Raw genomic sequence first — 68,719 nt, 5'->3', positions numbered from 1 at the left:
CACCTCGTTCTCCGGGAAGGGTTCTTGGAAAAAGCAAACAGGACTGAGGAGAAGATTCTGGAAAAACTGAAAGAGCTTTTAAGATATTAAATGAAAATTGAAACAATTCAAGACGTTTTTCTCGATTTATTTTTATGCTCCCCTTTTCCATCTTGCACTAGTTGTCCATCCCATTAATTCCAAACAGATCTCACTTCTAAGATCCATGAGTTGGCAAGTTTTAGACATTTTAAGATACCATGACCTACACACAGTTTGGCTTCCCCTGTTTTCCTTGGAAAGCAATGTTGGAAAGGTAAGTGCAGTGTTTGTGTCAGGTACGAATTCTGCATTCAGGGATTGCGCTCTGAGAGTGTTTGACCCTCAGCAGGGACAATGCACAGCAGGGACCGAGGGGATTCCTGAGCCACTGTGCAGGAGTCCAGACTCTGGCTCTTGGCTGAACTCGGCAAAGTTCCCGTGTTTGCAGAGGCTCAGGGGCTGCCCTCGGGGAACGTGGGGCTCGGGGCGGGGGCGAGCGGGCAACGGACAAACGGACACGGGGACAAACGGCCCCGGAGCTTGCTTCAGTTGCAGCAGCAGCAGCGGCAGCAGCGGCACCAGCAGCAAGAGAAAAAACTTTCGATTCCCTTCTCCTCTCCCTCTCCGTCTCCGTCTCCGTCTCCGTCTCCGTCTCCCTCTCCCTCTCCCTCTCCCTCTCCCTCTCCCTCTCCCTCCCCGCTGTCCCGTACCTCTCCCACTCTCCCTTTCCCGGTCTCCCCTCCTCTCCCCGCCTCCCTCTCCCCGTGCCGGGCCGGGCCATGCCCCCGGCCCGCCCCCGGCCCCGGGCGGGGCTGCCCCGTGCCCGCCCCCGGCCGTCCCACCGAGGTCTGGTCTCAGCCCGGCTCTGGCCGTGCTGGCGCTGGCGCTGCTGGGCGGGGTTCAGTGCCTGGGGCTGGGGCGGCATCGCCGGCTTTTGGCTCCGCCTGGCCCGAGCCCAGCCCCGGCCCCGGCCGTGACCCCGAGCCCGAGCCCGGCCCCGGCCCCGGCCCCGGCTCCTCCCGGGGCCCGCGGAGGACACACGCGGCCCCGCCGCTCCCGCCGCCTCCGCTGCGGCTTGCCCGGCCCGAGCTCCGCCGCTCGGCAGCGCAGCCCCCGGCCCCGCGGCTCCCGGGTCGCGTTCCAAAGAGCGAACGCCGGGGGATGGCCGGGCCGGGGCGGGTGAGGGGCGCTCGGGGGCCGTTGCTGGCCCCGGGCCGAGCGCTGACAGCCGCGTCCCGCCCGCAGGGAAGGCGCAGGAGGCCCTGCAGGAGCGGTACCGGCTGGGCTCGCTGCTGGGGCGTGGAGGATTCGGCAGCGTCTGCTCGGGGACGCGGCTCTCGGACGGCGCCCCGGTGAGCGGCGGGGCCGGCGGTGGGCGGAGGAGGAGGGGGCGCAGGAGGAGGAGGAGGAGGATGGGGCTGGGCAGGGCGGGCGTTGAGCTGAGCCCGCTGCTCCCCTTGGCTTGCAGGTGGCCATCAAAAGGGTGCCACGGAACCACATCTGGCATTGGAGCGAGCTGGTGAGTGAGCCGGGACAGTGGGAGAAGCCGGGCCGTGCCGGGCGGGGATGAGCCGAGCCCCGGCATGGTGGAAGCCGCCAGGACATCCCGAGGGGGAGCGGGCGTGGGGCCAGCGCAGGGCGCAGAGCATCCCGGGCTGGCTGAGGGGTTGCCCAGCCCTGGCATGGCATCGGCCCCACTGACAGCATCGTGCTCCTCCCGCAGCCCGACGGCACCAGCGCTCCCCTGGAGGTTGTGCTGCAGGACAAGATGTCCACTGGCTTCCCCGGTGTCGTCCAGCTGCTGGAGTGGCTTGAGCTCCCCAGCGACATTGTGATGGTGCTGGAGTGGCCAGAGCAGTCTCAGTACCTCCTGCATTTCATTCGGGCACGGGGGTTCCTGCGCGAGGAGGTGGCGTGGCAGCTGTTCCGCCAGGTGCTGGAGGCCGTGCGGCACTGCACCAGCTGCGGGGTCCTGCACCGTGACATGAAACCAGAGAACATCCTGGCTGACCTGGCCACCGGGCAGGCAAAGCTGATTGACTTTGGCTGTGGCACCTACCTGCAAGAGACAGCCTACACTCACTTTGCAGGTAAGCCTACACAGGGCTGTGCTACCGCTCCTGGCATCTCACGGCCCAGCATCTACAGCCCAAGCTGGGTGTGGCAGCGGGGATTCTCCCTTTTGCTGCCACTCAGGGGACTGAATCTGCAGCTGAGTTGCTTTACAGCAGGGCTGGGTGGGGAGCCATCTTCCAGCCCTGCTGGCAGCATTTGCCCACCACTGTGCCCAGGACTCGGGCTGGGCTGGTGCAGCCAGCCTGACAAAAACAGCCGTGGGTGGGGGTAGCAGAGAGGGAGGTCGGAACCTGTGCCCCAGCTGGTTTGGTGTGCAGGCAAGAGGAAGGGCTTGGACTGCTCCACTTGCCCTGTTTGTCTTGCCTTTATAATATGTTTGGGGCAATGCAGGCAGGGAGAATGAGGGCATGGTTTTTCCCCAGCACGCAGTGGGTATTTCCTTTGCATGTCATGGTCAGGCCTAGCCAGGGCTTCCACTGTCCCCTTCCCACACCAGTGGCTTCTTTTGCAATCCCAAGTTTGTACACCAGTCCCAGATGCTGGTGAGAGGACAGTGGTCACCCTGTGTGCCACTGATGCAGCCCCCGCTCGCCCAGGGATGCTGGGGCCAGGCTCTGGGAGCAGCAGCATCCCCCTGATGAACTCCATCTGTATTCCACAGGAACACCATCATACAGCCCCCCGGAATGGACCCGCTTTGGCTGGTACCATGGCGAGCCAGCTACCATCTGGTCCCTGGGCATCCTGCTGCACGAGATGGTCTGTGGGAAGATGCCTTTCAGGAGGGGCTGGAACTTCAGCTGGGGCCAGCTCTCACTGCCACAACGGCTTTCTCCAGGTGGATCCTCTTCTCTGGGCATGGGTGCAATACCAGTGCTGGGAGACAGCAGCGGGCTCGGGAGCATCCTGCTCTGGCAGCTGCTGAGGAGGTGGCACATGTCGTGCTCTCCCCCAAAACCAAGAATTGATGGGAAAGTTCAGGCCCAGCTCTGAGCGCATCCAGCATGGCCTGGGCATGGGAATAGTGGGGCAAAGCAGACAGGAGCCTTCTCCAGCTGACGGGCAGTTTCTGGTTTCTCTCCCCAGAGTGCCAAAATCTGATTGGGTGGTGTTTATCCATGCACCCCTTGGCCAGACCCTCATTAGAAGAGGTGTTCTGTCATCCTTGGATGCAGGATATTGATCTGCCCTAGAAGAAGGGAGAGAGCCACAGGCACACTGTGCTGCAGGGCCCTGGTAAGTTACAGCTGCACACATGCCTTGGCAATGAGAAGCAAAGAAAGCCAGCCCCTGTCACTGCACCAGGGTCATGGGATGGGAACATGCAGCCCTTGTGCTGGAGCTGAGCTGCTCTGCCCAGCCCTGGTGGCTGCCATCCAAGCAGGTTTTGCTTGTCCTGGTTCCCTGACAGCTGGGGCCCTGGGCAGAGCCCTGACAACCTGGTCTCACCCCAGGGAAGGAGAAGGAGCCCCAAGAGAAGCTGTACCAGGTGGGGCTGCTGCTGCAGGAGACAGCGAGGATGACATCAAGGATGACATGAAGGATGACAACCTCTTCCTCAACCTGGCCACCAGCAGTTGAAGGTGATGCACTTTGATTGTGGCACCTTCTTCAAAGCCAAACTCCACAGGGAATTTGCAGATGAGTCCACACCTGGGGAAATGCTCCCAGATTTGGGTATTGCCCAGCCTGGCTGGGAAGCAAAGGTTCCCCTTTTGCTGAGGCAGATGCAGCTGATCCTTCAGTCGGCTGCCCAGCTGCTTTTGGCAGGGCTGGGGGCATGGGCTGGGGTGGGTACGAAATGGGAGTGGGCTCCTGGTCCTGCCAACAGCCCCCAGCACCCACCGTGCTCCAGGCTGGGGCTGGGGCTGGGGCAGCCAGACCAACACAAACAAACCCCCATGGTGGGAGCAGAGGTGGGACTCCCAAATCTGCGCACAGGTGCTTTGCTGTGCAGGCAAGGAAGGGCTTGGGCAGCTCCACTGCCCTTGTTTGCTTTGGGATCACGGTTATTGTGGGGGACAGTGCAGGGGGAAGGGAGAAAACCTGGGCTTTGCTCACACATGGCTGGGTTTTTCCCTGGCTTGCAGGGCTTGGGCCTTCCTCAATCCCCTCACAGAGATATGATTTTTACCTTTGTTCTTTTTTTCCCTTTTTGTCTGTAATCTATTTTCAACAATTTGTTGTTTGTTTTTCTAGAGTAAGCATTCTGGTTAGTCCAGTCTGGATCGGGAAGTTCTTGGGACCAGCTGCAGCGTGGATGGGCCGTGCCCTTGGAGCAGGCTGAGGACATCGTTTGGGACCAGCTTTTCTTCCAGCCATGGATGGCATGAGGTGGGTCCCCGTCTGCTTGGCAGGGTGGGCTCAGAGCTTTGGGAGATGGCAGCGAGCACAGGAGCATCCTGCTCTGGGCAGCTGCTGAGCAGGTGGATGTGCCATGGCTGGCTGCAGGCTGGGCACATGTCCTGCCCTCCTGCCCTGCTCCCAAAGGCAGCACTGATGGGCAGCTCTGGGCACAGCTCTGGGCACAGCCAGCATGGTCTGGGCACCACGGGCAGCTGGGACAAGGGGACAGGAGCCATCAGCTGACAGGCAGTTTCTGCTTTCTCTCCTTGCAGCCGGGCTCTGTGGATGCTGAGGCTGCTCTGGGCTCTGCCTGGGTTCTGCTGGAGCTCAGCGCGGGGCCGGAATCAGCCAAAGAAGAAATGGTGTCACCTGCAGCACAGACTTGCTTGAGCATTTTGGCAACACAGCTCAAGTTTGCAGAGTGACACCTCACAAAAATTAAACTTATTCAATACCTTCTGAAATCAAATCAATCTGGGATGACTCCAAATGACATTTTTCAGCTTGCTCAAGCTGTAGCTCAGCCCTTCTCTGAACAGTTCACTCCCCCAGCTGCCTTTTACTTCTCAACTGCTCCCTTTTTTCCCCAGTGAATTCCCAGCCCGTTGCTGTCTCCATCACTCTGTTGCCTTCCTTGTTGCCCCTGACCACAAGGAGGGCTGAGCCCCAGGTTTAGGGACTCATGCTGTCACTGGCTGAGGAGCAGCAATGTTTCAGAGGTCCAGTGGGATTTTAGTGTCATTCAGAGCCACTCTCCAGCCCTCAGCTCTCCTCACTGCTGAGTTCCCACTCCCTTTTCCTTGTCCTTGCTGCAGGATGAGCTCTGTGAATCCCCTTGAGCCTCCCCACTCTTCCCAGCCCACGCAGCCACCTCAGTGAGGCTGAAGCTGAAGCTTCTCTGTCTCCTCTGGCACTCCAGTCCAGTCCCCTGTGTGGGGAGCCCCAGCCCCAGAGCACAGCACACAGCAGTGCAGTCCGGGCTGGAGCAGCTGCCCTGCAGCCCTGGCTTGGCTGTTTGTGGCAGCTGAATGCTCCCTGTTTCCAGCTGTCCCTGCAGGATGGCCCCAGGGCAGAGCCCAGCCGGGCTCCCACTGCAGCCCCTGGAGCTTGGGGCAGACAGTGCTCCCAGAGCTGAGGTTGATGGGGAGCACCCGGAGCTGTGCCTCGCACTCTGTTGCTGTGTGTCACAGCACAGGCTGGCTTGTACTGTGTGACAGTACCAGCCCCTGGTGTGACTGACAGGGCCTCGCCCAGTCACATCTCTCCCAAGGCTGCAGCATTTCACTGCCCAGAATCTGAAGGGGCGTAGAGATCAGACCCATGACATTTTCCAGACTGGGTTTTTCAAAGGCTCTTTATAATGAAGGGCTTGAGAATAAGCGCTCTCTGTTTGCAGAGATGAAAATCAGGGTGAGTGGTCTCTTTGTCTCCAACCCACTGCCACCCCCGGGCCAGTGTTAGAGCCACCCAGTCCCTCACCCACCCGCCTCGAGCCTTCCCACTGCCTTGTCCTGTCAGGTCTTCTGCTGCCCCTCATCCCTTCATGGCCTCATCCCCTCAGGGTCTCCCCCAGCCCGGCCAAGCTGCCCGGCAGCAGCGCCGCAGCCCCACAGGAGCTCCAGAGGAGCCCCATCCAGAGGCACCTGGGAGCCCTCAGCAATGCAGCCAGCAGCACACAGGCAGGAGGACACAGATGGCGGTTCCTGCCTGGGACAGGGCTTGTGGCCATCTCCAGGTACCGGTCTCACAGGGATCCCTGCAGCTCCGGCCTCTGCCCACCTGCTCTGTTGGCAGCACAAAGGCTTCAGCAGACCCACCAAAGGCCAAGGGGCTTCTGGCCATTTTATCTGCAACACTGCACGCCTGGGCAGCTTGTTGAGCCCAGACACCCTTTTCCCCCTCTTCCCCTATGCCCTGCAGACCCTGGGCAGCAAAAGAAAGCTCCTGGGAGTCTGTTTATTACAACACATCCTATATTCATATACTAAAGGAAAAAACAAGAAGAAGAAAAGAATAATCTCAAAGAAATGGAAAATTCCTGCTGGCTCAGGTGAGCCCAGCAGACAGAGCCTCTGGGATCAGCTCTCTCCAGAGCTCCAGCAGCACGGCCAGCCGAGCCCTGACAGACGAGGCCGTGTCCTCCATGCCCTGCGGAATTGATTTTGCAGCCTCTGGAAGATGGAATATTGCCCACTCTGTAGTGCCCGGAGGACATACAATGTTTGAAGTGCTGTGTCTGACACGGCACTGATGATGTCCTCTGTCAGGTGTTCAAGGGCTGAAAGAGAGAGGAACAGAGCAATGGTCAGATCCTGGATCTGCAGGGACCTGAGGAGAGCCCCCTGCTAGGGCCATCCCAGCCCGCTCTAGCCATGGCCGGGAGGGAGCAGGGAGAAACGGGATCAGCCCAAAACTGCTGGCCACGAATGCCCCAATGGCCCTGAAATCTCTGTGTGCTCTGCCCACGCTGCCCCTCGTCCGCACAAGGAGCAGAGCCCTCGGCAGCCGGGGCAGGGCTCACAGCTGCCCCCGCCAGCCCCCGCTGCCAGCCCGCTGCCCTCACTCACCGCTGCAGATGAGCTGGAGCTCTTCCCTCTTCCCCCTCAGGTGCTGCCCGGCCATTCCTGTGAACACAGAGCCTGTCACGGTGCCAGCGGCACAGCTCCCTGCCAGCGGCGCTGCCGGCGCTGCGGCCACATGCCCTGCTGGCCCGGCAGGGCTCAGCCCGGGCCACGCCGCACGCTGTCGCCCGAAGGCACGGCTGCCAGAGGGCAGCAGCAGTGCCTGGGCCAGTCGGGGCTCCACGGCGCCGGGCCTGGACGGCGCTGCCGGGGCAGTGGGCAGGGCTGGGCCTGAGCTGCGGCGGGGCGGGGAGGGAGCAGATAAAATGGCCATGGGCTCGTGGCTCACCCATGAACCTGATGGCCGCCTCTCGCAGGGACTCCAGTGGGTTCCGCAGGTACGGCAGGGCCCGGCGCAGGTGCTCGGCCGCTTGGCTCGTGTCCTCTGCCAGCTGCAGAGATCGGCAGCAGGGAAGGCTTGGCGCGGGCTCAGCCCCTCGGCCAGGCGCTCCCTGCGCCCAGCCCCGGCCTCCCCTGCCCGCACAGCCCTGAGGCGCGGCCAGCAGCCGCTGGCGCTGGGCTCTGGAGGGGGCAGAGGGCCGGCTGCTGCCCGGGGAGCCGCACTGCCATCCCATCCCGCAGCCCCGCTGGGCCAAGGCTCCATCGGCCCCCGGCTCGGGCCCACAGGAGCCTGGAGAAGAGCCCGCGCGGCCTCTGGGTGCAGCAGCGGGCAGGGGCACAGCTGCCAGCGCCACACACTGAGCACCGCGCTCAGGGGCCTTCTCCAGGCTGAGGCTGGGGCTTCCAGCCCGTCCTTACCAGGCACTCAGTGAACTTCCACAGCTTCTTGTCCTTCACCAGTTTTTCAAGATCGCTTCTCTTCAGGAACTCTACCACACAAAGCAGCGTTTCCAGAGAGGCCTGGGGAGCAGCAGAGACGCGGAGATAGCCCCACAGCCCAGGGTGCAGGACCCGCGTCCCTGTGCCAAGGCCTGGAGGAGGCTGCAGCCTGGCAGGCGCCAGGGGAGGAGGCAGCCGAGCCCCCTGCCAGGGGGACAGCAGCAGCCCACGAGTCCTCACCTCTGCCACACGCTGATTCTCATTGTGGCAGTGGAAGAAGAGTGGCAGCAGGCTCTGGCGCAGGTGTGTCTTCAGGGCCTTTTTTTCCTTTTCCTGTGGAAGAGTCACCAATGTTCGGAAGAGCAGTATGGAGAGCAGCTGCACCTGGCTATTCTCCTGTATCAAAGGAAGAAAAAAAGACCTCAGCATCAGCTGCACAGGGCTCAGCTTGGCGCAGCCTGCAAATCCACAGGGCAAAAAGTTTCTGGGCAGCACCCAGTGCCCGTGGCTGGGGGCAGCAAGCCTTACATGGTCAAAGAGTGGCAGGAGCGCCTCAACCAGCTGCAGTGCCATGGGGCTGGGTATCAGCATGTCATTGTCCAAGATGATAAAGCTGAGTAGCATGACTGTCATGCTGACTATCTCTCCATTTGCGTCCCACAGGAGCCCCACAAGACTTTCAGTCAGGCTCCACATTTTCTCGTTCTATGTGGAACACAAGTTTGTGAAACACCATCCATCCTGCTGCCACAGGGCTCAGAGGCTAAAGGTCTGTCCCGAAGCACTCAGGCAGCTGAACCGGGAGGCAAGAGAGCTGGGAGCATCTGCCCCAGTTCCCAGAGCCCAGCCAAGCCCAAGAGACTGTATTTTCTAGCTCAGCCTCAGGCGCTGCCCCTTTCTCACCATTGAGGGATCGTCAATGATCTCAAAAAGGACCCTGAGTGCCAGGCGACGCCTCTCCCTGCACTTGCTCCGCAGCTGCCTTGACAAGATTTGCTGGAGTCTGTTAGCACCATGTTCACTCAAGTCCAGCAACTCGAGGACCTGAAAGGCACAGGGTAGTGTCAGGGGACCCGGCCGGCAGGAGCCCAGAACCACACAGGGCTGGGCCCAGGCAGCAGCACAGGGCACGGGCAGCTGTGGCTACGAGAGGGCAGAGAGCTGGGAGGCAGCTCAGCGAGGCAGCGCGGGCCATCAGGCTCACCTCCGCAAGGAACGCCAGGGCAGGCAGCTCCCAGCGTGGCTCCTGGGTGCTGAGCAGCCGGAGCAGGTAGCGAATGATCTGGGAACGCAAGGGGATGGAGACACAGGACATCTCCCTGGCAGGAGAAAAAGTAACCAAGACTGTGGGCTGGGGGATAGACCTCTGCCAGGACTGACTCACAGAGGTCTGGTCTTTCCCCAGCATCCTGCACGGGGCCCTGGGCTATTTGGGAGGCGGCTCCTTATGGGCACCCTCCTCTCCCAGCCTTTTCCACTCTGCTTGGCTGTCCCTCAGTGACAAGGCCCTCTGGTTGATGACCACAGGGACTGTGTGGGGCTCCCTGGGCACAGAGCACGAATGTCAGAGGCAGCGGGGAGAAGGGAGTCTCACCTGGCCAGCAGACCCACGGCATAGTGGTGGGTGTCAGCACACAGCAGCGTGTCCCAGCCACACTTGCGTTCCATTGCCACCACCACATCCTCGTGCTGCATTCGGCAGAGCAGGGACATCAGGGTCCGCACTGCAAACCTGCGTGCAGAGCAAAGCCCAGGTCATGCTGGAGCACTGGCTTCTGCCCAGGGATGTGGCAGGGACAGGAGGAGTGGGATGGAGAACCTGTTGGGGCTGATGGCAAGGCCGTATTGCTGCTGGCATCCCTGCCAGAAGGGATCGACCTTCTCTGGCATTTCCAGAGTGCTGAAGAGCACTTGGAAGAGCAGATGCACAAAGAGGCAGGGGAAATACACCATCACAATACGTGGGATACAGGGTACCTGGAGGATCTTCCACATCACCACAGTTGCCTGCAAAGCCCCCCGAGACAGCGCTCAGTGCTGAGGTGTCCGTGTGGCAGGGCCTGAGCAGGGGAGGGAGAGGCCTGGAGAGAGGCGGGGGAGGACCGGGCCTGGTGCCCCTGAAGCTGCCCCGAGGCCAGGTTTCAGCCCAGCGCCTGAGGCAGGGAGATGCAGTGGGGGAAGGAGGATGGAGAGCTGCTGGAGAGGCGGCTTTGGGGCCAGCAAAGGCCAGTTGCAGAAACTCACAGCCAAGACAAAGACACCCGTTTTGTCCCCATCTGAGGTGCACGTGCTGTGCTCGGGCCATCTCCTCAGCACATCCAGGAGTATCAGCAGCGCAGGCTCCGCAGTCCTGGACGAGCACATGATGCTATTCCACATGGTCAAAGCAGCTCTGTGGGGTTAGAGCTCTGTCTCAGGGGGGGCTCAGACACAGCACCATGGCTTGGACAGCAGTGGGGACCTGAACTGGCTGCCAGCTCTGCCTCTGCCCACTGTCCCTCGCCAGCAGCAGCCAGGCAGCCCAGCCCTGTGGGGACAGGCCCCTGAGGGGCAGCGAGGGGGCATGGCAGCAGGCTCGGGGACTGACGTGCCAGGGTGGCAAAGGGAGCAGCCAGAGAGCCCTGGAAGTCTCTGTTGGTCAGACACCTGGGAGAGGCTGTACAGGCTGATGGGCTGGGGAGCCCTGAGCCCTCTGGGCAGGTGGGCCCATACCTGTCACAGGATGGGGCCACACGCAGGAGCGTCATGACTACATCAGCTGGCTGTGCTTTGGTGAGATACAGCAGGGTCCTGTTCAGCCTGTGCTCTACAAACTGATTGGCCATGAGCCACTGGTGGATGTACCTCACCATGGCGGGCACCTGGAGAAGGCACAGGGAGACTTGGAAAGCTGCCAGAGGGAGGAATGTTGCCAGCTTCCCCAGAGAAGTGCTTCCCTTCCCACCACACTGCCATGGCCTCAAAGATGTCCACACCAGCGGGTGTGGCTTGGGAGGCCAAGCAATTCCTGGGAGGATCAAAACCTGGCCACAGGCTGCTTACTTGCTTTGGATTGCAAAACCCCTCCTGTACGAGCATGCTCAGCAGGGCAGCACTGGTCTTGGTTTTGAAGATGTGCGAATATGCTCGGAGCCCAGTGCCCATGGTGCTGGTTTCTTCCTGCCGAATTCGCTTGATGAATTTGCAAACCAGATGTAAGAGAAGGGCAGAAGCCAGGGATGTTCCACAGAATGCTCCAAGCATGGTGACAGCAGGCCCAGCCCAGGCAGGGATGGCTGCAGGTACCTGCGCTGTTCTGCGGAAGCGGCCACGGGCAGGGTCCTGCTCTTGTGTGCGCTCCACGGCTGCATCTGGCAAAGAGCGAGTGCAGCCAGAGCTGAGGGGCTGCGGGAGAGGCCAGAGAACACAGCCCAGCCCTGAGCTCCCCAGGCAGGGACAGCCCCGGGATGCCCCAGGGGATGGAGCATGGCTGCTGTGGGGTGTCTGCCCGGCCTCTCTTCCATCCTGTCCATGGGCATGTCCCCAGGGGATGGGATGGGATGGGATGGGATGGGATGGGATGGGATGGGATGGGATGGGATGGGATGGGATGGGATGCCATGGGATGGGATGCCATGGGATGGGATACCACGGGATGCCACGGGATGCCATGGGATGCAATGATGCCAAGCTGGCTGCAGGCACAAGTCCTCTGGCCCAGCTCTGCCACTCACCCTCCTGTGGCAGCTCGAGTGGCACCACCTCTTCAGTCTCCTGTGCTGGGGCAGCTCCAGGGCCTTCTTCCTCCTCCTCCACCCAGGCCAGCTTGGGCACTTTTGGGGGTCTCTGCTCCATGTCAGTGACTGGATTTGTGGCTGCTTGCAGGAGAGATGCCTCGGAAAACCTCAGAGTCAGCAAGTCCTGCAGTCGTGCCTGGAAGGCACCTTCAAGAGAGAAGCCTCAGGAAGGCTGCAGGACAGCAAGTTCTGCACTCTGGTCTCTAGGGCTCCTGCCACAAGGGCAGGAGAGTCCTGTCAAGGATTGTGGTCTGGCCTCGAGGGCACCGGCGGCAGGGATGGGAGATGCCTCCAGGACACCAAGTCCCACGGTCTGCCCTCGAGGGCACCTGCAGAAGAGAAGCCTCGGGAAGGCCAGGGCTCAGCAAGTCCTGTGGTTTGGCCTCGAGGTCAGCTGCAGAAATAACGTCTCGGAAAGGCTCCGGGTCAGACATGAACAAGTGTGCTGTGCGGGGGCTCCTCACAGCACCGATCTGTCCCGTCCTGTCCCGTTGTGTGCTCCGAGCACTGTGGCGTGGTCTTGCCACCTCCAGCTCCTATGTCACCACGTGTCACAAAGAGCTCTTGGACACCCGTTCCATGCCACGGTGACCATGCTGCACTGTGTCACAAAGGGCCCCTGTACACACCGCCCCCTGCCCTGGGGCCACCCCCAGCCCACCCAAAGTGGTCCAGGTTGGAAGGAATCCCTGGTCCCAAGTGTCTAATGCAGCCCGACAGAGTCTTTAGGAATGGCTCAAACCATCAGCAAACACTGCCCTGCTCTGCGGGCTCAGAGCAGCAGAAGGAGCCCCCAGGGCTGCCGACACAGCCACGCTGGGAAGGGCACGGGGCCTTCCACAGAAGCTGGCACGGCCTCCTTGGCACACGTCCCGGCTGGTGGCCATCCTAAACCCGCAGATGTGACCCAGAGAAGCAATGTGTGGGCCAGGGCACAAATGCTGCTCTGACCCCTGGAGCCAGAGGAGCACTGACATCAGCAGGTGTGGCAGAGTCCCTGCCCAAGCATACCTGCTACCCCCTGAGCCCTGGCAGTGCTGCTGTCCCTCTCCTGCCCCAGAGACCTGTGCCCCCGGGGGGCTTCTGTGCCTGGGGCAGCATGAGCCCATGTGCACTGGGGGCTGTGCTCCTTCCTGCAGGGGCTGTTGGCAGGAGCACCTGGAACAACTGCTGGCAACACTTTGTCTCAGTCAGAAGCCCTACATCCTGAAATTATTTTCTCATTGAAGTAATTTCCTTCAGCACAAAAACACCTTAGTGGGGTAGGCACAGAAGAATCTGGCATTTAACAAGCCTCACTTCAGGAAAGCTTTACTTCCCGTTGCTCAACTCAAGTAGTTCCAAAAAGTTGCAAACTTCCCAAATTGATTGGGATGACCTGAGAAGGTGAAGAGCTGGAATTTTGCTTCCCATCTCAAAGCAGCAACTCATTTGCATTAACCTCGTCCGCTGAGAGTCACTTTACAGAACATAACACTACACAGAGGCAAAAAAAAAAAAGGGCCATTCTTTGGTTTGCAAACAGTTTTGTGTGAAAGGATGATATTATCCAAATTCTCTTAAGGAATAAAAGCTCTCAATAAATGAAAGTGCACTGAGTGTTACAAAAGTAGCCCAAACAAATGAGTAGATGGCAAAAGGGCTAATCCTCCCCCTGGTACAGTTATCTCAGTGGCCAGTAAAGTACAGCTCTCGCCTCTTGTTCCCTGCAGGAGAATCAGGACCATGAAGAGGAAAAGTCACAGATAGTCTTTCTGCCCTTCGTAACCAAAGCTGTGCCAACCCACAGATGCTGCCTTCAAACTGACTCAAATTCGAGCCAAGACCTCTCACCTTCCAGACAACGCCTTCTCCAACACCCCACCAACACCAACTCCCCAAACTCCCCCAAAGAAGCTGTTAACACCCCGCCAGGACCCCCAGCTGTCCCCGTCCCTCTGCAGAGCTTTCCCACCCTCCAGCAGACGCCCTGGTTCCCTGCACGTGCTGTGGGATGGCCCTCAGGAGGATCTGCTCCAAGGCCTTCCCCGGTGGCAGCTCAGGCTGCCAGGCCTGTGGTTCCTGGATCACCCTTCCCACCGAGCCTTCCTGTGCACGGCTGTTCCATTGGCACCTTTGCTCAGCTCGGACTTCTCCACTTAACCAGGACTGTTGGTCAGGGATCCAGAGCAGCCTGGCAAGCTCTTTCTCCAGCTCCCTCTTTACTCTCAAGTCAGGTAGAACATTCCACAGGAAAGCTACAGGTGCCACAAGGAGCAGGCAGCCTCAGGCACCTTTGGTAATGAAACAAGGCCTTTGTTTGACATAAGTAAGCACAAGGCATTCACATTAGTAAACAAGTAATTAGCACAGACAGACATAAGTACTTAGCACCAATTAGCATAAGAAAAACCTGGCTGGCCTAACTTGACATGAGAGTGACTTGGGAAAAAGCTTTAGACATAGTCTACCAGAAGAACTAAGGGGAAATAGAGAATCAGCCCAGTGCAGAGAAGGCATGAGGAAGACTTTGTGCTTTTTAGGGCATCGAGACTGCTTCTGGCCAGTATCTGGACATCAGCTTCAAGTATAGGAATCTGACACAGTGTATTTTGAACCCCCTGCCAATCAAATCATCTCAGCAGCATAAAGATGGATGGTATGTTTGATGCAATTCCTATATCAACCCACTGAAATTTATACGTGGCAGAGAAATATTTTAGTGGGGGGCAGACTCCTGCCCTCCTGCCAGGTCAGTAAAAGAGCCAATTTCTTTGAATGAGGGAGACCACTCAGGACTGCTGTTTCCTGAGGGAACACCGTTGGCCTTGACATGTGGGCACCTGCACAAGCTTAAAATCAGCTGCCTCAGCTTCCAAGACCTCTCTTGGCCATCCTGATGTGGATGCAGGACTGCTGCGAGGCACTGCTGGGACCCAGCGGGACAGGACCGGCTGTCTCGTGTCCATGTAGCACCCTCTGACACAGCCAGGGTCATCCCAAAACCAGACAAACGCTCATGAGTCAGCAGAGGGGAGCAAGGAGCACTGGGCTCCTCTCAGGGTATCTCAGCTGGGCTCGCTCCACAACACACCCCCAGTTTAAAGCCTGCTGATGCCCAGCTGCCAGAAATGCCTACCTTGTTCTCTCCAAGATGCACAGAGAGAGCCAATGAGCAGGACACCTGGGGAGGCAAAGCTTCCAAGACTTTTCTGAGGCCAGGGACACACCAAGACTTGCCATGCTGCCTGACCCACCCAGCCCAGCTCTGTGCTGGCCCTGGCCCACAGTAGCTTCCACCAAGCAAGAGGCAATTGCATCTTGCCAAGAGTTGAAACACAGCAGACAGGGAAGATGTGAAAAGTGTGTGCATAAAGACTTTTAATTCACAGATCTCAGAGAGTTTTGGAGCTTGTGGCTGGACAGAGATTCTCCTGCTCACACCTCTGTCCAAAGTGGGGGAAGACACCCTGCTGCAGGTGCTTGGGTTGGTCTCCACAGGTCCAGGCAGATGCCAAACCCGCTATTCACTGCCCTGCCCCTCTGCCAAGTGCAACAGGCCTCAAGGACTGAAAGGAGCACAGAGAGCCGAAAGGGACACTTTTACCTACCTCACTGGGAGCTCCCTGGGAAGCACTTTCCTTGAGAAGCAAGCCCCTTTCCTCCAAAGGCATTTCCCCAAATGTGTAGCTTTCCTGGGGAACACCTTAAGAAAAGCTGGCAAGGCTGAATGACTTCAGGATCTTTCAGGACAGGCACTCCAGCTCTAGCTCGTATTCCCCAAGTGAGTTTCCAGGTGGAGGTTCAGGCGTGCAGCCCCAGGCCCTCTACAAACACAGGCTGCTCACTGCCTCTTCAGCTGCCTCAACTCCTGCCTGTGGTCACAGCAGCAAAACCAGGCTTTTCCAGCCAGACAGCAGAGCCCTGTCCCCGCAGGATGCTCTTGCCAGCACCTTCCAGGACTCTCCACTGTGCACACAGTGCTTTTCATGCCTGCACCCAACAGGCTTTGGAACACAGAGCACAACCTAGCTGGCTCTGCCAGCATCACACCCCAAACACAGGTGGAGGAAGAAGCAGCAGGGGTTGTTTGGCGGCCATGCCCCAGAGAAACTGGAAGGGTGCCCTCCCTCTGGTCTCACTTGCTTAGATTTCTGACTGGGTCTGAGGCTTGGGCTGCCATTCCTTGGTTGTGGGGACCAGAACCATACCCAAGATCCCAGCACTGTCTGACAGTGCTCTGTGCACTGGCACGGTTGCACTTCTGAATCTTGGGCACCGTGCTGCTGCTTCATTTGCCCTTAGGCACACCCAAAGCTCTCTTAAGCTCAGATGGTCTCTGGTTCTGCCCTCTTCCTGATCCTGTGAAGGGATGGAGCACTGCTGTGCTTTCAACAAGCTGCTCTTGAAACCATCCAGCATTTCCAAGCTCCTTTGCCCTCTGTGGATGCTTGCCATGGAATCCCTCACAGCTGGGTTCAGAGCATCCTCAGGTTGGCTCTTCCAAAGTCCAGGGGCTCCAGGGTGCTCAGCAAGATCTGTAACTGCACAGTGTTGTGGAACTGGACCTTCACCACAGGGACCTTTCCAGCCTGATCTGCCCTTGTTCCTCTGTGTCTGTGCACAAAACACGGCGTGGAAGAGAACGGCAGGAGGGGCCTGTGTGTCCCAGGGCTCTGGATTTGCATCGCATCAGTTCCACAGAGATGCAGGCAAAGCGAGGAAGCCAAACTGTTTATTAATGGAAGGTGAAGCAAAGGGGTGAGCTGGGAGGGAAGAAAGGGGATGGGCAGGGTCTGAGGGCTGGAGGGAGGCAGCTGTCAGCAGGGAGGGAGAAGACAGGAGCTATGGGAGCTTCCCACAGGCTCAGCTGTGCCAGTCGTCAGCTGTGCCTGGAGCTCCAGCTGGTCTCCAGGTGGTCTCACCTTCCAAGGGATCTGGAGGTCTTAAAGAGACACAGGCTCTTCTGAGCCAGCAAATGAAAGTAGTTCTGCAGCTCTTCCCTCCAACATCACCTGAACAAATATGCTTATGTGGGAGGGGCTGTTGTTTTCACTCAGAGCTTGAGGGGCTGGAAGAGAGAGGAACAGAGCCACTGTCAGAACCTGGATCTGCAGGAATCCAAGGAGACCTTCCTGCCAGGGCCATCCCACCCAGCTCTTGCCATGCCCACAAGACAAGAGCAGCCAAGGGGATCAGCTGCAAGGTGCTGGCCATGAATCCCCTCACCCATGTCCCTAAAATCTCTGTGTGCTCTGCCCACACCACCCCTTGTCCACAAAAGGAGCAAAGCCCACCGCAGCCGGGGCAGGGATTGCAGCTCCCTGCCCAGGCATTGCAGCTCACCCGGCCAGCCCCACTGACAGCCCGCTGCCCTCACTCACCCTCACAGAGAGCCTGGAGCTCTTCCTTCTGCCCCATCAGGAACACCCCGACATCCCTGGGAACACAGGCTAACCATAGCTAAGGCTACTGTGGCTGTTATCCAGTTTGCTTTATGGGTTAATAAGGTGAGGATTTAATGGATCTTTAACTTCCACTGCAAGGCAGACACATGGATTCAGAGCTATCACATGCTAACTATGTGTTTTTGGGGTTACTTTAAAAATGGTACGTACTGTGACAAAATGATACCAGGGCAAATTTTCTCTCAACCTGTCATAGCTTAAGAAGGAAGTGAGTTTTTTGGGAGGTTGTGGTCAAACCAATCAGTGCTTGGATTGGAATATTGGCACCTGGTTTGGCCACTGAAGGTGTGGACCGCCTCTGAGAACACAGGGGGTTAAAAGCAAGAACTCCCAGGAGAGCTCTCTCTTGGTCCCGGTCAGTGAAGGAGCTCAGAGCTCCCCTGCCCAGCTGGGGCTGGCTGGGGGAGGGAAGCCATGCGGCCGGGTGAGGTAGGCCGGAGCCTTGGGCAGAGGAGGGGGGTGAAGGCCTTGCAAGATGGAAGGGTGGAGGAGCCTGAGAAGCATCAGGCCCCCCTCCTTCCCCCTGGAGAGAGATAGAGAGCCAGTGCCTGTGCTGCCTTGAAATTCGGTATCATGTACTGGCAGCACAGCCGGCCAGAAGCAGGGAATGGGGCGAGAGAAGGTGGCCCCAGCTGTGGGAGTCCTGGGCAGACAGAGGCAAAGATTTTAACCCCTTCCTTGAATAGTGGAAACCTTACAAATACTGATCCTCCTGAATCTGAATGAGGTGAGAGAGAGATGAAGCCAGAGGAAATGGGCAAGTGTGATGAAAGCTGGTGCAAGTGAGAGATGTTAGAAGAGGTGAGAACAGTCCTAGGTGGGAGGAGATGATGGAGTGGCCTTGAGCTGGACTCTTTCTTGTTTGGTCATGAACAGACCTATGTTTTTCCTGTGACACAGAGACTGCATTTAGTGGGAGGCAATGCCTTGGAGCCAAGAGTGAAGCAGTGGAGTGAACAGAGATGGCTGAGGAGGATATGGGATGCCCTGTGTCTTCTGTGGAGGGGAAGATCTCTGTTCACGAGGCCCCTTGGTCCCAGGGGGTAAATCTGGGGGGGACTGGTGTCCCGAAGTTGAGAGACTGCTGCTTTTGGAACTGGGTGGAGCATCCTTAAATGGGGAACCATAAAAGCAGTCCTGGTCCATGTGCAGTGGTGAGAGCACTGGACATGGAGGGAAGAAGTCAAAAGGGCAAATGTTCTCCAGGCAGTGCCACAAGTGACATGGAATCACAAGAGGTTTCAGTTGTGTTTCCGGGGGAAGCCTATGGTGCAAGGCGGGACTCCTGTCTCCTTGATGGACTTCAGAATTGATTATTTGAGGGGTGATGATGAACTGAAAATTGCTTATCTGAGAGATGGTGATGGTGTGGAAATTTATGGTGTTATTTCATGCTGTGGAGGAAAAGGAGGGAGAGGAGGAGAAATGTATTTGGAGGGTTTTCATTCTTAGTTTTGTGTCTGTTCCTTTTTAGATGTTGTAGTTAATAAAGTTTGTTTCCTTTATTCCTAAGTTGGAGCCTGCTTTGCTCTGTTCCTGATCACATCTCACAGAAGCCACTAGGGAAAGTATATTTCCATGGGGGGCACTGGCATTGTGCCAGCCTCAAACCATGACACGAGTACAGCCAGATTGTGAGCCCTCTCTACCTGGTCACCTGCAAAAAGAACGATTTCCGGTGGGGCCCTGAACAGCAACAAGCCTCTGCCCAGATCAAGCAGGAGACCACTCATGCAGTAGCCCTTGGCCCCGTCACGATAGAACCGGAGGTAAAGAATGTGCTCTACTCTGTAGCCAGGAGCAATGGCTTGTCCTGGAGCCTTTGGCAGAAGGTGCCTGGGGAGACTCGAGGCAGACCACTGGGATTCTGGAGCCAAAGTCACGGAGGGTCCAAAGCCAACTACATTCCCACAGAGAAGGAAATCTTGGCCACCTATGAAGGAGTTCAAGCGGCCTTGGAGGTGATTGGCACAGAAACACAACTCGTCTTGGCACCCTGACTATCGGTGCTGGGGTGGATGTTTAAAGGAAAAGTTCCCTCTACCCACCATACCACCAATGCCACATGGAGCAAATGGATTGTCCTCATCATACAGCGCGCCCCTATTAGAAACCTGAATCACCCTGGGATTTTGGAGGTAATTACAAACTGGCTGGAAGGTAAGAACTTTGGTCTCACTGACGAAGAGGAGCAGGAACAAGTGACATGGGCTAAAGAAGCTCCACCATACAACCAACTACCAGCAGAGTAAACAGGCTATGCTCTTTTCACTGATGGTTCTTGTCACATCATAGGGATGAACTGGAAGTGGGAAGCAGTCATGTGGAGCTCCGCATGACAGGATGCACAAGCTACTGAAAGAGAAGGTGGATCAAGTCAACTTACTGAACTCAAGGCCATTCAGCTGGCCCTGGACATTGCTGAAAGAGAGGTTGCCAAAGCTCTACCTTTACACTGATTCGTGGATGGTAGCCAATGCTCTGTGGGGTTGGCTAGAAAGGTGGAAAAGGCCAACTGGCAGCATAGAGGAATCCAGTCTGGGCTGCTGATGAGTGGAAAGCCATTGCCACTGAGGTAGAGAAGCTACCTGTGAAAGACTGTCATGTAGATGCCCATGTCCCCAGGAGTGAGGCTAGTGAGGAACACCAAAACAACAAGCAGGTAGATCAGGCTGCAAAGATAGAGGTGTCGTAGATAGGCTTAGATTGGCAACATAAGGGGGAGTTGTTCCTAGCTCAATGGGCCCATGATGCTTCAGGTCATCAGGGCAGAGATGCCACCTCTAAGTGGGCACAAAACTGAGGGGTGGATCTAACCATAGACAGTATTTCTCAGGTTATCCATGACTGTGAGATGTGTGCTGCCATCAAACAGGCCAAGCGAGTGAAGCCCCTACGGTATGGTTGTTGGTGGTCCAAGTACAAGTATGGGGAGGCCTGGCAGATCGATTACATCACACTGCCCCAGACACGCCAAGGCAAATGCTACGTGCTGACCATGGTGGAAACCACCACGGGATGGCTGGATCTTGTTTAGACAACCCTTTGTGTGAGGACACGAGTCTTGACTCCATTTTCATCAGAAGGCTGATTTATTATGCTATATATTATATTAAAATGCTACATTAAAACTATGCTAAAAGAACGGAGAGAAGAAGATCAGAAGGCTACAAAGACAAGAATAGAATAGGAATCAATAACAAAATCCTGTGACTGCTCACAGCCTTGGCACAGGTGGCTGTGATTGGTCACTAATTGAAAACAATCCATATGGACCAATGAAAGATGCACCTGTGGCCTTCCACAGCAGCAGATAGTTATTGTTTACATTTCTTTCCTGAGGCTCTCAACTCCTCAGGACAGGAAAAATCCTAGCAGAGGATTTTTCACTAAAATATCATGGCTACAGCTGGAGACTTACCCTGTGCCTCACACCACTGCCTGGAACACCATCCTGGGCCTTGTAAAACAAGTCCTGTGGAGGCATGGTACCCCTGGGAAGACTGAGTACGACAATGGGACTCATTTCAAGAACAGCCTTATCAACACCTGGGCTAGGGAATATGGCACTGAGTGGGTGTACTATATTCCATAGTATGCACCAGCGGCTGGGAAAGCTGAACAGTGCAATGGCCTGCTTAAAACCACCTTAAAAGCACTAGGTGGGGGGACTTTCAAGAAGTGGGAGATTAATTTAGCAAAGGCCACATGGTTAGTGAACACCCGAGGCTCCACTAACCAAGCAGGCCCTGCCCAATCTGAGCCCTTGCAAACAACAGATGGAGATAAGGTTCCAGGGGTACATATGAGAGGTATTTTAGCAAAAACTCTTTCGGTTAATTCTGCATCCAGCAAAGACAATCCCATCTGTAGGGCTGTCTTCACTCAGGGACCCGGTTGCACCTGGTGGGTGATGCAAAAGGATGGAGAGACCCAATGCATATCTCAAGGGAACCTTGTTTTAGGGTGAACTACCTCTGGTACTATGCTTGTACCTGTATCTGCGAGTACAAAATTAAGGTGTATATATATGTATATATATAATGTATATATATAATTAAAGGTTTATATTTGATGTAACATGTTGGTATGGGAAAAAATTTGGGATGGATAATGTTGAGGGTTGGGTTTTTTCTTTTCTTTGCTTGTTACTTGTAGAATGGTTTCCCATTGAGTTGCTATGAAGCTCTGATGGCTGTGTGCTTGAGATGTTGGGGAAGGGGAATGCCTTTGGTTTCATGGGAGTTTCTCTCAGGGGAGACATAGATACTGTGAGAACAGAGGTAGGAAAAAGATGGAGACTGGGGAGTTTGGAACACTCTCTCTCTCTGCTGGGCTTTGGAGGAGGACGGACGGACCTGCTGCTTGGGAAGGGAATTCACTGCCACCACCATAACGCAGAGGGGAACCTTTCTTCTGCTGCTGGGCCCTGCATCCCCCTGCCCTGCAAGGGCATGCCACAGGTTCCAGCTATTGTCATGGAGTTTCTGATATATCTCATCCACCGTCCCGGGATATTTTACTCATTCCTGCCGTTCCAGCCTGCTGCTTCCGAGAGTCCTGTCGGGGCACCGGGATCGGCGGCCCCAGGGTTTGTGGAGCAAAGCCTCTCCCCCATCCCTCCCGGTCTGGGCCCGGCCGCCGTTGCCGTGCGCTCCCCGAGCCCGCGCCGCAGCGCCCCCTGCAGCCCCGCGGGGATCCCTGCATGGCCCCGCCCACCGGGAGCCACCAGCGCCCCTGCTGGCTGCGAGCGGAACTGCACCGCAGGGGAAAGCGCCACGGCCGAAGGGCTGGGACTGGGTTCCTGCTCTGTGATTGTCAGTGCTGCAGCTGCTGGTGTTTGGTGTGCCTTGTTATACATACGGGCAAAGAACCGTTATTGCTATTCCCATATCTTTGCCTGAGAGCCCCTAAAACTCAAAATTGTAATAATTCGGAGGGAGGAGTTTTATGTTATCCATTCCAAAGGAGGCTTTCGGCTTGCCCTAGCAGACACCTGTATCGTAAATCAAAACATGTTAGATTAAGGAAATGGTGGGGTGCAGTAGGGACAAAGTGTGATTGATTGTCAGCCATGTAGGGTCTTGATTTTCATATCTATTCAATCTGTATTAGGAGGTGCTGGGAGTCAATATCAACTGGAGATTGCTGATATCAATCGATAAACAGGAAAAAAAACTAAACAGGACAAAACAAGTCTCTCTTCATTGTTTTCAACAGAGTAGATTCACTTTGAATACACTTCTGAAATTTGTATAATTAACCACAGAAGAATTGAAGACTTGAACTACTCCCATGGGTTTGTCTTGTCTGGGTGTTTTGAAAAAATATTTGTGAGCATTTTTCACTGACTATTTCAACCGAAGAGCTCAAGAAAGAAGAGGCCTCTGGAAAAGTAAAATTCATCACCAGCCTCCAAATAGCTGAGGATCCATCCCCATCAGAGCAGCAATGAACAGCAATGGGCACAGCTTTGTGGCTGCCCCAGCTTTGGGATGGGCCCTGGGCCTGGAGCAGGAGCAGCTCTTGAGGGCCCCAAGGCTGGGGCCCTTTTGCTGCTCTGGGCACATGGGATGGCAGCAGGGGCTGCAGAGCTCTCGACACCTGAGCCAGAGGGGAGCAGGGCAGCCAGGGAGCCTCCTTTGGCCTTGGCCCAGCACCTTCCCCCATGGCTGGGGCTGAGTCCTGTGTGAGCTGCAGCTGCTGCTGTGCCCTTGGCAGGGGCTGAGGCCGTGGGGCCAGTGGCCAGAGCAGCCTGGCCTGAGCAGAGCTGTGGGGCCAGAGCCGGCTGGGCTGGGCTGGGGAGAGGCCCTTGGTGCTGCCCAGAGCTCAGGCCAGCTGGCAGAGCTTGCAGGGAGCTGGGCTGGGCTCAGAGAGCCTGCCCCAGAAACCATCAGTGTCCATCTCAGCCTGGCTGAGCGTGCAGGGGCAGGACTCAGGCCAGGCCTTGTGGGACAGGGCCAGTGCCTGTGCAAGGCATTGCAAACAGGCAAGTGCCCCAGAGAGGAGGCTGCTCTGTGCCCTTGGGGGCATGGACAGAGCAGGGAGGGGGCCCAGGACATTTGTCAGTGCCAGCCTCTGTGCCCAGCCCTTGGCAGCCCTGGCTGCTGAGCCCAGCTTTGCCCTGGGCTGAGTTTGGCTGTGGCCCAGCTCCATCCTCCTGCGGGGCTCAGGGCCTGTTCCCAGCCATGTCCAGCCCTGGCCAGCCTCTCTGCTGGCCCAGAGGCCGGCAGAGCCCGGGGCAGGGCTGTCTGTGCAGGCCCACAGGTGCCAGGGGCGTGCAGGAGCTGGCAGAGGCTGCCCAGCAGGGAGGCCATGGGGCACAGAGCCCCAAGGCTGCTGTGGGCAGCACGGCACAGGGGCCGTTCCCAGCCGCAATGCTCCGGGCCTGGGCTGGGCCTGCACAGGGGCTGGGCCACCATGGCTGGGCCAGCACAGGGCCACCAAGGGGCCACGCAGCTGCTGCGGGGCTGACAGCAAGGCCAGGCACACACAACAATTGCTGAGCATGGCCTGCGCTGGCCAGGGCTGACTGTGCCACAGGCAGAGCTCAGCTGCCCTTGGGGGCTGCAGGAACAGTCAGGAGCCCAAAGAGCCTCCATGGCTGTGCTGCAGACCAAGGCTGGAGCAGGGAAATGCAGGGCTGCTGCGGGATGGGGAGGGCATGGAATTCCAGCACACACCTCAGCTCTCTGATGATCCTGGCACCATGCTGGGCCCTGTTTCAGACTGAGCAGAGCAGATGTTGATGGCACAGGAGCCCTGTGGGGCTGTCATGGACTTGCAGCTTGCAAGGTGCTCTGCTCTCCCTCAGGTGCTCTCAGAGAGATCCAATCCCAGCTGGGCACCTCAGGGCACAAGTGGCACTGCCTGTTCATGGGCACACAACTGATGTCTGCCTGGAAAGGGGCACAGGTTTTAATATCTGTTATTTTCTTAATGTAGAAACAAATTATCTGGGTTATTTGACTACTTTAAGAAATGGCAACATTTTCCCATGAGGAACAGGAATTTCCTGGATCTACTGGATTCTTCTACAGATGGTAGAAGAAGAAATACTGATCTTCCCCTGTACTTCTGTCACCAATGTTCAGTCTAATATTTAATGAACCTCTTTCATCAGGTGTTTCCAACTTTCCTGTTTAAATGGCCATGTCTAAGGATGTCTCTTCACTAGACCAGCTGGATCTATGACCTTCCCCTTTCTCACTGATTTCCTTCTCTAGATGCTCTCTAGTCACTCAAGTGCCTCTTAACTGACTGGTTTCATACTTTGAGCTTCAAGGAGTTGCACAATGTTTCTGAAGTTCAAATAAATCTATAATTAATCATCATCTTAATTGTGTTTATATGTGTGTCTATATCTATCACAGAATTACCTTTTCTCATGTGCTTGTCTAAAACTGTTCCTGTATGGAAATCCCCTGAGGATGGGGGACATGTCAGATGCTGCTGGCACATCACAGAGAGCTGAGGGAAGAGCTGTGATGGTTATTAAACTGTATCATCTTCAACTTGTGTTTCTGGGCAAGAAACCTTTCTGTGCCTCTGAGTGTCACCAGGCCCTGAGCCCGAAGGACACAAACCTGATGAGCTGTGGTTCCCACTGCAGGGTCACTTGGACCTTGGTTCTGCACAGGAGAGCTCTTCATCCACTTTCTCTTTTCTTCCCTCTTGGCATGGAGGGAGCTCCTGCCTTCAGTGTGTGACTCGTGTGTGCAAAGAGCAAATCTGGGCAGAATTGGGGCAGGGAGGGTTTGGGGGACCTTGGGATCTGTGCTGGGCACAGAAGTGTTTTCTATTGCTCTGAGACTGTCTACTGTGGGAAGTGGATTTAATATCCAGCAGAGGAATGACTTTGGCGTTTCATGGAGCTGTGCCTTCCCTTGGCTTTGTTGGCTGAAAATCAATGAACATCCCTCTGTGTCTCGGGCAGCTCCTTCTCCAAGGAAAGCAGGTGGGACTTGGAGCCAAGGAGCTGAAAGCTGCAGGTGCAGCCTGGGCTGGAGGGAGCTGAGATTTGCACAAGGCTGCTCTGAGTGCCAGGGCTTGGATGGGGGAAATGGTGGGGTGGGGGCAGGGACAGAGTCTGATTGATTGTCAGCTGTGAAGGAAGGGTCTTGATTTTCATATCTATTCAAACTGCATGAGGAGGTGCTTAGATTCAATGTCAGTTGGAGATTGTACATATGAATGTATTAACAGGGGAAAAAAAAACCTAAACAGGACCTAAAAAATGCTTTCTCACTGTCTTTTTAAAGAGATTATGTTCAATTTGAATAGGCTTCTGAAATCTGTCTAATTAACCATAAATTATTTGAAAACTGAAATCAAATTATTCCCAGAGGCTTGGCTTGTTAAGTTGTTCTGAATGTCAATGAGCCCTGGGACACTGAATTCCTGCACCTAAGAGCTGCAGGCTGAACAAGCCTCTGGAGCAGTGAAATCCAGCAGCAGCCTCCAAGTTGCTGAGGATGTCAGCAGCCCCCACTGAGGCCATCCCTGCCCAGAGACCATGGGGGAATGGGCAGACAAGGAGAGCGTCCCTGGGGCTGGGCCAGCAGAACTCAGAGGCACCAGCGGCTCCAGCTGGGAAATGGAGTGTGGAATGTGGCTGGGAAAGCCCTGCCTGGGCTGTGCCAAGCAGGACAGACAAACCCTGACTCCCATCCACTAAAAAACTCTCTCAATGAGACATTTTAAAGAAATTGCAATTGTTTGTGTACTCTGAGTTGGACTCCCTGGAGAAATACCAATAAGAGATCCTCAGAAGCTCAAAACAACCAAACAGCCTTTACTGGCAAACACAGAAAAGTGGAGAAACTTCAGCAAAGTTTTAATATGATATTCAATCAACCAAAAAAAACACTTCTTAATGCAATAACGTGGCCCATTCAAATTCAGAAACTGTAAACATGTTCAATTTAATTAAACTCAAAATTTGCAAGGGGGATGGAATTAGAAGATACAGAAAGAAAGACAAAAAACATTTAGGAACACACACACAGCTACTAACTCCTGGATTCCAGCAGTGTTCGGATGGAAATGCCAAAAGGAGGTAGGGTCAAGATGTGTGCTTGCCTTGTGGTCAGCCTTCAATACCCCTTGGTCTTCCTGGGCCCTTTCCCCAGGTGGAACTTGGGCTCATTTGGTCGCTCAGGAGCTGGGCTGGGGCTCCAGAGGTGGCTGTGGAGCATTGCCTGTGCTGTGCCAGGGACTGGCAGCCACTGCTGGGCTGGGATAGAGGCTCTGGAGGGATTGGGGTTCCAGATCAGGGCAGTGCTGGGGTTCCAGGGCAGGGCAGTGCTGGGGTTCCAGGACTGCCCGTTCCTCCCCCACACATGAAATGTTTCCAGCGAACAATCTACTCCAGTCTGTCACGACAGGGAATGTTGGAGGTGAAGTCCCAGTTCCTGCCATGGACACCTGGCCATGAAGGACAGTTCTTTTCCATAGGATTGAAAGCACAGAGCCCCAGTGTTTGGAAGGCAGGTGTGAATCTCACTAGGCCAAGGCCTGCCAGAGTTGTCTGTAATGGCAGATTGTTCTGGGAGTACTCATTGGGTATAGGGAATAGCTGGACCAATCAGGGAGCCCGGTAGGCCAAACCAGCCAGACCTGTTCCGTGTTCCCTTGGTTTTATGGTGCCTCATAGTGTCACAATGGTCCCAATGACTCCATGGGGCCTTGCAGTATCACAATGGTCTCTGTGGTTCCCTAGGCCCCACAATGTGACATGACTCCTCTCTTCCATGAGCCCTGATGTGTCACAATGGTCCTTGGACCCTGGGGGTTTGCTGTGTCACAATGGTCTTCTTTGGCTCCACAGTGTCACAATGGACCACTGATGACATGAGTCCCCTCTGTGTCACCCTGGAGCTTTGGTTCCATGCAGCCCTGCAGTGTCACAAAGGCCTCTTGGTTTCATGAGGCCCCACAATATCACAATGGTTTTCTTGGTTCTGTGGGGTCCCCCAGAGTCACTATGGTCTCACTGGTTCCATAAGGCCTCACAGTGCCACAATGCTTTGCTTATGCCATGGGGCCTCATAGTGTCACAATGGTCTCCATGATCCCATGAGTCCCCTAAATGCCCCTTGGTTCCATGAGGCTGTGAAGTCTCTTAATGGTCTCTCCATTGTTCCATGAGGCCTTGCAATGTCACAATGGACCTTTGGCACTATAGGGTCTTACAGTGTCACAATGGTCCCTTGGTCTCACAGGGCCCCACAATGTCACCATGGTCCCTTGGTGTCACAGAGCCCCACAGTGTCACAATGGTCCCTTGGTCTCACAGGACCCAGTGTCACCATGGTCCCTTGGTTCCATAGGCCCTGTGCTGCTGCATTCCCCCCTCCCCTTCTCAGGCCGCCCTGCCAGCTCAGAAATGCTCCTTGGGCCTCGGCCTTGGCCAACAGCCCCTGGGCTCAGCTCCTCTGCAGCTCAGCACAAACACTGTCTGCTCCAGGCTCTGCTGTGCCCAACCAGCTCCTGGTTGCTGTAGGAGCACCCTGGGAACTGGTTTTATTCCCTCAGTGGCACAACATCCTTGTTCTCACAGTGCCAAAGAAAGCTGTTGATGCCAAGTGCGGCCAGGATGAACCATTGCTGTGACTGCAGCCCCTCTCTTGGGGCCCTACAAACAGCGCTGCAAAAGGAGCCCCTTGGAGCTCTCCTGGGCCAGCGACTCCCTCTGAGTGGGGCCTCTCCCAGCCGGGAACTCTCCCGTTTGCTGCACTCGGGGATCCCTGAACAACGAGGGAGCCTGGGCCGATCCCCCCACTCCTCCAGGCTCAACCCTTCACCCGCTGGGGAGATGCCAAAGCATCCACAGGGAGCATTTGCTGCCCTCAGGGGAATTTCTCACAGGTGCCTTGCACTGACTCTTTGTGTCTGTGTGCACGCAGGAGTGCCTGTACTGAGGAAATGTGGCAGAAATGCTGCTCTTGGAGGGGTTGGAGTGCCTTGGATAGCTGAGTCAGTCAGGCCTGTAAGTAAGGTTAAATCATAAGCTGTAAGTGAAATTAAATGCTGCTAAGAGTTGTTCTTGTGCTAAGTTGTTACATTTAATATAAGTTATTAGCTAAGTTAAATATTGTTACATGTTATTCCTCTTTTAAATTGATAAGTCATCGGTTACAAGTTAGGTTAAATACTGTTAAGTGCTGTTCTTTTGCTTCATTGTGAAGTTTAAGGTATCAGTTAAGGTTAAGGTATAAGTTAAGTCCTGTTAAGCTTGAGCTCCGTTTAGTCCTGTTCAGCTTTTAGGCCGTATTCCTTTTGTCCTTGCCCTCCCTCACTGTCCTGTTGTCACACACACACACACCACACACACACACACAGGGTCAGGTCTTGGTTTATTTCTGGTTTGATTGTCTGGATTTTGTATGGTTTTGTTGTTGCTTTGTTTCCTTGGTGTGCCTGAAGTGTCCAGTCAAGAGTGACTCTTACCAAGGAACTTTGTGGTGCTGTCACTTAATATTAAATCTGGTTGTTGCTGATGCCTTGCTGGGGATTTTTTCAGCGCTCTCAAGCCCTCGTTTGTAGCAGGGTGAAGGAGCCCTGGCCCAGGCTCTGGCCCTGGGAGACACGGGGATGCAGCCGGGGGATCCCTGTCCCCCTGTCCCGCCCCCCATTGCCCTGGGCTCCCGTCCCCGTGTCAGGCTCTGGGGTCGATCTCGTGGAACATCCTCTGAGGGAGGCTGCAGCACCGGGGGCGGGGGGACCCGGGGGGACAGGGGACCCCGCTGTGCACGAGCAGCATTGGACTGCTCTGGGGGAACTGTGAGGGGAGCTGGGGCAGAGTGACCTCCCCAGTGCCCTCACACAGCCCCTGTGACCTCACACAGCTCCTGTGATGTCACAAAGCCCCTGTGATGTCACGCAGCCCATTTGTGATGTCACAGCCCACATTACGATGTCACAGTTAATCTTGTGATATTACACAACCTACCCTGGGATGTCACACAGCCATTTTGTGATGTCACAACCCTTCTGTGATGTCACACAGATAGCCTATGAGGGCTGAATCCATTCTATGATGTCCAGCCTATGATGTCACAGAGCCTATTCTATGATGTCACAGGCAACTCAGTGATGACACGCAACTGCTCTGTGATGTCACAGCCTGCTCTGTGATGTCACAAAGCAGCTTCATGATATCAAAGGGCCAGTGCTGGTATACCATTCTGTGATATTATAAATCCGCACTGTGATGTCACAGAAGATTTGGTGATGTCAAAAACTCACCATGTGATGTCACAGTCTGTTCTGTGATGTCACAGCTGGCTCTATGATGTTACTCCGTCACGCGGTGATGTCACAACCCACTCTCTGATGTCACAGAGTCACCTTCCATGATGGCAGAGGCTACTCCATGGCCTCAAACCATACTCTATGATGTAACAGACAGCTCTGTGATGTCACAACCCTCTCCGTGATGTTACACAATCCTCTCTGTGATGCCATACTGCCACTCTGTGATGTCACAGCACACACTTTCACATCACAGCCTGCTCTATGATGCCACACAGAATCCCCTCTGTGATGCTGTTGCTACTTAATGACCTCACACAACAAACTCTGTGATGTCATAGTCCAACCTGTGACCTCACACAGCCCTCTCGGTGCTGTCACACAGCCCCTTGCTGACATCACAGCTGCTCTGTGCCTCTAGGACACAGCCACAGAGGTGCCGCTGTGACACAGCCCCCTCTGGGACATCCCCCAGCCCCTGCCAGTGCTGAGCCCCTGTCAGCTCTGGCTGTGCCCTGCTGGTGTCCCTGAGCTGCCCTGGCAGTGCCCCAGCCCTGCTGGGCTGTGCACAGGAGCTGCTCCTGGCCAGAGCTGTCTCTCTGCAGCGCTGCCCTTGCCAGGAGCTGCCTCTGGGCCAGGAGCCCGGCCCAGCTCAGCAGCACAGACACAGCACCACAACTTTAATGACCCTCTGGGGATTGGGTGTTCTTTGCATCAGACTCAGTCCCTCAGAGTGTGCTCAAAAACCTGTCAACATCTCAAAGTCAGATTGAAACAGAGAAGTTTCCTTGAGGGGTTAATGGTTCCCATTGAAGGACACAACTGAGAAACTGTCCCCAGGTTGCAGCCAGAGCAGAACACTGGAGGCAGTGATGACAGCTGGGGACAAACAAGGCAAAGGTGTCTCTGGTGCTGAGCAAACCTGGATGTGTTTCAGGAATGCAAAGGGCCAAGGCCTGAGCCCCAGCCCCTGGCAAGGCAGATCCTGTTCCTCCCTCATTGCTCAGGGCTCTTCCCGGGATGGGCACTGGGATGTGGGGATGTGCAATGCCAAGGGCAGCACCATGGGCTGGCCCCTGCCAGGCTGCTGAGCAGGGACAAGGAGGCAATGAGGCCCCAGGCCTGCAAGGGTCACTTGTCTCCTGCTCCTGGCTCAGGCCCAGGGCCAGCAGCCATGGCCCAAGTGCTGCCCAAGGTGGCTCTGTCAGGGCCTTGCAGCTCCTGCCCATCCCTGTACCCTGTGCAGCCCAGGCTGTCCTACGGTGTCCCTGCCCTGTGCCTCTGTCCCTGCAGGCTGTCGTCATCCCCCAGCTGCCCTACCTGGCTGGCCCCTTCCTTTGCTGACAGCTCTGCCTCCTGCCTGCCTCTGCCTGCCCACACAAAGCCTTGGGCTGCTCCAGGCTCCTTCTTCACCCTGTCCTGGGGGAGGAAATTCCTTTCTCTTCATGTCTGGTCCTCCCCAGCTGCCCTTGTGCTGTGTTCCACTGAAGTAAGCAGCAAAATGACTCCCCCAGACCCCAGAGTCTCAGACCTCAGGCAGGCATTGATGACCAGCAGGGAAAGGAAAGCAACAGGGTGGGTCTTGGTTTAGCAAAGCCCAGGATCCTTTATTGTGCCAGGTACCAAGAGAAGCAATTAAGTGGGAGAGGGGGCAGTGGCTTGTCATGGGTTTTATATGACAGGGTAGGGGTGGAGTTTAGGGTCAGGATCCAATAGCAGAAGGAGCAGGGGACTGCAAAGGAGTGGATCAGGGAGGACAACCAATGGAAAAATGTGTGGCGGGGACTTTGCAGTAGAATTTGAACCAATGAGGTTACAGAAAAGGAAAAACTTTCTGTGGCCACTCCTTATTTGACCAGATGGGCTGGAGTGTCTTTTCCTGGGCTTGCAGGGCGTGCCCCACAGGGTGGAGGGGCAGAATCCTCTTTAAATCACGCCCCTCACTTGATGCTGTCTGTCTGGGTACAATGCCTGCTTCCTGGGGCGGGGGGACTCTACACCCTTGGTGCCATTATTTCTATCTCTGGGTGTTTTACACAATGAAGAAAAACTCCAGCCTCTCTGAAACCACCCTTCAATGCCTTTTGGGCTGCTCCTCTTCTGTCCTCAGTCTCCACACCACTGAGCCAAGAGCCACCACCTTCTACCTGCTGGTTATGCGATGAGGCGCCCAAACCCCATCTTGGGAGATTTTTGGTTACTTTCCAAAGTCTGTGAAAATGGAAAAATAGTGGTCAACATTATTTTGTCCCACATCTTGCAGTAACAGAACAAGAGTCAATAACTCTCAACTGAATGAGGGTGGATTTACATTTGTTAGAAGGAGAAATATTTTACAATGATGAGAATGGCACAAAACTGCAACTGTTTTTCCAGAGAACTGCATTCCCCATCAGAGTAATTGTCCAAGAGCAGGAGCTTTGTGCAGCCTGACCCAGTGAAACAATCTCATCCCCAAGGACAGAATTCCTGTTGTGTGGGTTCTCTGATATGCTGGGTGCCCTCACAACGCTTCTGGCCAGAATGTCTGCTGAGGGCAGCCAGGCTGCTGCAGGGGCAGTGACCTCACAGCCATCACCATGGCAGCCCTGTGCCCTGGGCCTGCCTCTCCCCTTTCCTCTGCCCCTGCCTTGTCTCTGCTGGCATGAAGAGTTTTGTCATTCATATCTTGTGCCCAAGGTGCTGGGGCCAATGGCTTCCCAGGCAGGCTCCTGGAGCAGAAGTGGCTTTTCAGAGCCCAGGCAGAAATGAGCCCTGAGGCAGCAGCTCTGCAGTGCTGGCCACCAGGCCGGGCTGCCAAGGGAGGCTTCTGGCCATGGCCTGCAAGCAGCTGCTGCTGCCAAGGTGCCTTTGGTGCCTCAGGCTCTGCCTGACACAGCTCCCAGCACGGCACTCTGCCCTTGTGCCCGAGCCCTTCCCTGTGCTGGGGCTGGCCTGGGCCTTTTCCTGCAGCGGGACCTGCCCTGCTGCTGGCACAGGAAAGGCAGTTCCTGCTGGAGCAGGAGGCTCTGCCTGCAATGGGCTCCAACAACTCCAGCAAGGCCCTGTTGACTTCAAAATTGCTTCCTAGAGCAGAATATTCTAATAGTCGTTATAGCTCCTATACTGTGGAGTAAAAAACTTTTTTTTTTTTAATTTACTCTGTGGTGTAAATAAGCCATTCTGTCTAATGATGATCAGAATCTATCAGAGCTGTATTTATATGAAAATATATCTGGTATTCCATCATTAATCCTGTGGGACAAATTGTGTTAACGATCAATTTCACCTGTCCAGTCTTTTTAAACTTTTGGCACAGTCTGGGGCTGGGATTCGATCCAGCTACTCCCAGTCTCCTCTATTAAAAGGAATTTTAGAAGACTAGGGGCCCTACAGGGGTTTGAGGATCCATGGTGGCTGTTGGGTGGCATTTCTCCATGTCATAACTCAGCAGGGGTTTCTCCAATAAACACATAAAGCTTTTGCTTGAAGCTCCCACTCTGCCCATGACAGGAACCCCTGTGAGTGTCTGGGACATCCCGGCTCTTTGGCAGCCTGGGGACTCCTGGGTTGTCACCATGGAGCCCCCGTGAGTGCCTGTGACAGATCGGTGCCTTTGCAGCCCAAGGTGCCCTAGGATGTCACCATGGAATGGCTGTGACTGCCTCTGAGCACAGGGCTGTTTACCATCCACAGAAACCCCTGGGAGGTGTCCATGGAGCCCCTGTCTCTGCCTGTGACATTCCAGCTCTTGAACAGTCTGGAGACTCTTGCAAAGTCCCCATGGAACCCCTCTGAGGGCCTGTGACAAATCTGATCCTTAGCAGGCAACCATCACCAGGACCCTGTTGCTATGGGTCATGGGATCCCAGATCCACAGAAGTGGCTGAGCTGGGAGGGACCCATCAGGATCCTGGAGTCCAACTGCTGGCCCTGCACAGGACACCCCAACAATGCCAACCTGGGCCTGGCAGCACTGTCCAAACACTGCTGGAGCTCAGAGAGCCCTGGAGCTGGGAGCCTTCCCTGGGGAGCCTGGGCAGTGCCCCAGCAGCCTCTGGGGAAAAACCTTTTCATGAGATCCATCCTCAGCCTGCCCCAACTCAGCTGCAGCCGTTCCCTCCAGTCCTGTCCCTGGGCACCAGAGGGAAGAGGTTCCCACAGCCCCAGCCAGGGACCTGCTCCCGAGGCTGTTGCCATGGCCACCAGGGCTGGGACCAGCTGGGATACTCGGTTTCCACAGGCCGTCATTTAGGAATGGGATTCCCCAATTTTCTGCTTCTGCTCGCTGCCCTCCTGCCTCCCATGGAAATCACAAAAGGACAAGATCCCAGGCTGGGATAAGAACAATTTATTTGGAACAGCAACAAGATAAAGAACAAACAGGAACAGAAACAATATTGACAACAGAAGGGTTATAAAAAAGGGAAAACTACAACAGAGCTGACTCTATCTTCCCGGCCATAATTTCCTCCAGCCTGGAAAGGACACCCTTCTCCTCAGGGGGAGATAGAGAGAGTCCCTTTCCTGCCCCTGGCAATGAGCTGAGGTCAGAGTGAATGTAATGACACAGCCCTGGCCAGACCCTCATGTTCTTCAGGCTCACATCATGTCATTGGCAGGGGAAGGAAAACGAACAGGTGTCTTCCCAGCATGGATCACAGGGTACACGTATCACCAGGGCCCTTCCAAACATGGTTTTCCCTTGGGGGATGAAGTTGGAGCAGTGCACAAAGCTCTTCTTGCAGTTCCAGCATTTGCATGTCTTCCTTTACTGGTGACTGTGTTGGTGTCTGGTCAAATGAGAGCTCTGTCTGTAGCTCTTCCCACACTGGGGACACTCGTAGGGCCTCTCCCCAGTGTGGATACACCGGTGGGTGACAAGGTGGGAGTTGCGGTTGAAGCCCTTCCCGCAGTCAGAGCAGCGTAAGGGCCTCTCATCTGTGTGAATCCGCTGGTGCTGGAGGAGATTGGAGCGGGCGTGAAACCTCTTCTGGCACTCAGGACACTCGTAGGGCCTCTCCCCAGTGTGGATGCGTTGATGCCTGACAAGTTTTGAGCTGCAGCTGAAGCCCTTCCCACACTCCCCACACTCGTAGGCCCATTCCCCACTGTGGATCATCTGGTGGCTGATCAGCGTGCTGCTCCGCCTGAAGCTCTTCCCACACTCCAAGCACTTGTGGGGCTTATCCCCATCAGGAAGCTGCTCATGGACCACCAGCTCTGATCCCTGGCTGAAGCTCTGTCCACCTTCCTGGCACAGGGTGGGTCTTTCCTCCTCAGAGCACCCTGGGCTGGGTTTGAAGCCCCTCTTCCTGCGGGATCTCAGGAAATTTTCCTCATTGTTAGATTCCTGTGCCATGGAGCGGCTCAAATCTGCCTCTTTCACGAGGTTCTGCCATGGGGATTTGTCCTCCCTGATCTCTATTCTCAGCTTGTTGTCTGAGGAAGACAGGGCAAGGAGAGGATGAGATTTGTGTCCGTGCCAGAGGGAAGGGGAAGGAAATCCCCCCAGTGCATCCCTGGCAGGACGGCGTTGGCAGTGGGGCTGTCCTGCAGACTTGTACTGTGCTGGGCTGGAAGATAAAGCAGGAGAGATAAGGAAAGGGGCACTGACTTCCTCCTCATCTGCCTGAGTGTCTCGGGGCATCTTCCTCTTCCTCGCAGCCTTCTCCTCCATCTGGCAGTGGGTTTAGGATGTGAAATTCTGTTTTGGGAGGAAAACTAGAGATGAGCGCATTGAGTTTTGTACTGGTTTGAGGTCAAACCAGGGGGAGATTTTAAGCCAGAATTACAATTTAACAAGAAAATTAAGATCAAGGCAATGATACAGAAACACTGCCTTAAACCGACAGAGTAAGGATATCACCTGACACCCTGTTGCTCAGGGTGCTGGTAGGAGTCCCATTAAATGGTGGCTGCAGTCCTGTTGCAGTGATGATCATAATTCTGTCAAAGCAGATCTGTAGAAGGGTCTGGTCTTCCTCTGAAAGTCCAGTGGTGGTGATGGAGCTCTTGTCCTCTGGGAATCCGTAGCCAAGGTGCTCCTGGTGCTGTAAGCCTCAGCTTATATCCAGGTAGGAATGCTTGGCTCCTCCCCCTGGGTGGAGCATCCCACAATGGGATGATGTCATTTTACCAGTCCTGCAGGGACACTCAATGGCCCATTCACAGAAGGGAGCTCCTGGAGGGATTATCAGGGCTGAGTCATGGAAGACATAAAGAACACTGCCCCGACTGTTTATAACAGTTTCTAAAGGTGGTGATGGAAAACATGCATTTGTTTACATCTTGCACTGCAACCTGAAACAGTGGGGTAATCCCTGCTCAGGGGGTGAACACCACCCCCCTTACCCAAACTGGCTCAGGTGTAAAGCCCTCTCCCTGAGAAGGCCTCACACACAGGGGACAATGTCACACTTGCCCCACCCCAGGGGAGGTCTCTGTCCCTGTCACTCTCTTGCCCTCCCCCCTTTTTTCTCTTTTATTCCATCTCTCTCTACCTCACATTTACTGTTCAATAAAATCTACTTTAAATTTGGTCTAATTGGCACCTTAATTGGGGCAGAGGCATCTCTCTAACAATTTTCTTAACCAGATTGTGTACAATATTTTGGCACAGTGCGTTTAGGCAGTGTTGTCTGACCCCAAGTGCCTTTGTCAGCAGCATGGTTCCCTCCTCTGTGGGAGGAGGGCTCTTTCTTTCCAGAGGAACTCTTGGAAACTTGGATGCAAATTCCTCTGAGCGACTTGTGGGAGAACTGATGAGGAAAATGGCTGTTGTGGGTGGCCAGTGTAAAGAAAATATTTTGTTGTCTTTCCATGAAATGTTTGTTAAATCACTGGAGGAAAGTGAGCAAATGTTACCATTGAGGCTGACAAGGTTCATTCAGGTTGAGGAACACAAGGCTACTAAACGTCCCAGAAGAAGCCCAGCTCAAGTAGCTAAATTCCCGAATAACTCCAGAATTCTGAGGCTTGGGGACTTTGCCAAACGTGAGAATCATTATTTTCTGTGTTCCTGTCACCTTTGTCACAGCCACACAGATTTTTTCCTTCCTTTCAATAATCTGTATTGGGTCAAATTGTCACTTTTTTTTTTTTTTTTTTTTTTTTTTTTTTTTTTTTAATCAGAATTGCTTCTGTTGTTGGTTTATTAATGTTTGGGATTTATTTGTATTCTCCTCTCATGTGACTTGTGAGAAAATCAAATCTTCATCCAAGTGATTTATGCAGATTGAAGTTTGATTTCTGCCAAGTTTATTTTATCCAGTGCTCAGGGGATGCTGGAAGGGTCTCTGTGCCTCTCACCCTGGGGGATGCTTGGGAAGGGCTTGGGGGGGGTTGTCCCTCTCACCCCAGGCCGTTCTTGAGGGGGTGTCCCTGTCCCCCAGGGGGGCGTCCCTGTCCCTGTCACCCCAGGCCATTCCCCAGGGCGTCTCCATCATTCTCACCCCAGGGAATGCCTGGGGGCTCTCCGTCCATCTCAGCCCCATGCCAATGGGGTGCTCAGGGCATTCTCTGTCCCCTCGCCCTGGGGGATGCTCACGGGTCTCCATCCCGCTGGCCTCAGGGAATGCTTGTGCAGGGCTGGGGACCAGGGGCTCTGCATCCCTCTCACCACTGAGGGTGCTCGGGGTTGGGGGGACTCTCCGACCTTCTCATCCCTGGGGAGGCCGTGGGGGTCTCTGTCCCTCTCAGCCCTGGTGTGACCCCTGGTCTTCCCTCTGGTGCCCAGGGACAGGACTGGAGGGAACGGCTGCAGCTGAGTCGGGGCAGGCTCAGCTTGGATCTCAGGAAAAGGTTTTTCCCCAGAGGCTGCTGGGGCACTGCCCAGGCTCCCCAGGGAAGGCTCCCAGCTCCAGGGCTCTCTGAGCTCCAGCAGCGTTTGGACAGCACTGCCAGGCCCAGGCTGGCATTGTTGGGGTGTCCTGTGCAGGGCCAGCAGTTGGACTCCAGGATCCTGATGGGTCCCTCCCAGCTCAGCCAATTCTATGGATCTGGGATCCCATGACCCATTCCAACAGGGTCCTGGTGATGGTTGCCTGCTAAGGATCAGATTTGTCACAGGCCCTCAGAGGGGTTCCATGGGGGCTTTCCAAGAGTCCCCAGGCTGTTCAAGAGCTGGAATGTCACAGGCAGAGACGGGGGTTCCATGGACACCTCCCAGGGGTTTCTGTGGATGGTAAGGAGCCCTGTGCTCAGAGGCAGTCACAGCCATTCCATGGTGAAATCCCAGGAGTCCCCAGGCTGCCAAAGAGCTGGGATGTCCCATTCACAAAGGTTCCTGGCAGAGTGGGAGCTTCAGGCAAAGTTTATTACGGAGGCTCCTGTTGGGTCTCGAGGTGCAGAAAGGAGCCCCAATAGGCCCCCCAGTTTCCCAAATACCCCCAAGGACCTCCAGGATTTGTAAATCCCTGGTGTGAGAGGAGCCTTAGAACAGCTGGTTCCAACCCTAGCCCTAGACTTTTCAAGAGCTTTTATGTAAAAAATTATAAAGGTGGAATTAGACCTTTATAGAATTTGTCCCACAGAATTAAGGCTGGCAAGCTGGAGGTATTTATATTTTTATATATATATATATTCTATAATGGTAATGATTATAAACAATTATCTTCAAAATAATCAGAAATATTTATTCTAAGGTATAAGAGCTGTAAGATATTATATTGTATAGAGCACTAGGCAGTGATTCCAAAGCAATTTTATTAAAGCAAAACTAGTAATTAAGCAGAACAATGATGGTGGGACTGAGTCCTTTGGCTCAGGCTGGAGCTGTGACCTTGAGCAGTGTCTCCACTGTGGGGAGGAATCTCCACACTCCACAAGAAGGGAAATGTCAGGAGATGCTGCTGTTAAAATTTGGGACGGGGCTTTTCTAGACTGAAGTGCTGCCCTGTCAGTCAGATGTGCACAGGCTGGGCCAGCTTGGCAGCTCTGCAGAAGCTCTCAGTGCTGTCCCTTGGTTGTTCCTTTCTCTGGGGATTTTTCCAGCTCTGCCACAGCTCCAGCTCCCTCTGAGAATGTGGAACTTCGAGATGGAGGAGTCAGGCTGGTTTCAGCTTTATTCACCCCAAAAGCAGCATGACCCCCCCCTCCTTCATTTCCCACTGGGGCTTTGCAAATAGGGCCTGGCTGGAGTTGTTGGAGCCCATTGCAGGCAGAGCCTCCTGCTCCAGCAGGAACTGCCTTTCCTGTGCCAGGAGCAGGGCAGGTCCCACTGCAGGAAAAACCCCAGGCCAGCCCCAGCACAGGGAAGGGCTTGGGCACAAGGGCAGAGTGCCGTGCTGGGAGCTGTGCCAGGCAGAGCCTGAGGCACCAAAGGCACCTTGGCAGCAGCAGCTGCTTGCAGGCCATGGCCAGAAGCCTCCCTTGGCAGCCCGGCCTGGTGGCCAGCACTGCAGAGCTGCTGCCTCAGGGCTCATTTCTGCCTGGGCTCTGAAAAGCCACTTCTGCTCCAGGAGCCTGCCTGGGAAGCCATTGGCCCCAGCACCTTGGGGACAAGATGTGAATGACAAAACTCTTCATGCCAGCAGAGACAAGGCAGGGGCAGAGGAAAGGGGAGAGGCAGGCCCAGGGCACAGGGCTGCCATGGTGATGGCTGTGAGGTCACTGCCCCTGCAGCAGCCTGGCTGCCCTCAGCAGACATTCAGGCCAGAAGTGTTGTGATGGCACCCAGCACATCAGAGAACCCACACAATAGGAATTCTGTCCTTGGGGATGAGGTTGTTTCACTGGGTCAGGCTGCACAAAGCTCCTGCTCTTGGATAATTCCTGAGATGGGCATCCGCTTCTCTGGAAAAAACAGTTGCTGTTTTGTGCCATTCTCATAATTGAAAAATATTTCCTCCTTTTAACAAAAGTAAATCCACCCTCATTCAGTTCAGAGATATTGAGCCTTGTTCTGTCACTGCAAGATTTGGGAGAAAAAAACTTTGACCACTATTTTTCCATTTTCACAGACTTTGGAGAGGACCCAGAAATCTCTCAAGATGGGGTTTGGAGGCCTCATCACCTAAGCAGCAGGTAGAAGGTGGTGGCTCTGGGCTCAAAAGTGTGCAGACTGAGGACAGAACAGTAATAGCCTGGGAGGGATTGAAGGGTGGTTTTTCAGAGAGGCCGGAGCTTTTCTTCATATAGGATATAAGCATGAGAAGGCAACAATGGCACAAAGGGCAGCTGGGGAGGCCCAGACTGAACGCCATGAGAAAGGAATTTCCCTCCCAGGGCAGGGCTGTGGTGCAACACATCCCGGAGAAGGAGCCTGGAGCAGCCCAAGGCTTTGTGTGGGCAGGCAGAGGCAGGTAGGAGGCAGAGCTGTCAGCAAAGGAAGGGGCCAGCCAGGTGGGGCAGTCGGGGGATGACAACAGCCTGCAGGGACAGAGGCACAGGGCAGGGACACTGTAGGACAGCCTGGGCTGCACAGGGCACAGGGATGGGCAGCAGCTGCAAGGCCCTGACAGAGCCAACTTGGGCAGCACTTTGGCCATGGCTGCTGGCCGTGGGCCTGAGCCAGGAGCAGGAGACAAGTGACCCTTGCAGGCCTGGGGCCTCATTGCCTCCTTGTCCCTGCCCAGCAGCCTGGCGGGGGCCGCCCCATGGTGCTGCCCTTGGCATTGCACATCCCCACATGCCAGTGCCCATCCCGGGAAGAGCCCTGAGCAATGAGCGAGGGACAGGATGTGCCTGGCCAGGGGCTGGGGCTCAGGCCTTGGCCCTTTGCATTCCTGAAACACATCCAGGTTTGCTCAGCACCAGAGACACCTTTGCCTTGTTTGTCCCCAGCTGTCATCACTGCCTCCAGTGTTCTGCTGTGTCTGCAAGCTGGGGACAGTTTCTCAGTTGTGTCCTTCAATGGGAACCATTAACCCTTCAAGAAATCTTCTGTGTTTCAATCTGACTTTGAGATGTTGACAGGTCTTTGAGCGCAATCTGAGGGACTGAGTCTGATGCAAAGAGCACCAAAGCCCCAGAGGGTCATTAAACTCCTTGTGCTGTGTCTGTGCTGCTGAGCTGGGCCAGGCTCCTGGCCCAGAGGCAGCTCCTGGCAAGGGCAGCGCTGCAGAGCGACAGCTCTGGCCAGGAGCAGCTCCTGTGCACAGCCCAGCAGGGCTGGGGCACTGCCAGGGCAGCTCAGGGACACCAGCAGGGCACAGCCAGAGCTGACAGGGGCTCAGCACTGGCAGGGGCTGGGGGATGTCCCAGAGGGGACTGTGTCACAGCAGCACCTCTGTGGCTGTGTCCTAGAGGCACAGAGCAGCTGTGATGTCAGCAAGGGGCTGTGTGACAGCACAGAGTGGGCTGTGTGAGGTCACAGGTTGGGTTATGACATCACAGAGTTTGTTGTGTGAGGTCATTGAGCAGCTGCAGCATCATAGAGGAGACTGTGTGACAACACAGAGCAGGCTGTGACATCATGGCATGGCTGTATGACATCATAGAGGAGACTGAGGTCAAAGTGTGTGCTGTGACATTACAGAGTGGCAGCATGACATAACAGAGAGGGTTTTGTGACATCACTGAGGGGGTTGTGACATCACAGAGCTGTCTGTGACATCATGGAGTAGGGTATGAGGCCATAGAGCAGATCCGGACGTAACAGCTGGTGGCTCTGTGACATCAGCGAGTGGGTTGTGACATCACTAGGTGGCTGTGTAACATCATAGAGAAGACTGTGACATCACAGAACAGACTGTGACATCACAAAGCAACTTTCTGACATCACAGAGTCTTCTGGGACATCACAATGCAGCTGCATGACATTCCAGGGTGACATCCCAGAGTTGGCTCGGTGACAAAACAAGGGTGCTGTATGACATCCCAGAGTGGGCTGTGACATCACAGGTGGCTGTGTTACATCATAGGGTGCTCTGTGACATCACAGGATGCTGTATGAGATCACAGATGGCTGTGTGACATCCAAGGGGCTGTGTGACATCACAGGGTGGCTGCTTGTCCCTGCTCAGCAGCCTGGCAGGGGCCGCCCCATGGTCCTGCCCTTGGCATTGCACATCCCCACATGCCAGAGCCCATCCTGGGAAGAGCCCTGAGCAATGAGGGAGGGACAGGATGTGCCTGGCCAGGGGCTGGGGCTCAGGCCTTGGCCCTTTGCATTCCTGAAACACATCCAGGTTTGCTCAGCACCAGAGACACCTTTGCCTTGTTTGTCCCCAGCTGTCATCACTGCCTCCAGTGTTCTGCTCTGACTGGAACCTGGGGACACTTTCTCAGTTGTGTCTCTCAGTGGGACCCATTAAAACTTCAAGAAAGTTCAGAGCTTAAATTTAACTTCGAGTTTTAGAGACGTTCTTTGAACACTCTCTCAGGGACTAAGTCTGATGTAAACAACACCAAAGCCCTGAGAGGGTCATTAAAGTTTTCCACGTCCAATTATGGAGAAATATTTCAAAGAGCTTGTAAGACATACACATGCCTATTTTAAAGGGTTTATTTTATTACATTTCTCTTTAGATCAGAGGTGATTGCAGCATTCTGTGATTGATATTGACCCAGGGTCTCTCCTCAGGCGCTCTGGCCTGCTCAGAGAAGCTGTGCCTTGAGCTCTGACCCAGTGTGGACAACCTTGCTCCACATTCCCCAGCCCCATCCTGTCTGTCCTCACTCACGTGGGACCTGCTGGGCTTGCAGAGCTGGCTGCACTCAGCCTAAGAGGGGTTTTCCCTTTTTGAAGCAATCTAAAACTCCTGAGTTTCCCCACTGAACACAGACACACTCCTCAGGTGTGTGCCAGCCCATGGTGCCACCAAAACCACTGCAGAGCTGCCCTGGGCCAGCTGTGAGGGTGGATCATCAGCCCAAGCTGCACTGGGCCACTGCAAGGGGCTGTGGCCATGGACACTGCCCTGACCCCACTGCTGGGTTTGGCTGCCACGGCAACCCTGAGAAATTAAACTGTGCTTGGAAACACTGGGGAGGACTGGGACATACTGGGGAGCACTGGAACGCTGTGGGAGACACTGGGACATCCTGGGAGTGACACGGGGAAGAACTTGGACAAGTTGGGAACACAGGGAATGCTGAGGGGCAATCTGGGCAGAATGAGTTGGACTGCAAGGGTACACACTGGGACATACTGGGAGTGGTACTGGGGGATACTAGAGAAAACTGGGGATACTGGGAACATTGTGGGGAGTACTGGGGGACACTAGAGCATACTATGCATGGCACAGGGGGGAACTGGGAAGGACTGGGAATGTACTCATGGGTATTGGGAGGTACTGAAGGGGCACAGGGGCTGTACTGGGAATAAACTGGGCTGTACTGGGAGGGACTGGAGAGGGTGAATGGGCTGTTCCCGCCTCCACCGCCTCCCATTTGCCGAGGCTCCTGCCCATCAAAACCTGCTGCCAATCAGCGCCAGTCTGGGACTGTCGAAGGCGGTGCCTGGTGTCAGTGCCATATTTTCTATTTTCCATACAACTCCCGCCATGCCCTGCGGCCCGATAGCGCCCCACTGGAGCTGGGACTACAACGCCCGTCATGCACCGCGCTCCACAGAGCCCACCCCAGTATCCGCCCCCATCTGTCCCTTAAGTATCCCCAGACACTGCAGGATCCCTCAGTGCCCCTCAGAGCCCATTTGGGACCCCTCAAAAGAGTCCCCGGATCCTCTGAGTGCTCCCAGCCCCACAGATGCCCGGTACAGCCACTTCTGGGAATTCATCTCCTCTCATCCCCCGGATCCCCAGAGCCCCCATAGCACAGCCCCGCACCTAAAACTCGTGCCATGCCCCATGCCCTAAAGAGCCCAGTTGGAGCTCCCCAAGCACCCCCCAGGTATTCCCAAACCATTTACGTTCCCCCCGAGGACCTCACGTCGCGGCTCGGGCCCTGAAGTGTCACCCCAAGTGCCTTCCTGAAGCCCCAAACGCCGCGGTCCAGCCACTTCCGGGACTACAGCTCCCATCATGCTCCGCGGCGCAGGTACGGCGCTCTTCGAGCCGGGACTTCATCTCCTGTCATGCCCCGCCATCACCAAAAGCCATTGCAGCTGCGCCTACAACTCCCGTGATGCTCCGCGGCGCGATTAAACCGTATTATACCCGTGCCTACAACTCCCATCATCCCCCGCGCCCCAGAGAGCCCCGTTCGAGCTCCTCAAGGGCTTGACCAGACCCCGAAGGGCCCCAAATTCCCCTCCCTGACCTCCAAGGGCCGCCCTGGACCCCCAAGTGCTCCCCCGGACCCAGAAATGTCCCTCAGAATCCCTGAGTGCCCCTCCAAGTGCCCACCTGGCTCCCCTAAGTGTCGTCCATACTCTCAAGTTCTTTCTAAATTCCCTCCCCAGACCCACAACTGCCTCAAATGTGCCCCAGAAATGTCTCTCTGGACACCAAAAGGCTCTCCCATGCCCCTGTCTGAGAAAAAGATGATAAAAACGATGACAAAATGACTGGACATATTACTAATTACCATAAAGAGGAAGAAATAAATAGCCAATAGATCTTCATTAATTAAGGAAGGGAAATGTGCTACATAGAACCAAAGAACATTAATGTTCTTGGCTACTAAAAATGTATAGATTTTTTATGCAAATATAAAAACTAGGTAAGAAAAACCACTCTTAATATTATAAATGAAAATAAATATATACATAATTTAACAATCACAAAAAATAATGTATTACAGAATAAAACAAAAGAATAAATTACATTAACATTTTTGGATATTTTGGGATGTCAGTCCCAGGTGGGTTATGACAGACATGGTGAGGTAGGGGGTGAAGAGGAGGTTGTCCAAAAAGGGTCAGCCCAAAAAGGGCTCATTTGTCTCCATGCCCAGACCCCCTAAAAAGACATTCAGCATCAAGATCACTTGAGGAATGCTTCTATCACCTCTTCTCTGCAATGAAAAATAAAAACCAAACTCACATATGTGATTAAAAAACCAAAAATCATGAGGTGCACTTTGTAATCTCCCTCCTTAACTCCAATCACTGCAGAAGCCCTGGAGACTTGAAGACAATTGAAGGGAGACAAAGAGCTCCTGAGGGCTTTCTGTGTTTTAATCAGCCCCACGGTGGATTTGGGGCTGGGTCCAGGAGCCTCAGGCACTGAGAGAAGGATGAAGAAGCTGCTCAAGGAGTCAGCAGCAAAACTCCAAGTGCCTTGGAGCATGGCTGGGCCCCAGTGAGGGCAGGGAGTGCCAAAAGCTCCCCAGGGACTGCTGAGAGCAGATCCTTGAGGCCAGGAGTGCAGGGAGCCCAAGGCTCAGGCAGGGAACTGCAATGCTGAGCAAGGCCTGGGCTGGCTGGGGGAAGCAGAAAGGCCAAGCCCTGAGCCCAGCCTGGGCCAGCAGGGCCTGTCCCTCACGGGTGGCTCGGGGCTCTCTGTGGGGCAGGGGGATGTGAGGGGCAGCAAGGACAAATGCCATCAACCTGCAGCCCCTGCCAGCCTGGCCAGGGAGGCCGAGGGAGAGCCAAAGTGCAGCCCCTGCCAGGAAAGTTCCTGCTGTGGGGCCTCCAGAGGCGCTGCCCGAGCCCAGGGCACAAAGGCCTGGGTGCCTGTGGCCCTGCCAGCCCTGCCCAGCCCTTGGCCATCTGTCCTGCAGGCTGTGCCCCGTGTGCGTGCTGCTCCTGTGCCCTGGCCGGCTGCACTCGCCCCTCTCGCTGTGCCCCAGCATTTCTCAGCCAGCGTTTCTGTGCCCTCCCTGGGCTCCCTGCACCCAGCGCTGCTGGCTCCTGGCACACAGAGCCGGCCATGGCCCAGCCTCACGCTGCCACACCTCGAGCACCACAATTCCACCCTGGCAGGGACTTTGCTTTCTCCTCAGCTCCAGCCTGAACCTTCCAAGCTGCACTTTGAGGATGTTTCCTGCAATTCCCACTCCCAAGGAAAGCTCTGTCTCCTGCTGCTCATGAACAGAGAAGGGCTGGTGGGAGAAGTGCTGGTCAGAGGCTGTTTGGGGCACAGTGACCATGAAATTATTGAGTTTTTAAATATTCCATGAAAGAAGGAAGGGCATCAATAAATCTTCTACACTGGACTTTTAAGGGCAGACTTTGGCCGAGTTGAGGATGAAGATTTGGGGAGTACCAAATCAGGAACTGATTCTTTTAAGGGAAACAGCCCTTAAAACACAGGGTTCCAGGAAGGATGTACACACTTCAGCAAAGAAACCTTGATGGAGCAAGAGTAGGCTGTTCCTTTGTGCAGAAAGATGACCCAGAGGAAGAAATGATTTGCCGGGCTGGGCATGGAGCTTTTGCAGGAATTTAGAGGTTAAAAGGGGATGCATCACCTTGGACACAGGGGCAGGTAAATCAAGAAATGTTTAAGGATGTTGTTAGGTTGTGTAGATAGAAAATTAGAGAGGTGAAAGCCCAGTTAGGACTTAACTTGGATACTTCTGTGAAGGATAATAAAAATGTTTTTATAAGTACATTAATGGTAAAAAGAGGGCTAAGGACAACCTGCATTTCTTATTGTGGGGGATATGGGTACAAAAGATGAGGAAAAGGCTGAGGTACTTCATCCCTTCTTTGCCTCAGTTTTCAACAATAAGACAGGCCATCCTCAGGGCAAGTGTTCTCCTGAGCTGGTAGATGGGCACAGGCAGCAGAACAGCCCCTGGAATCCAGGAGGAAGCAGCTGGGGACCTGCTGAGCCACTCAGGTGCTCACAGGTGTCTCTGGGAGAAGATGGGATCCATCCTAGAGGGCTGATGGAGCTGGTGGATGATCTCCCCAAGCTGCTCTCCATCATTTACCATCAGTCCTGGATCAGGAGGGAGATCCCAGAGGAGTGGAGGTGCCAGTGTGAGCCCATCCCCAAGAAGGGCTGGAAGGAGGATCTGGGGAACTCCAGGCCTGTCAGCTTGACCTGGGTGCCCAGCAAGGTTATGGAACAGATCACCTTGAGAGCCATCACAGGGCACCCACAGGATGGCTGAGGGATCAGAGCCAGCCAGCGTCGATTTCAGTATCTGCACTGATGATCTGCATGAGGGGACTGAGTACAGCATCAGCAAATTTGCAGATGACACCAAGCTGGGTGTGAGTGTGGATGTGCTGGAGGAGAGGAGGGCTCTGCAGAGGGCCCTGGACAGGCTGGATCCAGGGCCCAAATCCAACAAGGTGAGGTTAAACAAGACCACGTGCCGGGTCCTGCACTTTGGCCACAACAACCCGTGCAGCGCTACAGGCTGGGGACAGAGTGGCTGGAGAGCAGCCAGGCAGAAAAGGACCTGAGGGATCAGCTCCTGCCCTGCTGCTCCTTCCCGTCTCCCCCAGGGCCCTTGCAGAGCCCCAGCCATGCTGTTTGCCCCCAGCCTGCCCACGGCCAGCCTGGGGCTGCTCACCCTGGGGCTTTTCTGTGCTGAGCATTGGCCTGGCCGTGTTCTTGAGAGAGCCTGGGCAAGGAGCCTGCAGCCCCCAGGGCCTGGCCTGAGGCGTCAGCGCTGCCCCAGCAGTGCCCATGGCCTGTCCCTGCTGCAGCCCCGGCACTGCCACCCCCAGGACTGTGCCCGGCCCCGAGAGCACTCAGGCCCTGCAGCAACACCAGGGCCACCAGGGCAGCGGGGCAGGGCCACGGCAGCAGCACTGGCAACACCAAGTGCTGCTGCTGCTGCTGGGCACAGCTGCTGGGCCAGCACTGATCTGCCCCCAGCTCTGCACACAGACATTGCTGCTGCAGCTCCAGAGATGGCAAGAATAGAGGGATCTCTGGAGAAAACTCTGCTGGGACATCCTTTAGTTCTTCTAAAGTCACTGAGAACACTGCTCCTCATTGTCACAGTCTGTGGCCACAGGGAAGGTGGAGAGAAACAAAGTCAGAAATGGCAGAAACAATCATCTAGCTTGAGGAAGAATATTAAATAAGCAAAACTACAGGGAAATCAAAGAACCAAAGCAAGAGAGCTATAAAAGATAATTTTATTACAAGTGATTTGCAGAAATTGGCAATCTGTTTAATGCTTCCTAAGATGTCCAGTCATCAGTCTCCACACTGCAGCCCTGAGCTCCTGGTTCCTCAGGCTGTAGATGAGGGGATTCAGGGCTGGAAGCACCATTGAATACAGAACTGACACCAACAGATTCTGGGATGGGGCGGAAATGGAGGAGGGTTTCAGGCAGGCAAATACTGCAGTGCTGAGAAATGCATTTCTCCTGCATTTTTCCTTTTCAGATTCTTTCAGTCATCTCCTGAGAGGTACAGTTTGTTCTGGTGCTTTTCATGAACTGATTGTACTCTTGATTTAGATGGAGACTGTGGAATTGTTTTCAGATGTAGAAGAATCTGAACTGAGCACAGAAACAAACTCCCTGTCAGCCCATTTTCATCTTCTATATCATTTTCAAGATGTCCTTGGGGGTGTTGGAATGATTATCACACAGCTCTCCACTTCTGGCTGCAGGCTCTAGAGTTTGTTTCTCTGCATTCAGTCAGGCTTGCATTCCCTAAGAGTTCTTGGTAGCCTGTCATGTTTTCTTAGGGTAGAACAGTAACAATGAAAACCTTACCAATGGCACAAGTGCCCAGCCCACAAGGAAAAGAAAAGAACAAGCTGTCAAATTCTTCAAATATTTTTCCTGCTTTGCTGCAAGTGTTGTGCTGCACACACAGTGTGGAAAGCTGCAGTTGGTGGCACACCTTGTGACAGAAGCTGCACCTCGTTCACCAGGAAAAGTTCTTGGAAAAAGCAAACAGGACTGAGGAGAAGATTCTGGAAAAACTGAAAGAGCTTTTAAGAAATTAAATGAAAATTGAAACAATTCAAGACGTTTTTCTCTATTTATTTTTATGCTCCCCTTTTCCATCTTGCACTAGTTGTCCATCCCATTAATTCCAAACAGATCTCACTTCTAAGATCCATGAGTTGGCAAGTTTTAGACATTTTAAGATACCATGACCTACACACAGTTTGGCTTCCCCTGTTTTTCTTGGAAAGCAATGCTGGAGAGGTAAGTGCAGTGTTCAGGGAATGTGCTCTGAGAGTGTTTGACCCTCAGCAGGGACAATGCACAGCAGGGACCGAGGGGATTCCTGAGCCACTGTGCAGGAGTCCAGACTCTGGCTCTTGGCTGAACTCGGCAAAGTTCCCGTGTTTGGACAGGCTCAGGGGCTGCCCTCGGGGAACGTGGGGCTCGGGGCGGGGGCGAGCGGGCAACGGACAAACGGACACGGGGAAAAACGGCCCCGGAGCTTCAGTTGCAGCAGCAGCAGCAGCAGCGGCAGCAGCGGCAGCAGCGGCAGCAGCAGCGACACCGACAGAAGAAACTTTAGATTCCCTTCTCCTCTCCCTCTCCCGCTTCCCCGCACCCCTCCCGCTCTCCCTTTCCTGGCGTCCCTCTCCTCTCCCCGCCTCCCTCTCCCGGTGCCGGGCCGGGCCATGCCCCCGGCCCACCCCCGGCCCCGGGTGGGGCTGCCCCGTGCCCGCCCCCGGCCGTCCCGCCGCCACCTGGCCTCAGCCCGGCTCTGGCCGTGCTGGCGGTGGCGCTGCTGGGCGGGGTTCAGTGCCTGGGGCGGCATCGCCGGCTTTTGGCTCCGTCTGGCCCGAGCCCGGCCCCGGCCCCGGCCCCGACGCAGGGTCCAGTCCCGGCCCCGACCCCGGCCCCGGCCCCGGCCCCGGCCCCGACCCCGACCCTGACCCCGACCCCGGCCCCGGCCCCGACTCCTCCCGGGGCCCGCGGAGGACACAGGCGGCGCTGCATCTCCCGCCGCCTCCGCTGGGGCTTGCCCGGCCCGAGCTCCGCCGCTCGGCAGCGCGGCCCCCGGCCCCGCGGCTCCCGGGTCGCGTTCCAAAGAGTGAACGCCGGGGGATGGCCGGGCCGGGGCGGGTGAGGGGCGCTTGGGGGCCGTTGCTGGCCCCGGGCCGAGCGCTGACAGCCGCGTCCCGCCCGCAGGGAAGGCGCAGGAGGCCCTGCAGGAGCGGTACCGGCTGGGCTCGCTGCTGGGGCGTGGAGGATTCGGCAGCGTCTGCTCGGGGACGCGGCTCTCGGACGGCACCCCGGTGAGCGGCGGGGCCGGCGGCGGGCGGAGGAGGAGGGGGCGCAGGAGGAGGAGGAGGATGGGGCTGGGCAGGGGTGGGCGTTGAGCTCAGTCCGCTGCTCCCCTTGGCTTGCAGGTGGCCATCAAAAGGGTGCCTCGGAACCGCATCTGGCACTGGAGCGAGCTGGTGAGTGAGCCGGGACAGCGGGAGAAGCCGGGCCGTGCCGGGCGGGGATGAGCCGAGCCCCAGCATGGTGGGAGCCACCAGGAGATCCCGAGTGAGAGCGGGCGTGGGGCCAGCGCAGGGCGCAGAGCATCCCGGGCTGGCTGAGGGGTTGCCCAGCCCTGGCCCAGCATCGGCCCCCACTGACGTGCTCCTCCCGCAGCCCGACGGCACCAGCGCTCCCCTGGAGGTTGTGCTGCTGGACAAGGTGTCCACTGGCTTCCCCGGTGTCATCCAGCTGCTGGAGTGGCTTGAGCTCCCCAGCGACATTGTGATGGTGCTGGAGCGGCCAGAGCAGTCTCAGGACCTCCTGCATTTCATTCAAGCACGGGGGTTGCTGTCCGAGGAGGTGGCGCGGCAGCTGTTCCGCCAGGTGCTGGAGGCCGTGCGGCACTGCACCAGCTGCGGGGTCCTGCACCGCGACATCAAACCAGAGAACATCCTGGTTGATCTGGCCACCGGGCAGGCCAAATTGATTGACTTTGGCTGTGGCACCTACCTACAAGAGACAGCCTACACTCACTTTGCAGGTGAGCCTACACAGGGCTGTGCTCCCGCTCCTGGCATCTCATGGCCCAACATGTCACAGCACAAGCTGGCTGTGGCAGCGGGGATTCTCCCTTTTGCTGCCACTCAGGGGACTGAATCTGCAGCTGAGTTGCTTTACAGCAGGGCTGCGTGGGGAGCCATCTTCCAGCCCTGCTGGCAGCCTTTGCCCACCACTCTGCCCAGGACTGGGGCTGGGCTGGTGCAGCCAGCCTGACAAAAACAGCCGTGGGTGGGGGTAGCAGAGAGGGAGGTCGGAACCTGTGTCCCAGCCGGTTTGTGTGCAGGCAAGAGGAAGGGCTTGGACTTTTCCACTTGCCCTGTTTGTCTTGCCTTTATAATATGTTTGGGGCAGTGCAGGCAGGGAGAATGAGGGCATGGTTTTTCCCCAGCATGCAGTGGGTATTTCCTTTGGATGTCATGGTCAGGCCTAGCCAGGGCTTCCGCTGTCCCCTTCCCACACCAGTGGCTTCTTTTGCAATCCCAAGTTTGTACACCAGTCCCAGATGCTGGTGAGAGGACAGTGGTCACCCTGTGTGCCACTGATGCAGCCCCCGCTCGCCCAGGGATGCTGGGGCCAGGCTGTGGGAGCAGCAGCATCCCCCTGATGAACTCCATCTGTATTCCACAGGAACACCATCATACAGCCCCCCGGAATGGACCCGCTTTGGCTGGTACCATGGCGAGCCAGCTACCATCTGGTCCCTGGGCATCCTGCTGCACGAGATGGTCTGTGGGAAGATGCCTTTCAGGAGGGGCTGGAACTTCAGCTGGGGCCAGCTCTCGCTGCCACAACAGCTCTCTCCAGGTGAATCCTCTTCTCTGGGCATGGGTGCAATACCAGTGCTGGGAGACAGCAGCGAGCTCGGGAGCATCCCGCTCTGGCAGCTGCTGAGGAGGTGGCACATGTCGTGCTCTCCCCCAAAACCAAGAATTGATGGGAAAGTTCAGGCCCAGCTCTGAGCGCATCCAGCATGGCCTGGGCATGGGAATAGTGGGGCAAAGCAGACAGGAGCCTTCTCCAGCTGACGGGCAGTTTCTGGTTTCTCTCCCCAGAGTGCCAAAATCTGATTGGGTGGTGTTTATCCATGCACCCCTTGGCCAGACCCTCATTAGAAGAGGTGTTCTGTCATCCTTGGATGCAGGATATTGATCTGCCCTAGAAGAAGGGAGAGAGCCACAGGCACACTGTGCTGCAGGGCCCTGGTAAGTTACAGCTGCACACATGCCTTGGCAATGAGAAGCAAAGAAAGGCAGCCCGTGTCACTGCACCAGGGTCATGGGATGGGAACATGCAGCCCTTGTGCTGGAGCTGAGCTGCTCTGCCCAGCCCTGGTGGCTGCCATCCAAGCAGGTTTTGCTTGTCCTGGTTCCCTGACAGCTGGGGCCCTGGGCAGAGCCCTGACAGCCTGGTCTCACCCCAGGGAAGGAGAAGGAGCCCCCAGAGAAGCTGTACCGGGTGGGGCTGCTGCTGCAGGAGACAGTGAGGATGACATGAAGGATGACATGAAGGATGACAACCTCTTCCTCAACCTGGCCACCAGCAGTTGAAGGTGATGCACTTTGATTGTGGCACCTTCTTCAAAGCCAAACTCCACAGGGAATTTGCAGATGAGTCCACGCTTGGGGAAATGTTCCCAGATTTGGGCATTGCCCAGCCTGGCTGGGAAGCAAAGGTTCCCCCTTTGCTGAGGCAGATGCAGCTGATCCTTCAGTTGGCTGCCCAGCTGCTTTTGGCAGGGCTGGGGGCATGGGCTGGGGTGGGTACGAAATGGGAGTGGGCTCCTGGTCCTGCCAACAGCCCCCAGCACCCACCGTGCTCCAGGCTGGGGCTGGGGCTGGGGCAGCCAGCCCGACACAAACAAACCCCCATGGTGGGAGCAGAGGTGGGACTCCCAAATCTGTGCACAGGTGCTTTGCTGTGCAGGCAAGGAAGGGCTTGGGCAGCTCCACTGCCCTTGTTTGCTTTGGGATCACGGTTATTGTGGGGGACAGTGCAGGGTGAAGGGAGAAAGCCTGGGCTTTGCTGACACATGGCTGGGTTTCTCCCTGGCATGCAGGGCTTGGGCCTTCCTCAATCCCCTCACAGAGATATGATTTTTACCTTTGTTCTTTTTTCCCTTTTTGTCTGTAATCTATTTTCAACAATTTGTTGTTTGTTTTTCTAGAGGAAGCATTCTGGTTGGTCCAGTCTGGATCGGGAAGTTCTTGAGAGCAGCTGTGGCGTGGATGGGCCGTGTCCTTGGAGCAGGCTGAGGACATCGTTTGGGACCAGCTTTTCTTCCAGCCATGGATGGCATGAGGTGGGTCCCCATCTGCTTGGCACGGTGGGATCAGAGCTTTTGGGAGATGGCAGCGAGCACAGGAGCATCCTGCTCTGGGCAGCTGCTGAGCAGGTGGATGTGCCATGGCTGGCTGCAGGCTGGGCACATGTCCTGCCCTCCTGCCCTGCTCCCAAAGGCAGCACTGATGGGCTGCTCTGGGCACTGCTCTGGGCACAGCCAGCATGGCCTGGGCACCACGGGCAGCTGGGACAAGGGGACAGGAGCCCTCAGCTGACGGGCAATTTCTGCTTTCTCTCCTTGCAGCTGGGCTCTGCGGATGCTGAGGCTGCTCTGGGCTCTGCCAAGGCTCTGCTGGAGCTCAGCACCGGGCCGGAATCAGCCAAAGAAGAAATGGTGTCACCTGCAGCACAGACTTGCTTGAGCATTTTGGCAACACAGCTCAAGTTTGCAGAGTGACACCTCCCAAAAATTAAACTTGTTCAATATCTTCTGAAATCAAATCAATCTGGGATGACTCCAAATGACATTTTTCAGCTTGCTCAAGCTGTAGCTCAAGCCCTTCTCTGAACAGTTCTCTCCCCCACCTGCCTTTTACTTCTCAACTGCTCCCTTTTTTCCCCCAGTGAATTCCCAGCCCGTTGCTGTCTCCATCACTTGCTGGCCTTCCTTGATGCACCTGACCACAAGGAGGGCTGAGCCCCAGGTTTAGGGACTCATGCTGTCACTGGCTGAGGAGCAGCAATGTTTCAGACGTCCAGTGGGATTTTAGTGTCATTCAGAGCCACACTCCAGCCCTCAGCTCTCCTCACTGCTGAGTTCCCACTCCCTTTTCCTTGTCCTTGCAGCAGGATGAGCTCTGTGAATCCCCTTGAGCCTCCCCACTCTTCCCAGCCCACGCAGCCACCTCAGTGAGGCTGAAGCTGAAGCTTCTCTGTCTCCTCTGGCAGACCAGTCCAGTCCCCTGTGTGGGGAGCCCCAGCCCCAGAGCACAGCACACAGCAGTGCAGTCTGGGTTGGAGCAGCTGCCCTGCAGCCCTGGCTTGGCTGTTTGTGGCAGCTGAATGCTCCCTGTTTCCAGCTGTCCCTGCAGGATGGCCCCAGGGCAGAGCCCAGCCGGGCTCCCACTGCAGCCCCTGGAGCTTGGGGCAGACAGTGCTCCCAGAGCTGAGGTTCATGGGGAGCACCCGGAGCTGTGCCTCGCACTCTGTTGCTGTGTGTCACAGCGCAGGCTGGCTTGTACTGTGTGACTGTACCAGCCCCTGGTGTGACTGACAGGGCCTCGCCCAGTCACATCTCTCCCAAGGCTGCAGCATTTCACTGCCCAGAATCTGAAGGGGCGTAGAGATCAGACCCATGACATTTTCCAGACTGGGTTTTTCAAAGGCTCTTTATAATGAAGGGCTTGAGAATAAGCGCTCTCTGTTTGCAGAGATGAAAATCAGGGTGAGTGGTCTCTTTGTCTCCAACCCACTGCCACCCCCGGGCCAGTGTTAGAGCCACCCAGTCCCTCACCCACCCGCCTCGAGCCTTCCCACTGCCTTGTCCTGTCAGGTCTTCTGCTGCCCCTCATCCCTTCATGGCCTCATCCCCTCAGGGTCTCCCCCAGCCCGGCCAAGCTGCCCGGCAGCAGCGCCGCAGTCCCACAGGAGCTCCAGAGGAGCCCCATCCAGAGGCACCTGGGAGCCCTCAGCAATGCAGCCAGCAGCACACAGGCAGGAGGACATGGATGGCAGTTCCTGCCTGGGACAGGGCTTGTGGCCATCTCCAGGCACCGGTCTCACAGGGATCCCCGCAGCTCCGGCCTCTGCCCACCTGCTCTGTTGGCAGCACAAAGGCTTCAGCAGACCCACCAAAGGCCAAGGGGCTTCTGGCCATTTTATCTGCAACACTGCACACCTGGGCATCTTGTTGAGCCCAGACACCCTTTTCCCCCTCTTCCCCTATGCCCTGCAGACCCTGGGCAGCAAAAGAAAGCTCCTGGGAGTCTGTTTATTACAACACATCCTATATTCATATACTAAAGAAAAAAACAAGAAGAAGAAAAGAATAATCTCAAAGAAATGGAAAATTCCTGCTGGCTCAGGTGAGCCCAGCAGACAGAGCCTCTGGGATCAGCTCTCTGCAGAGCTCCAGCAGCACGGCCAGCCGAGCCCTGACAGACGAGGCCGTGTCCTCCATGCCCTGCGGAATTGATTTTGCAGCCTCTGGAAGATGGAATATCGCCCACTCTGTAGTGCCCGGAGGACATACAATGTTTGAAGTGCTGCATCTGACACGGCACTGCTGATGTCCTCTGTCAGGTGTTCAAGGGCTGAAAGAGAGAGGAACAGAGCAATGGTCAGATCCTGGATCTGCAGGGACCTGAGGAGAGCCCCCTGCTAGGGCCATCCCAGCCCACGCTAGCCATGGCCGGGAGGGAGCAGGGAGAAACGGGATCAGCCCAAAACTGCTGGCCACGAATGCCCCAATGGCCCTGAAATCTCTGTGTGCTCTGCCCACACTGCCCCTCGTCCGCACAAGGAGCAGAGCCCTCGGCAGCCGGGGCAGGGCTCACAGCTGCCCCCGCCAGCCCCCGCTGCCAGCCCGCTGCCCTCACTCACCGCTGCAGATAAGCTGGAGCTCTTCCCTCTTCCCCCTCAGGTGCCGCCCGGCCATGCCTGGGAACACAGAGCCTGTCACAGCGCCAGCGGCACAGCTCCCTGCCAGCGGCGCTGCCGGCGCTGCGGCCACACGCCCTGCTGGCCCGGCAGGGCTCAGCCTGGGCCACGCCGCACGCTGTCGCCCGAAGGCACGGCTGCCAGAGGGCAGCAGCAGTGCCTGGGCCAGGCGGGGCTCCACGGCGCCGGGCCTGGACGGCACTGCCGGGGCAGCGGGCAGGGCTGGGCCTGAGCTGCAGCGGGGCGGGGAGGGAGCAGATAAAATGGCCATGGGCTCGTGGCTCACCCATGAACCTGATGGCCGCCTCTCGCAGGGACTCCTGTGGGTTCCGCAGGTACGGCAGGGCCCGGCGCAGGTGCTCAGCCGCTTGGCTCGTGTCCTCTGCCAGCTGCAGAGATCGGCAGCAGGGAAGGCTTGGCGCGGGCTCAGCCCCTCAGCCAGGCGCTCCCTGCGCCCAGCTCTGGCCTCCCCTGCCCGCACAGCCCTGAGGCGCGGCCAGCAGCCGCTGGCGCCGGGCTCTGGAGGGGGCAGAGGGCCGGCTGCTGCCCGGGGAGCCGCACTGCCATCCCATCCCGCAGCCCCGCTGGGCCAAGGCTCCATCGGCCCCTGGCTCGGGCCCACAGGAGCCTGGAGAAGAGCCCGCGCGGCCTCTGGGTGCAGCAGCGGGCAGGGGCACAGCTGCCAGCGCCGCACACTGAGCACCGCGCTCAGGGGCCTTCTCCAGGCTGAGGCTGGGGCTTCCAGCCCGTCCTTACCAGGCACTCAGTGAACTTCCACAGCTTCTTGTCCTTCACCAGTTTTTCAAGATCGCTTCTCTTCAGGAACTCTACCACACAAAGCAGCGTTTCCAGAGAGGCCTGGAGAGCAGCAGAGACGCGGAGATGACCCCACAGCCCAGGGCGCAGGACCCGCATCCCTGTGCCAAGGCCTGGAGGAGGCTGCAGCCTGGCAGGCGCCAGGGCAGGAGGCAGCCGAGCCCCCTGCCAGGGGGACAGCAGCAGCCCACGAGTCCTCACCTCTGCCACACGCTGATTCTCATTTTGGCAGTGGAAGAAGAGTGGCAGCAGGCTCTGGTGCAGGTGTGTCTTCAGGGCCTTTTTTTCCTTTTCCTGTGGAAGAGTCACCAATGTTCGGAAGAGCAGTATGGAGAGCAGCTGCACCTGGCTATTCTCCTGTATCAAAGGAAGAAAAAAAGACCTCAGCATCAGCTGCACAGGGCTCAGCTTGGCGCAGCCTGCAAATCCACAGGGTACAAATTGTCTGGGCAGCACCCAGTGGCCGTGGCTGGGGGCAGCAAGCCTTACGTGGTCAAAGAGTGGCAGGAGCGCCTCAACCAGCTGCAGTGCCATGGGGCTGGGTATCAGCATGTCATTGTCCAAGATGATAAAGCTGAGTAGCATGACTGTCATGCTGACTATCTCTCCATTTGCGTCCCACAGGAGCTCCACAAGACTTTCAGTCAGGCTCCACATTTTCTCGTTCTATGTGGAACACAAGTTTGTGAAACACCATCCATCCTGCTGCCACAGGGCTCAGAGGCTAAAGGTCTGTCCCGAAGCACTCAGGCAGCTGAACCGGGAGGCAAGAGAGCTGGGAGCATCTGCCCCAGTTCCCAGAGCCCAGCCAAGCCCAAGAGACTGTATTTTCTAGCTCAGCCTCAGGCGCTGCCCCTTTCTCACCATTGAGGGATCGTCAGTGATCTCAAAAAGGACCCTGAGTGCCAGGCGACGCCTCTCCCTGCACTTGCTCCGCAGCTGCCTTGACAAGATTTGCTGGAGTCTGTTAGCACCATGTTCACTCAAGTCCAGCAACTCGAGGACCTGAAAGGCACAGGGCAGTGTCAGGGGACCCGGCCGGCAGGAGCCCAGAACCGCACAGGGCTGGGCCCAGGCAGCAGCACAGGGCGCGGGCAGCTGTGGCTACGAGAGGGCAGAGAGCTGGGAGGCAGCTCAGCGAGGCAGCACTGGCCATCAGGCTCACCTCCGCAAGGAACGCCAGGGCAGGCAGCTCCTAGCGTGGCTCCTGGGTGCTGAGCAGCCGGAGCAGGTAGCGAATGATCTGGGAACGCAAGGGGATGGAGACACAGGTAATCTCCCTGGCAGGAGAAAAAGTAACCAAGACTGTGGGCTGGGGGATAGACCTCTGCCAGGACTGACTCACAGAGGTCTGGTCTTTCCCCAGCATCCTGCACGGGGCCCTGGGCTATTTGGGAGGCGGCTCCTTGTGGGCACCCTCCTCTCCCAGCCTTTTCCACTCTGCTTGGCTGTCCCTCAGTGACAAGGCCCTCTGGTTCATGACCACAGGGACTGTGTGGGGCTCCCTGGGCGCAGTGCACGAATGTCAGAGGCAGCGGGGAGAAGGGGGGTCTCACCTGGCCAGCAGACCCACGGCATAGTTGTGGGTGTCAGCACACAGCAGCGTGTCCCAGCCACACTTGCGTTCCATTGCCACCACCACATCCTCGTGCTGCATTCGGCAGAGCAGGGACATCAGGGTCCGCACTGCAAACCTGCGTGCAGAGCAAAGCCCAGGTCACGCTGGAGCACTGGCTCCTGCCCAGGGATGTGGCAGGGACAGGAGGAGTGGGATGGAGAACCTGTTGGGGCTGATGGCAAGGCCGTATTGCTGCTGGCATCCCTTCCAGAAGGTATGGACCTCCTCTGGCATATCCAGAGTGCTGAAGAGCACTTGGAAGAGCAGATGCACAAAGAGGCGGGGAAAATACACCATCACAATACGTGGGATACAGGGCACCTGGAGGATCTTCCACATCACCACAGTTGCCTGCAAAGCCCCCCGAGACAGCGCTCAGTGCTGAGGTGTCCGTGTGGCAGGGCCTGAGCAGGGGAGGGAGAGGCCTGGAGAGAGGCAGGGGGAGGACCGGGCCTGGTGCCCCTGAAGCTGCCCCGAGGCCAGGTTTCAGCCCAGCGCCTGAGGCAGGGAGATGCAGTGGGGGAAGGAGGATGGAGAGCTGCTGGAGAGGCGGCTTTGGGGCCAGCAAAGGCCAGTTGCAGAAACTCACAGCCAGGACAAAGACACCCGTTTTGTCCCCATCTGAGGTGCACGTGCTGTGCTCGGGCCATCTCCTCAGCACATCCAGGAGTATCAGCAGCACAGGCTCCGCAGTCCTGGACGAGCACATGATGCTGTTCCACATGGTCAAAGCAGCTCTGTGGGGTTAGAGCTCTGTCTCAGGGGGGCTCAGACACAGCACCATGGCTTGGGCAGCAGTGGGGACCTGAACTGGCTGCCAGCTCTGCCTCTGCCCACTGTCCCTGGCCAGCAGCAGCCAGGCAGCCCAGCCCTGTGGGGACAGGCCCCTGAGGGGCAGCGAGGGGGCATGGCAGCAGGCTCGGGGACTGACGTGCCAGGGTGGCAAAGGGAGCAGCCAGAGAGCCCTGGAAGTCTCTGTTGGTCAGACACCTGGGAGAGGCTGTACAGGCTGATGGGCTGGGGAGCCCTGAGCCCTCTGGGCAGGTGGGCCCATACCTGTCACAGGATGGGGCCACACGCAGGAGCGTCATGACTACATCAGCTGGCTGTGCTTTGGTGAGATACAGCAGGGTCCTGTTCAGCCTGTGCTCTACAAACTGATTGGCCATGAGCCACTGGTGGATGTACCTCACCATGGCGGGCACCTGGAGAAGGCACAGGGAGACTTGGAAAGCTGCCAGAGGGAGGAATGTTGCCAGCTTCCCCAGGGAAGTGCTTCCCTTCTCACCACACTGCCATGGCCTCAAAGGCGTCCAGCGCCCAGCGGGTGTGGCTTGGGAGGCCAAGCAATTCCTGGGAGGATCAAAACCTGGCCACAGGCTGCTTACTTGCTTTGGATTGCAAAACCCCTTCTGTACGAGCATACTCAGCAGGGCAGCACTGGTCTTGGTTTTGAAGATGTGCGAATATGCTCGGAGCCCAGTGCCCATGGTGCTGGTCTCTTCCTGCCGAATTCGCTTGATGAATTTGCAAACCAGCTGTAGGAGAAGGGCAAGAAGCCAGGGATGTTCCACAGAATGCTCCAAGCGTGGTGACAGCAGGCCCAGCCCAGGTGGGGATGGCTGCAGGTACCTGCGCTGTTCTGCGGAAGCGGCCACGGGCAGGGTCCTGCTCTTGTGTGCGCTCCACAGCTGCATCTGGCAAAGAGCGAGCACAGTCAGAGCTGAGGGGCTGCGGGAGAGGCCAGAGAACACAGCCCAGCCCTGCGCTCCCCAGGCAGGGACAGCCCTGGGATGCCCCAGGGGATGGAGCATGGCTGCTGTGGGGTGTCTGCCTGGCCCCTCTTCCGTCCTGTCCATGGGCATGTCCCCAGGGGATGGGATGGGATGGGATGGGATGGGATGGGATGGGATGGGATGGGATGGGATGGGATGGGATGCCACGGGATGCCAAGCTGGCTTCAGGCACCAGTTCTCTGGCCCAGCTCTGCCACTCACCCTCCTGTGGCAGCTCAAATGGCACCACCTCTTCAGTCTCCTGTGCTGGGGCAGCTCCAGGGCCTTCTTCCTCCTCCTCCACCCAGGCCAGCTTGGGCACTTTCGGGGGTCTCTGCTCCATGTCAGTGACTGGATTTGTGGCTGCTTGCAGGAGAGATGCCTCAGAAAACCTCAGAGTCAGCAAGTCCTGCAGTCGTGCCTGGAAGGCACCTTCAAGAGAGAAGCCTCAGGAAGGCTGCAGGACAGCAAGTCCTGCACTCTGGTCTCTAGGGCTCCTGCCACAAGGGCAGGAGACTCCTGTCAAGGATTGTGGTCTGGCCTCGAGGGCACCGGCGGCAGGGATGGGAGATGCCTCCAGGACACCAAGTCCCACGGTCTGCCCTCGAGGGCACCTGCAGAAGAGAAGCCTCGGGAAGGCCAGGGGTCAGTAAGTCCTGTGGTTTGGCCTCGAGGTCAGCTGCAGAAATAACGTTTCGGAAAGGCTCTGGGTCAGACACGAACGAGTGTGCTGTGCAGGGGCTCCTCACAGCACTGCTCTGTCCCGTCGCGTGCTCCGAGCACTGTGGCGTGGTCTTGTCACCTCCAGCTCCTATGTCACCACATGTCACAAAGAGCTCTTGGACACCCGTTCCATGCCACGGTGACCATGCTGCACTGTGTCACAAAGGGCCCCTGCGCACACCGCCCCCTGCCCTGGGGCCACCCCCAGCCCACCCAGAGTGGTTCAGGTTGGAAGGAATCCCTGGTCCCAAGTGTCTAATGCAGCCCGACAGAGTCTTTAGGAAGGGCTCAAACCATCAGCAAACACTGCCCTGCTCTGCGGGCTCAGGGCAGCAGAAGGAGCCCCCAGGGCTGCCGACACAGCCGTGCTGGAAAGGGCATGGGGCCTTCCACAGAAGCTGGCACGGCCTTCCTGGGACACGTCCTGGCTGCTGGCCATCCTAAACCCGCAGGTGTGACCCAGACAAGGAATGTGTGGGCCAGGGCACAAATGCTGCTCTGACCCCTGGAGCCAGGGGAGCACTGACATCAGCAGGTGTGGCAGAGTCCCTGCCCAAGCATACCTGCTACCCCCTGAGCCCTGGCAGTGCTGCTGTCCCTCTCCTGCCCCAGAGACCTGTGCCCCCGGGGGGCTTCTGTGCCTGGGGCAGCATGAGCCCATGTGCTCTGGGGGCTGTGCTCCTTCCTGCAGGGGCTGTTGGCAGGAGCACCTGGAGCAACTGCTGGCAACACTTGGTCTCAATCAGAAGCCCTACATCCTGAAATTATTTTTCTTATTGAAGTAATTTCCTTCAGCACAAAAACACCTTAGTGGGGTAGGCACAGAAGAATCTGGCATTTAACAAGCCTCACTTCAGGAAAGCTTTACTTCCCGTTGCTCAACTCAAGTAGTTCCAAAAAGTTGCAAACTTCCCAAATTGATTGGGATGACCTGAGAAGGTGAAGAGTTGGAATTTTGCTTCCCATCTCAAAGCAGCAACTCATTTGCCTTAATGTCATCCACTGAGAGTCACTTTACAGAACATAACACTACACAGAGGCAAAAAAAGGGCCATTCTTTTGGTTTGCAAACAGTTTTCTGTGAAAGGATGTTATTATCCAAATTCTCTTAAGGAATAAAAGCTGTCAAGAAATGAAAGTCCACTCAGCGTTAGAAAAGTAGCCCAAACATATGAGTAGATGGCAAAAGGACTAATCCTCCCCCTGGTACAGTTATCTCAGTGACCAGTAAAGTACAGCTCTCCCCTCTTGTTCCCTGCAGGAGAATCAGGACCATGAAGAGGAAAAGTCACAGATAGTCTTTCTGCCCTTCGTAACCAAAGCTGTGCCAACCCACAGATGCTGCCTTCAAACTGACTCAAATTCGAGCCAAGACCTCTCACCTTCCAGACAACGCCTTCTCCAACACCCCACCAACACCAACTCCCCAAAATCCCACACAGAATCTGTTAACACCCCGCCAGGACCCCCAGCTGTCCCCGTCCCTCCGCAGAGCTTTCCCACCCTCCAGCAGATGCCCTGGTTCCCTGCACGTGCTGTGGGATGGCCCTCAGGAGGATCTGCTCCAAGGCCTTCCCCGGTGGCAGCTCAGGCTGCCAGGCCTGTGGTTCCTGGATCACCCTTCCCACCGAGCCTTCCTGTGCACGGCTGTCCCATTGGCACCTTTGCCCAGCTCGGACTTCTCCACTTAACCAGGACTGCTGGTCAAGGATCCAGAGCAGCCTGGCAAGCTCTTTCTCCAGCTCCCTCTTTACTCTCAAGTCAGGTAGAACATTCCACAGGAAAGCAACAGGTGCCACAAGGAGCAGGCAGCCTCAGGCACCTTTGGCAATGAAACAAGGCCTTTGTTTGACCTAAGTAAGCACAAGGCATTCACATTAGTAAACAAGTAATTAGCACAGACAGACATAAGTACTTAGCACCAATTAGCATAAGAAAAACCTGGCTGGCCTAACTTGACATGAAAGTGACTTGGGAAAAAGCTTTAGACATAGTCTATCAGAAGAACTAAGGGGAAATACAGAATCAGCCCAGTGCAGAGAAGGCATGAGGAAGACTTTGTGCTTTTTAGGCCATCGAGACTGCTTCTGGCCAGTATCTGGACATCAGCTTCAAGTATAGGAATCTGACACAGTGTATTTTGAACCCCCTGCCAATCAAATCACCTCAGCAGCATAAAGATGGATGGTATGTTTGATACAATTCCTACATCAACCCACTGAAATTTATACGTGGCAGAGAAATATTTTAGTGGGGGGCAGACTCCTGCCCTCCTGCCAGGTCAGTAAAAGGGCCAATTTCTTTGAATGAGGGAGACCACTCAGGACTGCTGTTTCCTGAGGGAACACCGTTGGCCTTGACATGTAGGCACCTGCACAAGCTTAGAATCAGCTGCCTCAGCTTCCAAGACCTCTTTTGGCCAGCATCCTGATGTGGATGCAGGACTGCTGCGAGGCACTGCTGGGACCCAGCGGGACAGGACCGGCTGTCTCGTGTCCACGTAGCACCCTCTGACACAGCCAGGGTCATCCCAAAACCAGACAAACGCTCATGAGTCAGCAGAGGGGAGCAAGGAGCACTGGGCTCCTCTCAGGGTATCTCAGCAGGGCTCACTCCACAACACACCGCCAGTTTAAGGCCTGCTGATGCCCAGCTGCCAGAAATGCCTACCTTGTTCTCTCCAAGATGCACAGAGAGAGCCAATGAGCAGGACACCTGGGGAGGCAAAGCTTCCAAGCCTTTTCTGAGGCCAGGGACACACCGAGACTTGCCATGCTGCCTGACCCACCCAGTCTGTGCTGGCCCTGGGCCACAGCAGCTTCCACCAAGCAAGAGGCAAATGCATCTTGCCAAGAGTTGAAACACAGCAGACAGGGAAGATGTGAAAAGTGTGTGCATAAAGACCTTTTAATTCACAGCTCTCAAAGAGAGTTTTGGAGCTTGTGGCTGGACAGAGATTCTCCTGCTCACACCTCTGTCCAAAGTGGGGGAAGACACCCTGCTGCAGGTGCTTGGGTTGGTCTCCACAGGTCCAGGCAGATGCCAAACCCGCTATTCACTGCCTTCTCCCTTGCCCTGCCCCTCTGCCAAGTGCAACAGTCCTCAAGGACTGAAAGGAGCACAGAGAGCCAAAGGGGACACTTTTACCTACCTCACTGAGAGCTCCCTGAGAAGCATTTTCCTTGAGAAGCAAGCCCCTTTCCTCCAAAGGCATTTCCCCAAATGCGTAGCTTTCCTGGGGAACAGCAACACACCCTTAAGAAAAGCTGGCAAGGCTGAATGACTTCAGGTCCTTTCAGGACAGGCACTCCAGCTCTAGCTCGTATTCCCCAAGTCAGTTTCCAGGTGGAGGTTCAGGCATACAGCCCCAGGCCCTCTACAAACACAGGCTGCTCTCTGCCTCTTCACCTCCTTCAACTCTTGCCTGTGATCACAGCAGCAAAACCAGGCTTTTCCAGCCAGACACCAGAGCCCTGTCCCTGCAGGATGCTCTTGCCAGCACCTTCCAGGAATCTCCACTGCGCACACAGTGCTTTTCATGCCTGCACCCAACAGGCTTTGGAACACAGAGCACAACCTGGCTGGCTCTGCCAGCAGCACACCACAAACACAGGCGGAGGAAGAAGCAGCAGGGGTTGTTTGGTGGCCATGCCCCAGAGAAACTGAAAAGGTGCCCTCCCTCTGGTCTCACTTGCTTGGCTTTCTGACTGGGTCTGAGGCTGGGGCTGCCATTCCCTGGTTGTGGGAACCAGAACCACATCCAGGATCCCAGCACTGACAGCGCTCTGTGCACTGGCACGGTCGTGCTTCTGAGTCTCGGGCACTGTGCTGCTGCTTCATTTGCCCTTAGGCACACCCAAAGTTCTCTGTTAAGCCCAGATGGTCTCTGGTTCTGCCCTCTTCCTGATCCTGTGCAGGGATGGAGCACTGCTGTGCTTTCAGCAAGCTGCTCTTGAAACCATCCAGCATTTCCAAGCTCCTTTGCCCTCTGTGGATGCTTGCCATGGAATCCCTCACAGCTGGGTTCAGAGCATCCTCAGGTTGGCTCTTCCAAAGTCCAGGGGCTCCAGGGTGCTCAGCAAGATCTGTAACTGCACAGTGTTGTGGAACTGGACCTTCAGCACAGGGATCTTTCCAGCCTGATCTGCCCTCGTTCCTCTGTGTCTGTGCACAAAACACGGCGTGGAAGAGAACAGCAGGAGGGGCCTGTGTGTCCCAGGGCTCTGGATTTGCATCGCATCAGTTCCACAGAGATGAAGGCAAAGCGAGGAAGCCAAACTGTTTATTAATGGAAGGTGAAGCAAAGGGATGAGCTGGGAGGGAAGAAAGGGGATGGGCAGGGTCTGAGGGCTGGAGGGAGGCAGCTGTCAGCAGGGAGGGAGAAGGCAGGAGCTATGGGAGCTTCCCACAGGCTCAGCTGTGCCAGTCATCAGCTGTGCCTGGAGCTCCAGCTGGTCTCCTCTGGTCTCCAGGTGGTCTCACCTTCCAAGGGATCTGGAGGTCTTAAAGAGACACAGGCTCTTCTGAGCCAGCAGATGAAAGTAGTTCTGCAGCTCTTCCCTCCAACATCACCTGAACAAATATGCTTATGTGGGAGGGGCTGTTGTTTTCACTCAGGGCTTGAGGGGCTGGAAGAGAGAGGAACAGAGCCACTGTCAGAACCTGGATCTTCAGGAATCCAAGGAGACCTTCCTGCCAGGGCCATCCCCCCCAGCTCTTGCCATGCCCACAAGACAAGAGCAGCCAAGGGGATCAGCTGCAAGGTGCTGGCCATGAATCCCCTCACCCATGTCCCTAAAATCTCTGTGTGTTCTGCCCACACCACCCCTTGTCCACAAAAAGAACAAAGCCCACCGCAGCTGGGGCAGGGATTGCAGCTCCCTGCCCAGGCATTGCAGCTCACCCGGCCAGCCCCGCTGACAGCCCGCTGCCCTCACTCACCCTCACAGAGGGCCTGGAGCTCTTCCTTCTGCCCCATCAGGAACACCCCGACATCCCTGGGAACACAGGCTAACCATAGCTAAGGCTGCTGTGGCTGTTATCCAGTTTGCTTTATGGTTAATAAGGTGAGGATTTAATGGATCTTTAACTTCCACTGCAAGGCAGACACATGGATTCAGAGCTATCACATGCTAACTATGTGGTTTTGGGGTTACTTTACAAATGGTACGTACTGTGACAAAATGATACCAGGGCAAATTTTCTCCCAACCTGTCATAGGTTAAGAAGGAAGTGAGTTTTTTGGGAGGTTGTGGTCAAACCAATCAGTGCTTGGATTGGAATATTGGCACCTGGTTTGGCCACTGAAGGTGTGGACCGCCTCTGAGAACACAGGGGGTTAAAAGCAAGAACTGCCAGGAGAACTCTCTCTTGGTCCCAGTCAGTGGAGGAGCTCAGAGCTCCCCAGCCCAGCTGGGGCTGGCTGGGGGAGGGAAGCCATGCGGCCGGGTGAGGTAGGCCGGAGCCTCAGGCACAGGAGGGGGGTGAAGGCCTTGCAAGATGGAAGGGTGGAGGAGCCTGAGAAGCATCGGGTCCCCCTCCTACCCCGCTGGAGAGAGATAGAGAGAGAGAAAGAGAGCCAGTGCCTGTGCTGCCTTGAAATTCGGTATCGTGGACTGGCAGCACAGCCAGCCAGAAGCGGGGGATGCATCGAGAGAAGGTGCCCGGCCGCTGTGGGAGTTCTGGGCAGACAGAGGCAAAGATTTTAACCCCTTGGTAGAATAATGGAAACCTTACAAATACTGATCCTCCTGAATCTGAATGAGGTGAGAGAGAGATGAAGCCAGAGGAAATGGGCAAGTGTGAAGAAAGCTGGTGCAAGTGAGAGATGTTAGAAGAGGTGAGAAGAGTCCTAGGTGGGAGGAGGTGATGGAGTGGCCTTGAGCTGGACTCCTTCTTGTTTGGTCATGGACAGACCCATGTTTTTCCTGTGACACAGAGACTGCATTTAGGGGGAGGCAGTGCCTTGGAGCCAAGAGTGAAGCAGTGGAGTGAACAGAGATGGCTGAGGAGGGTGTGGGATGCCCTGTGTCTTCTGTGGAGGGGAAGATCTCTGTTCACAAGACCCCTCGGCCCCAGGGGGTAAATCTGGGGGGGACTGGTGTCCTGAAGCTGAGAGACTGCTGCTTTTGGAACTGGGTGGAGCATCCTTAAATGGGGAACCCTAAAAGCAGTCCTGGTCCGTGTGCAGTGGTGAGAGCAGTGGACATGGAGGGAAGAAGTCAAAAGGGCAAATGTTCTCCAGGCAGTGCCACGAGTGACATGGAATCACAAGAGATTTCAATTGTGTTTCCAGGGGAAGCCTATGGTGCAAGGGGGGGGACTCTTGTCTCCCTGATGGACTTCAGAATTGATTATTTGAGTGGTGATGATGGACTCAAAAGTTGCTTATCTGAGAGATGGTGATGGTGTGGAAATTTATGGTTATTTCATTGTTATGTTTCAATTTATTTCATGTTGTGGAGGAAAAGGAGGGAGAGGAGCAGAAATGTATTTGGAGGGGTTTCATTCTTAGTTTTGTGTCTGTTCCTTTTTAGATGTTGTAGTTAATAAAGTTTGTTTCCTTTATTCCTAAGTTGGAGCCTGCTTTGCTCTGTTCCTGATCACATCTCACAGAAGCCTCTAGGGAAAGTATATTTTCATGGGGGGCACTGGCATTGAGCCAGCCTCAAACCATGACACGAGTACAGCCAGATTGTGAGCCCTCTCTACCTGGTCACCTGCAAAAAGAACAATTTCCAGTGGGGCCCTGAACAGCAACAAGCCTCTGCCCAGATCAAGCAGGAGACCACTCATGCAGTAGCCCTTGGCCCCGTCACGATAGAACCGGAGGTAAAGAATGTGCTCTACTCTGTAGCCAGGAGCAATGGCTTGTCCTGGAGCCTTTGGCAGAAGGTGCCTGGGGAGACTCGAGGCAGACCACTGGGATTCTGGAGCCAAAGTCACGGAGGGTCCAAAGCCAACTACATTCCCACAGAGAAGGAAATCTTGGCCACCTATGAAGGAGTTCAAGCGGCCTTGGAGGTGATTAGCACAGAAACACAACTCCTCCTGGCACCCTGACTACCGGTGCTGGGGTGGATGTTTAAAGGAAAAGTTCCCTCTACCCACCATGCCACCAATGCCCCATGGAGCAAATGGATTGCCCTCATCACACAGCATGCCCCTATTAGAAACCTGAATCACCCTGGGATTTTGGAGACAATTACAAGCTGGCTGGAAGGTAAGAACTTTGGTCTCACTGACGAAGAGGAGCAGGAACAAGTGACATGGGCTAAAGAAGTTCCACCATACAACCAACTACCAGCAGAGTAAACACGCTATGCTCTTTTCATTGATGGTTCTTGTCACATCATAGGGATGAACTGGAAGTGGGAAGCAGTCGTGTGGAGCTCCACATGACAGGATGCACAAGCTACCAAAGGAGAAGGTGGATCAAGTCAATTTACTGAACTCAAGGCCATTCAGCTGGCCCTGGACATTGCTGAAAGAGAGGTTGCCAAAGCTCTACCTTTACACTGATTCGTGGATGGTAGCCAATGCTCTGTGGGGTTGGTTAGAAAGGCAGAAAAGGCCAACTGGCAGCATAGAGGAAATCCAATCTGGGCTGCTGATGAGTGGAAAGACATTGCCACTGAGGTAGAGAAGCTACCTGTGAAAGCCTGTCATGTAGATGCCCATGTCCCCAGGAGTGAGGCTAGTGAGGAACACCAAAACAACAAGCAGGTAGATCAGGCTGCAAAGATAGAGGTGTCATAAATAGGCTTAGATTGGCAACATAAGGGGGAGTTGTTCCTAGCTCAATGGGCCCATGATGCTTCAGGTCATCAGGGCAGAGATGCCACCTCTAAGTGGGCACAAAACTGAGGGGTGGATCTAACCATAGACAGTATTTCTCAGGTTATCCATAACTGTGAGACGTGTGCTGCCATCAACCAAGCCAAGAGGGTGAAGCCCCTATGGTATGGTTGTTGGTGGTCCAAGTACAAGTATGGGGAGGCCTGGCAGATTGGCTACATCACACTGCCCTAGACACGCCAAGGCACGTGCTCACAATGGTAGAAGACACCACGGGATGGTTGGAAACCTACCCTGTGCCTCATGCTACGGCCCGTAACACCATCCTGGGCCTTGAAAGTCCTGTGGAGGCATGGTACCCCTGAGAGGATTGAGTCAGACAATGGGACTCATTTCAAGAACAGCCTTATCAACACCTGGGCTGGGGAACATGGCATTGAATGGGTGTACCATATCCCCTACCATGCACCAGCTGCAGGCAAAGTGGAGAGGTACAATGGACTACTAAAAACCCAGGTGAAAGCCTTGGGTGGGGCATCTTTCAAAAATTGGGAGCAGCATTTAGCAAAGGCCACCTGGTTAGTTAACACTAGAGGTTCCACCAGCCGAGCAGGTCCTGCCCAGTCTGAGTCCCTGAATATAACAGATGGAGATAAAGTCACAGTGGTACATGTCAGAGGTTTGTTAGGGAAGACCGTGTGGATCAATTCTGCCTCGACTACAGACAAACCCATTTGTGGGGTTGTCTTTGCTCAGGGACCAGGTTGCACATGGTGGATAATGCAAAGAGATGGAAAAACACAATGTGTACCTCAGGGAGATCTGATTGTGGGGTGAGGATGAGTATAGCTTGTAATTTTTGGGGGGAACAGATGGAAGTTTTATGTTAGTATGTTGACGATATGGGGATAAGGGGTGGAATGTCCTAGGGTGAGGTTATGATGCTTGTATCCCCAATCGTGTGTTCTGTTAATGCTGGATGTTATGTACTGTGCCTTCAAGACTGGCTCTGAAGAGCAAGGTTTGTTT

At 55.8% G+C, this 68,719-nt stretch overlaps 2 protein-coding genes and 3 long non-coding RNA genes across 5 annotated transcripts; 2 read left to right on the top strand and 3 right to left on the bottom strand.

Annotated features, from left to right (window-relative positions):
- Positions 1-2,002: 2,002 nt before the first annotated feature.
- On the top strand, positions 2,003-4,990 carry LOC135281684 (uncharacterized). The gene is made up of 6 exons (XR_010348239.1): positions 2,003-2,111; positions 2,759-2,935; positions 3,184-3,333; positions 3,552-3,680; positions 4,297-4,431; positions 4,716-4,990. It is a non-coding gene; the product is annotated as an uncharacterized LOC135281684 (long non-coding RNA).
- Positions 4,991-34,072: 29,082 nt separating this feature from the next.
- LOC135281652 (zinc finger protein 22-like) lies at positions 34,073-34,981 on the bottom strand. The gene is made up of 2 exons (XM_064390700.1): positions 34,919-34,981; positions 34,073-34,504 (listed from the first exon to the last, which is right to left on the bottom strand). Exons 1-2 carry the CDS (start codon positions 34,979-34,981, stop codon positions 34,073-34,075), a joined length of 495 nt encoding a protein of 164 aa, XP_064246770.1.
- Positions 34,982-46,204: 11,223 nt separating this feature from the next.
- Positions 46,205-52,320, top strand: LOC135281651 (serine/threonine-protein kinase pim-1-like). The gene is made up of 8 exons (XM_064390699.1): positions 46,205-46,396; positions 49,387-49,437; positions 49,637-49,691; positions 49,800-50,003; positions 50,651-50,827; positions 51,076-51,225; positions 51,444-51,572; positions 52,188-52,320. Exons 1-6 carry the CDS (start codon positions 46,205-46,207, stop codon positions 51,180-51,182), a joined length of 786 nt encoding a protein of 261 aa, XP_064246769.1. The 3' UTR covers positions 51,183-51,225; positions 51,444-51,572; positions 52,188-52,320.
- Positions 52,321-55,995: 3,675 nt separating this feature from the next.
- Positions 55,996-56,781, bottom strand: LOC135281437 (uncharacterized). Its single transcript, XR_010348085.1, has 3 exons — positions 56,642-56,781; positions 56,267-56,443; positions 55,996-56,134 (listed from the first exon to the last, which is right to left on the bottom strand). It is a non-coding gene; the product is annotated as an uncharacterized LOC135281437 (long non-coding RNA).
- A 6,005-nt stretch (positions 56,782-62,786) lies between these two features.
- On the bottom strand, positions 62,787-65,351 carry LOC135281543 (uncharacterized). The gene is made up of 2 exons (XR_010348148.1): positions 64,835-65,351; positions 62,787-64,521 (listed from the first exon to the last, which is right to left on the bottom strand). It is a non-coding gene; the product is annotated as an uncharacterized LOC135281543 (long non-coding RNA).
- Between the last annotated feature and the right edge of the window lie 3,368 nt (positions 65,352-68,719).

The sequence above is a fragment of the Passer domesticus genome, chromosome 15 (assembly GCF_036417665.1).
Source record: "Passer domesticus isolate bPasDom1 chromosome 15, bPasDom1.hap1, whole genome shotgun sequence".
NCBI lineage: Eukaryota > Metazoa > Chordata > Aves > Passeriformes > Passeridae > Passer > Passer domesticus.
The sequence above is the reverse complement of the archived record's forward strand: the minus strand, read 5'-3'. Positions and strand labels throughout refer to the sequence as shown.

Excerpts from the sequence above, each read along its gene's own strand:
- LOC135281652 (XM_064390700.1), bottom strand. The coding sequence starts at position 34,981 with ATGGAGGAGAAGGCTGCGAGGAAGAGGAAGATGCCCCGAGACACTCAG. Across the intron at positions 34,505-34,918 it reads CTCAGGCAGATGAGGAGGAA|CTTCCTGATGGGGATAAGCC; the intron begins GTCAGTGCCCCT and ends GTCCATGAGCAG.
- LOC135281651 (XM_064390699.1), top strand. The coding sequence starts at position 46,205 with ATGGCTGAGGGATCAGAGCCAGCCAGCGTCGATTTCAGTATCTGCACT. Across the intron at positions 50,004-50,650 it reads AGCCTACACTCACTTTGCAG|GAACACCATCATACAGCCCC; the intron begins GTGAGCCTACAC and ends TGTATTCCACAG. Across the intron at positions 50,828-51,075 it reads GCCACAACAGCTCTCTCCAG|AGTGCCAAAATCTGATTGGG; the intron begins GTGAATCCTCTT and ends TTCTCTCCCCAG.